The sequence below is a fragment of the Anas acuta genome, chromosome 3 (genome assembly GCF_963932015.1).
Source record: "Anas acuta chromosome 3, bAnaAcu1.1, whole genome shotgun sequence".
Lineage (NCBI taxonomy): Eukaryota > Metazoa > Chordata > Aves > Anseriformes > Anatidae > Anas > Anas acuta.
This window is the reverse complement of record NC_088981.1, coordinates 108204351-108269680: the sequence shown is the minus strand read 5'-3', so window position 1 is coordinate 108269680 and position 65330 is coordinate 108204351. Positions and strand designations below refer to the sequence as shown.

Here is a 65330-nt window from a genome sequence, read left to right as displayed (position 1 = left end):
ACTAGAGGGAATGGCCTGAAGTTGTGCCAGGGGAGTTTTAGGTTGGAAATGAGGAGACATTTCTTCTCAGAAAGAGCAGTCAGGCCTTGGAATGGGTTGTCCAGGGAAGTGGTGGAGTCACCATCCCTGGGGGTGTTCAAGGAAAGGTTCGATGTGGTGCTCAGGGACATGGTTTAGTGGGTGATATTGGTGGTAGGGTGATGGCTGGACCAGATCTTGGAGGTCTCTTCCAACTTTAATGATTCTATGAGTCTTCCAGGTAAGGGATCTGAGTACTGGTCCCAGCAGACTCTTAAGGCACAGGCAGAGCTGAGGGTGTCTCCTCATTAAAGGAGCATCATGTCTGCAGGGAACTACTTCTTGGAGGATCTGTCCAGTTGGATGGCAGCTCAGGATGTGGGGATGTCCCCACATCCCCACTGATGCCGCTCTAGCCTTGCTGGGAGTGCTCTACTTCTCCCATGGGGACGTTCTTCTCCAGTTTGTCCCCTCAGCCATGTCCTTGCACCCACCCCAGCCCTGCCCACACCTGGCGGCCCCCAAGCAGCTGCTGCCACGGCAACCGCCCCAGGCAGTACCACCCGGGCTCCTCTCACTGGCTCAGAGCCGGCACCGGGCGCCTCTGATCGGCTCAGCTTTGGCGGGCCCCGGGGCGGTTGCCGTGCCCGGGAGCCATTGGGAGCGGGCGTAACAGCCACGGGCGTCTCCTCACAGAGCGCCGCCATTTGCCAGAGCGTGGCCATTTGGGCACAGAACAGGTCACCCCTCGCCTCTGCCGCACGCAAATTTAAGAACAAGGGCAGACTGGATGAGGCCCTGGGCAACTGGATCTAGTGGGTGGCATCCCTGCCCACGGCAGGGGGACTGCAATAGGATGATCTTTAAGGCCCCTTCCAAACCAAGCTATTCTCTTATTCTATGAGGTTATGATTCTGTCACACTGACCTCCAGGGAGCTTGGCAGCCCATGCTGCCTCTGAAAGCCTCAGGGGAAGGACACCCCCATCCCACTCGTCCCCACAGAAGCAGCCAACAGAGCTGCCAGCCTTGCCCATGCAAGGAGGGCCTAGCAGTGAGCAGGGGAGCCACAGCGCTTCCCCAGGAAATTAGAGGCACTCGCCCATGAACTTGCTTCCACTGACATGTTTATTGAGAGAGCCCCCGCTCCCTCGTGGGGCTGGCAGGGATCTTCTGTTTGCTGGCTCCGTGCCAGAAGCTTCCCCTGTGTGATTACAGGGATTGATAGGACATGATTGCACCCCTCTGGCTGTTGGGTGGCAGTGATATTCTTCTGTCCCTGCTGTCCCTTGGCCCTCTCTGCAGATGATTTATTTTCTCCCACTGTCTCTCTTTCAACTGCACCTGGGACTGCAACTGTCGACAGCCAAATTCTGGGAGCTTTCAGTGCCATGCAGGTTGTGTTTTGGGGGTTTGATGCATTTGAGGTGGTGTTTTCGAAAGCCAGGTCTGTCCTGGCAGCACCCCTTGTCATTCTGGCAGGGTGAGCGGTGGTGCTGCCTTGTGTTGCTCTGCGGAGCCTCAGACTCAGAGTCTTTGCCTCAGGATGAGGTTTAAAAATCTCCTCATGGGAATTAGTATCCTACGTCGTAGCCTCAAGAGCACTTGTGACTGATTTAGTCCACCAGGCCTCTCCAGATGACTTTCGTCAGTCTTTTCCACACAGGGCATTTCGCGCAGCATGGGAACCACCTTCAAAGTAGGCTTTTCTGCTCGCTTAGATATTTTTGAAGCAGAGGCTGGGTCATCTTGTGGAGGCTTGTCCGCATCAGCCAGCAGGCTCAGTTTCTGCTCCTCTTTCTTCTCTGGGGTGAAGCAGTCCAAGGTCTCCAGGGTCTCCTGTGTCTCCTTTTGTGGCAAAGGTGCCTCTAGTTTCATGGACTGAAATTTGGGCACCTCTGGAGGATGGGTGGGAGCAACTTGCTGGAACTGGACATGTTGCCGGTGTTGCTGCACACTGCTTCCCAAGTGTGCACCGACCACCTCTTCCATGCAGGGTGGGCAAGTGTCATGGTCAGGCTGCTCCTCTGGGCCAGCCTTGGGATAAATGAAGCAATGGCTGGACGGCAGAAGCATGAAGTGAGTGTGCTTTCTGCAAAGGAGTGGGGGTAGGTGCCCATGAAATCTGTGTGATTTCATCCTCTGTGACGGTAGTGCAGGAGATGGTGCGCCAAGAGTCCAGGGATGTTCTTGAAGAGCAGCTGGTGTCACTCTCTATGTCAGAGGTGGGAGACTCACCGCTGTCCTCTGGCAACTCCAAGTTCAGCCTGAGTGAGGAGGAGGAGAAAAAGGAGATGATGGGAGTGATGAGCCAGCACTCCTGAGCACCCTGGGACTCTCCCTCTGCCACGAAGGAGCTGGCAGGCTGTGTCTTTTCTGTGGGGTCCCTCCACAGAAAGCAGGGGGATTGGAAAAGGATGATCTTTAAGGCCCCTTCCAAACCAAGCTATTCTCTTATTCTATGACTTTATGATTCTCTGCAACAAGGATCTCCAGGGAGCTTGGCAGCCCATGCTGCCTCTGAAAGCCTCAGGGGAACGGCACCTCCAGATTCTCTCCTTTGGGACCAAGGCATGGCTTAGGGCTCTGATGCATGCAAGACTTGTGTTCCAGTCTTATGAAGACAGGTCTGTCCTGGGAGCATCCCTTGTCCTTCCGTGCCCCTCTATGTCTTCTGCGTGGCACAGCCCTGGAGCCCTCTGCTGCTGTGTCCACCCTTGGTTGCCCCGCACTGTCTGGGAGTTGCTTCGACTGTGAAGCCTGCAACTGCTTCTCCAGATCTTTATCATTTTGTTTGGCTTTGCGGCAGTCTCTTGGTGCTGCAAGGACCTCTGGTATGTGGGGCATATCAAGAGCAATCCAAACGTGGTGTGGAGGCCGTGGCAGAGTTGAGGGTCTGTCCCCACTGAAGCTGTGTTTTCTCCGTGGGCGCCTTCTTCTTGGAGGTGCTGGTGTCCCCATTTCCCCCATAGCGGAGATGCTGGGGCCATCACCCTTCTTATCTGATTGACCCTGTGGAGCTCCCTTGCTCTGTGGCGATGCCTGCTCTGCCTGGGTGGAAGGGGAAGGACTGCAAACAAGCCCTGCTGCCCCAGGGCCCCGGTTCTTCTTGCTGGTGCCAGGCAGGGTCCTCTTGCTGGTCATGCTGCTGCCATTGGCTCTTCCTCCACACTCCCTTTTCTGATGGGGTGTGTGCCCACCCTTCTGAGGCTTCATCTCTTGTGCCACTCTCAGAATAGGTGCTGGCACAGACTGGACAGGCTCCTACAAGCTTATCGAGTTGCTCAAGCAGGACTTCCCTTTGGTGAATCCCTGTCATCTTCTTCGCCCATGAATGGTAGTCAGGGAGCGATCGCCTTGCCTGCATTTTAGCCACATGTTTTATTGCTCTTTATCTTCCTAGTTGGCCCTACCTAGTGAGAAGCCAGAGGTCTTGTAGGGCCCTGCGCAGGGCCAGCTCTCGGCACTGGGGTGGGTTGGCCATGGCCCCGCTGTGTTGAGCTGGCCCAGCTGGGCTGGCTGCTGCCTGGTGCTCGGGTGAAGGTCACCTCCTGGGGTTTAGCTCAGCTTGGGGAGGGCCACCTCATCCCTGCTGTCCCTGCAGCACAAACATTGCCATGGCTGAGCGCTGCTGTCACCACAGCTGGTGAGGGATGACGACCCCAAGCCAACGCACATCCCAGAGGGCGGTGGTTATGGTCATATAAGTGGGGCTGAGCGAGGCTGGCTGCCATTTTGCCCATGAGCTGACAAGCAAAGAGGGACAAGCTTGAGCTGGGAAGGTGGATCAGGGGGAGGGGTCAGCAGGAGCCAGGGCCAGCCCCAGAGCTGGGCTGGGTGCTCTGCCTGGCAGGGGAGGCCGTGTCACAGCGCATCTGTGTAGTGAGATGAAATGGAGTTAGTAATGACCTAACTTAGTAATGTAACCCTCTGTCTTGTGGTGGTTCAAGAGCGCAGGTCTGAGTATAGGGGCACCTTGTCACTGCAGCACCCTGCTGCCAGCACAGAGACACCTCGACATTTCAGCATGTGTCCGTGCCTGTACTGAATGTACTGAATGTGCATTCTGATGGTTGTTCTTAAATCTGCCTGCGGCAGAGGCGAGGGGTGACCCGTTCTGTGCCCAAATGACCACACTCTGGCAAATGGCGGCGCTCTGTGAGGAGACGCCCCTGGCTGTTACGCCCGCTCCCAATGGCTCCCGGGCACGGCAACCGCCCAGGGGCCCGCCAAAGCGGAGCCAAGCAGAGGCGCCTGGTGCCGGCTCTGAGCCAGTGAGAGGAGCCCGGGTGGTACTGCCTGGGGCGGTTGCCGTGGCAGCAGCTGCCCTCTGCCCCTTTGCAGATGTTCCCCCCCGAGCATGCAAATGAGGATGAATTGTCTGAACAAGCCAAACTGTTCAACAAGAACTTTGAGGACCTCAGCAGATACATGGAAATGTGAGGCCACTGAGGAGGGGATGGGAACAGGGACAGGGTTTGGGGGCATGGGTGAGTGCAATGGCTTGTGGGGGCACAGGGACACTTGCAGACTAAAATCCAAGGAGCAATGCCCTTGCAGAAGGATTTAGTGCTAAGGCACAGAGATAGCAGTGTCCCCTCTCTTTCTGGGCCAGATGGAGCTTCTGTGCCCAGCCAGCAGAGAGGGAGCCTTGGGCAAGGGACCACAGGGTCTCTTGGGGGACCCCAGAGAAATGACACAGCCTGCCAGCTCCTTCGGGATAGAGGGAGAGTCCCAGGGTGCTCAAGAGTGCCCAGAGGAAGGGATGCCATCCAAAGGGACCTAGACAGCCTAAAGAAGTGGGCCCACAGAAGCCTTATGAGGTTCAACAAGTCCAAACGCATGGTGCTGCACCTGGGTCAGGACAATCCCAGACTTCAGGACGGACTGAGAGAAGAACACATTGAGAGCAGCCCCGGGGAGAAGGACTTGGGGGTTCTGGTGGGTGAGAAGCTCAACATGAGCCAGCAGTGCGTGCTTGCAGCCCAGAAGGCCAACTATGTCCTGTGGTTCCGTCAGCAGAGCAGTGGCCAGCAGGTGCAGGGAGGTGACTGTCCCCCTCTGCTCTGCCCTTGTGAGGCCCCACTTGGAGCAATGCACCCAGCTCTGGGGACCCAGCACAACAAATGTGAACCTGTTAGAGTGAGTCCAGAGGAGGGCTACAAAGATGATCAGAGGGCTGGAGCATTTCTCCTATGAAGAAAGGCTGAGAGCTGGGGATGTTCAGCCTGAAGAAGAGAAGGCTCAAGGGAGACCTCATTATGACCATTTCATACTTAAAGGGGTGGTATAAAACAGATGGGGAAAGGCTCTTTACTTGTGTGGATAATGATAGAGCAAGGGAGAATGGTCTTAAATTAAAAGATTTAGACTAGACATTAGGAGGAAATTTTTCTCTCAGAGGGTGGTGAGGCACTGGCACAGGTTGCCCAGAGAAGTTGTAGATACCCCAACCCTACAGATGTTCAAGGGCAGACTGGATGAGGCCCTGGGCAACCGGATCTAGTGGGTGGCATCCCTGCCCATGGCAGGGGGCTTGGAATAGGATGATCTTTAATGCCCTTTCCAAACCAAGCTATTCTCTTATTCTATGAGGTTATGATTCTGTCACACTGACCTCCAGGGAGCTTGGCAGCCCATGGTGCCTCTGAAAGCCTCAGGGGAAGGACACCCCCATCCCACTCGTCCCCACAGAAGCATCCAACAGAGCTGCCAGCCTTGCCCATGCAAGGAGGGCCTAGCAGTGAGCAGGGGAGCCACAGCGCTTCCCCAGGAAATTAGAGGCACTCGCGCGTGAGCTTGCTTCCACTGACATGTTTATTGAGAAAGCCCCCGCTTCCTCGTGGGGCTGGCAGAAATCTGCTGCTTGCTGGATCCATGCCCTGCTGGGTCCTGCTGAACCTTGTACCAGTAAGGGGAAGCGCGTGGCCAGACAGGGAAGGGGATGGGGACTCCCAGAGTTAAACGTTTTTTGTGGTTCTTTTGGTTCTTGTTATGGTAATGACCCGTGGGTCAATGCGTCCTTGGGGGCTGCTGCCTCTTGCTGAGGGCCAGAGGTCTTCTTTGACAGCTCTACTGCCGACTTTGTGGTGCGAGCGTGCTGCTGAAAGCGCCGAAAGGGTGAGCGGTGGTGCTGCCTGGTGTTCCTCTGTGGAGCCTCAGTCTGAGAGTCTTTTTGCCCCTGGATGTAGCTGAAAAATCTCTTCATGGAATCCAGGAACTTTCTTGGTACCCTGAAGAATCTTTTTATCTCCTTTTGTATTTCAGGCCCCTCCAGATGTCCATCCACGGTCTTGTCCACACAGGGCATTTCCCGCACCATGGGAATCACCTTCAAAGTAGGCTTTTCTGCTCGCTTAGATATTTTTGAAGCAGAGGCAGGGTCTTTTGAAGGCTTGTCCGCATCAGCTGGCAGGCCCAGTTTCTGCTCCTCTTTCTTTTTTGGGGGGAAGCAGTCCAGGGTCTCCTGGGTCTCCTGAGTCTGCTTTTGTTTCTCACTGCTAGCCCTGTGGCTTCTGACCACCACTTCTTTAGTGCAGGGTGGGCGAGCATGAAGTGAGACTGCTTTCTGAATAGGAGCGGGGATAGATGCCCGTGAAATCTGTCTGGTTTCATCCTCCGTGACGGTAGTGCAGGAGATGGTGCGCCAAGAGTCCAGAGATGTTCTTGAAGAGCAGCTGGTATCACTCGCTGTGTCAGAAGTGAGAAACTCACCGCTGTCCTCTGGCAACTTCAAGTCAAGCCTGTGTGAGGAGGAGAAGGAGAAGGAAGATGATGGGAATGCTAAGCCAAGCACTCCTGAGCACCCTGGGACTCTCCCTCTATCCCGAAGGAGCTGGCAGGCTGTGTCATTTCTCTGGGGTCCCCCAAGAGACCCTGTGGTCCCTTGCCCAAGGCTCCCTCTCTGCTGGCTGGGCACAGAAACTCCATCTGGCCCAGAAAGAGAGGGGACACTGCTATCTCTGTGCCTCAGCGCTAAATCCTTCTGCAAGGGCATTGCTCCTTGGATTTTAGTTCGCAAATTTACCTGTGCCCCCACAAGCCATTGCACTCACCCATGCCCCCAAACCCTGTCCCTGTTCTCATCCCCATCCCCTCCTCAGTGGCCTTACATTTCCGTGTATCTGCTGAGGTCCTCAAAGTTCTTGTTGAACAGTTTGGCTAGTTCAGACAATTCATCCTCATTTGCATGCTCGGGGGGGGACATCTGCAAAGGGGCAGAGGGCAGCTGCTGCCCTGCTGACCCCTCTCCCTGATCCACCTTCCCAGCTCAAGCTTGTCCCTCTTTGCTTGTCAGCTCATGGACAAAATGGCAGCCAGCCTCGCTCAGCCCCACTTATATGACCATAACCACCGCCCTCTGGGATGTGCGTTGGCTTGGGGTCGTCATCCCTCACCAGCTGTGGTGACAGCAGCGTGCAGCCATGGCAATGTTTGTGCTGCAGGGACAGCAGGGATGAGGTGGCCCTCCCCAAGCTGAGCTAAACCCCAGGAGGTGACCTTCACCCGAGCACCAGGCAGCAGCCAGCCCAGCTGGGCCAGCTCAACACAGCGGGGCCATGGCCAACCCACCCCAGTGCCGAGAGCTGGCCCTGCGCAGGGCCCTACAAGACCTCTGGCTTCTCACTAGGTAGGGCCAACTAGGAAGATAAAGAGCAATAAAACATGTGGCTAAAATGCAGGCAAGGCGATCGCTCTCTGGCTACCATTCATGGGCGAAGAAGATGACAGGGATTCACCAAAGGGAAGTCCTGCTTGAGCAACTCAATAAGCTTGCAGACAAGCTGTAGATGTATGGGCTGGATGGTCAGTCAGTGGGGTGCACTGAAAAACGGTAGAATGGTCGAGCCCACAAGGGTGGCTGGTGATCGGTGGTACAAAGTCTAGGTGGAGGCCATTAACTAGCGGCGTACTCCAGGGGTCAGTACTGGATACGAGGGTGACCGAGCACTGGCACTGGTTGCCCAGGGGCTGTGGGGTCTCCTCCTTGCAGACCTTCAAAAGCCGCCTGGATGTGGTGCTGGGCACCCTGCTCCGGGTGTCTGCTGGAGCAGGGACACTGAACCAGATGAGCTCCAGAGGTCCCTGCCAACCTCAAACTAGTCTGTGATTCTGTGACTCAGCTTGGGGAAATTCACTGAATCTTAGACATCCAACTATTGGTTTGCGTATTGGGAAGTAAAGGTGATAAACATTTAAACACCTAGTGAAATGGAGTGAGATCTGCAAGATCTCTTCTTTATCACTCTTCTCTGCCAGCTGTCACTGCCCTCTTCCTCCCACTTAGGGTTCCTGCTCATGTCCACCTTCTTGTCTGTTTTCTTGCCTCAGTAAGTGCTTGGGCATGTAGAGCTCCTAGTGAGCCCCAGAGCTCAGGACTCTGATCCCAGCACCTTCCAAGGGGTTTGGGGTTATCTCCTAGGCACAACCGTGATCCTCCTTGAAACAGAGAGGCAGGGACTTTGGAGATGAGCCCACCCCCTTCCACAGCAAGAAGGCATCTGTCTGCTATTCCCAGGCTCACACTGCCTGTCCTAGTGCAGATGGAAGAACGGGCACTGGGACCTCTGTCATCTCAACTTCTAGTGACAATAGACATGGAGAAAGCAGAGGTATTCAACAACTTCTTTGCCTCCATCTTCACTGAAAGACAGGCTTCCCAAGTCTTTTGTTTCCCTGAACCCGCAGATGGAGGTTGGGGGGGGATCAAAGTCCCACCCACTATAAGTGAAGAGCGGTTTTGAGACCTTAGAGACCCATGGCAGGGGAGTGGAGCTAGATGATCAGGAAGCATCATGCTCACAGTCTCTCATCCTCCTGGGGGATCTCAATCACACCTATGTTTGCTGGGAAAGCCGCATGGCAGGCAGTAAGCAATCCAGGAGACTTCTGGAGTCCATTGAGGACTAGTTTCTATTCCACATATTAGACAAACCAACCAGAGGAGAAGTGTTACTGGACCTGGTGCTCACCAGTGCAGAAGGAGCTCATTAAAGAAGTTAAGATTGGAGGAAGCCTAGGTTGCAGTGACCATACCCCAGCTGGTCAGAGGATCTGATCAGAGCTGGCAACTCTTTAAGGATATCTTCCCTGGAGTACAAGAGCTCTGTATTCCCATTTGTAACACATCAAACCAGGAAGGCAGGAAACCACCATGGTTGAATAAGAATCTGCTGGTAAAGCTTAGGCAAAAGAAGGAAACACGTAGACGATGGAAAGAGGGCCGTGTGCCCTGGAAAGAGTACAGTAATTCTCTCTGGATGTGCAAGGATGGGATCAGGAAAGCCAAGGCACTGACAGAACTGAACTTGGCAAGAGATGCAAAGAATAACATAAAGGGATTCTACAGGTACTTTGGCCACAGAAGAAGGACTAGGGAGAGTGTAGCGCCTCTGGCTGATGAAGATGGAGAACTGCTAACAACAGATGTGGAGAAGGCAGAGGTACTTAGCAACTTCTTTGCCTCAATCTACACTAGTGGTCATGCTTCCCACATCCCTTGTGTCCCCAGATCTTTAGGCAGGGGCTGGGGAAGCAGAGTCCTTCCAGCTGTAAGGAAGAGCAGGTTTGGGACCTCCTGATGCAACTTAACTACGACAAGTCTATGGGGCCTGATGACACGCATCCTAGGGTCCCGAAGGAATTGGCTCCATCATATGTGAAAAATCATGACAGTGAGGTGAAGTCCACAGTGAATGGAAAAAGGGAAAGTTTTTAAAATTTTAAAAGGGGTAGAAAAAGGGGTAGAAGTCCAGTTGGAGGCCAGTCACTAGTGGCGTCCCCCAGGGCTCGGTGCTGGGGCCGGTCCTCTTTAACATCTTCATCAATGATCTGGACGAGGGCATTGAGTGCACCCTCAGTAAGTTCGCAGATGACACCAAGTTAGGTGCGTGTGTCGATCTGCTCGAGGGTAGGAAGGCTCTGCAGGAGGATCTGGATAGGCTGCACCGATGGGCTGAGGTCAACTTCATGAAGTTTAACAAGGCCAAGTGCCGGGTCCTGCACCTGGGGCGCAATAACCCCAAGCAGAGCTACAGGCTGGGAGACGAGTGGTTGGAGAGCTGCCAGGCAGAGAAGGACCTGGGAGTGATGGTGGACAGTCGGCTGAATATGAGCCAGCAGTGTGCTCAGGTGGCCAAGAAGGCCAACGGCATCCTGGCTTGTATCAAAAACAGTGTGGCCAGCAGGGCTAGGGAGGTGATTGTCCCCCTGTACTCGGCTCTGGTGAGGCCGCACCTCGAGTACTGTGTTCAGTTTTGGGCCCCTCGCTACAAGAAGGACATCGAGGTGCTTGAACGGGTCCAAAGAAGGGCGACGAAGCTGGTGAGGGGCCTGGAGAACAAGTCCTACGAGGAGCGGCTGAGGGAGCTGGGCTTGTTCAGCCTGGAGAAGAGGAGGCTCAGGGGCGACCTTATTGCACTCTACAGATACCTTAAAGGAGGCTGTAGCGAGGTGGGGGTTAGCCTGTTCTCCCATGTGCCTGGTGACAGGACGAGGGGGAATGGGCTAAAGTTGCGCCAGGGGAGTTTTAGGTTAGATGTTAGGAAGAATTTCTTTACTGAAAGGGTTGTTAGGCACTGGAACGGGCTGCCCAGGGAGGTGGTGGAGTCACCATCCCTGGAAGTCTTCAAAAGACGTTTAGATGTAGAGCTTAGGGATATGGTTTAGTGGGGACTGTTAGTGTTAGGTTAGAGGTTGGACACGATGATCTTGAGGTCTCTTCCAACCTAGAGATTCTGTGATTCTGTGATTCTGTGAAAAGAAGACCTGGGGAGCTACACACTTGTGAGCCTCATGTATGTGCCTGGGAAGATCATGGAATGAATCTTCCTGGAGGCAATGTGAAGGCTCATGCACGACAAGAAGGTGATCTGTAACAGCCAGCAGAGCTTCACCAAGGGCAAACCATGCCTTACGAATCTGCTGGCCTTCTGTGATGGAGTGTCTGCATCAGCTGACAAGGGAGGACTGACTGACGTCATCTACTTGGACTTCTGTAAAGCTTTTGCCACGGTCCAGCATGACATCCTGGTCTCCAAATTGGAGAGGCATGGATTTGATGGGTAGACCATTTAGAGAACAAGGAGTTGGCTTGAAAGTTGCACCCAGAATGGTGGTCAATGTCCAGGTGGAGACTGGTGACGAGCAGTGTTCCTCAGGAGTCTGTCCTGGGACCAGCACTGTTTTATATGTTTATCAGTGACATAGACAGTGGGATCGAGTCCACCCTCAGCAAGTTTGCAGATGACACCAAGCTGAGTGGTGCAGTTGATACCACAGAAGAAAGGGATGCCATCCAAAGGGACCTAGACAGCCTAAAGAAGTGGGCCCACAGAAGCCTAATGAGGTTCAACAAGAGATTCAACGCATGGTGCTGCACCTGGGTCAGGGCAATCCCAGACTTGAGGATGGACTGAGAGAACTCATTGAAAACGGCCCTGCAGAGAAGGACTTGGGGGTTCTGGTGGGTGAGAAGCTCAACATGCACCAGCAGTGTGTGCTTGCAGCCCAGAAGGCCAACTGTGTCCTGTGGTTCCGTCAGCAGAGCAGTGGCCAGCAGGTGCAGGGAGGTGACTGTCCCCCTCTGCTCTGCCCTTGTGAGGCCCCATTTGGAGCACTGTGCCTAGGTCTGGGGCCCCCAGCACAAGAAGGATGTGGGGCTGGTCGAGCAGGTCCAGGGGAGGGCTACAAAGATGATCAGAGGGCTGGAGCACTTCTCCTATGAAGAAAGGCTCAGAGCTGGGGATGTTCAGCCTGAAGAAGAGAAGGCTCAAGGGAGACCTCATTATGACAATTTCATACTTAAAGGGGTGGTATAAAACAGATGGGGAAAGGCTCTTTACTTGTGTGGATAGCGATAGAGCAAGGGAGAATGGTCTTAAATTAAAAGATTTAGACTAGACATTAGGAGGAAATTTTTCTCTCAGAGGGTGGTGAGGCACTGGCACAGGTTGCCCAGAGAAGTTGTAGATACCCCAAAATTACAGATGTTCAAGGGCAGACTGGATGAGGCCCTGGGCAACTGGATCTAGTGGGTGGCAACCCTGCCCATGGCAGGGGGACTGCAATAGGATGATCTTTAAGGCCCCTTCCAAACCAAGCTATTCTCTTATTCTATGAGGTTATGATTCTGTCACACTGACCTCCAGGGAGCTTGGCAGCCCATGCTGCCTCTGAAAGCCTCAGGGGAACGGCACCTCCAGATTCTCTCCTTTGGGACCAAGGTGGCTTTGATGCACTTAGGGCGGAGTCTTGCAAAGACAGGTCTGTCCTGGGAGCATCCCTTGTCCTTCCGTGCCCTTCTGTGTCTTCTGCGTGGCACAGCCCCAGTGCCCCCTGCTGCTGTGTCCACCCTTGGTTGCCCCGCATTGTCTGGGAGTTGCTTCGACTGTGAAGCCTGCACCTGCTTCTCCAGATCTTTATCATTTTGTTTGGCTTTGCGGCATTCTTTTCGTGCTGCAGGGACCTTTGTCATGTGGGGTATATCAAGAGCAATCCAAACGTGGTGTGGAGGCCGTGGCAGAGCTGAGGGTCTGTCCCCACTGAAGCTGTGTTTTCTCCGTGGGGGCCTTCTTTTTGGAGGTGCTGGTGTCCCCATGTCCCCCGTAGCGGAGATGCTGGGGCCATCACCCTTCTTATCTGATTGACCCCGTGGAGCTCCCTTGCTCTGTGGCGATGCCTGCTCTGCCTGGGTGGAAGGGGAAGGACTGCAAACAAGCCCTGCTGCCCCAGGGCCCCGGTTCTTCTTGCTGGTGCCAGGCCGGGTCATCTTGCTGGTCGTGCTGCTGCCGTTGGCTCTTCCTCCACACCCCGTCTTCTGTCGGGGTTTGTCCCCACCGTCCTGAGGCTTCATCCCTTGTGCCACTTTCGGAATAGCAGCTGGCACAGAGTGGACAGGCTCCTTCATCCCCTGGGTGAATTTGTCCTTGGGGGCTGCTGCCTCTTGCTGAGGGCCAGGGGTCTGCTCTGACAGCTGCACTGCCGACTTTGTGGTGTGAGCGTGCTGCTGAAAGTGCTGGAAGGGTGAGCAGTGGCGCTGCCTGGTGTTCCTCTGTGGAGCCTCAGTCTGAGAGTCTTTTTGCTCCCGGATGTAGCTGAAAAATCTCTTCATGGAAGCCAGGAACTTTCTTGTCATCCTGAAGAATCTTTTTATCTTCTTTTGTATATCAGGCCCCTCCAGATGTCTTTCCACGGTCTTGTCCACACAGGGCATTTCCTGCACCATGGGAATCACCTTCAAAGTAGGCTTTTCTGCTCGCTTAGATATTTTTGAAGCAGAGGCAGGGTCTTTTGAAGGCTTGTCCGCATCAGCTGGCAGGCCCAGTTTCTGCTCCTCTTTCTTTTTTGGGGGGAAGCAGTCCAGGGTCTCCTGGGTCTCCTGGGTCTCCTTTTGTGCCTCCAGTTTTGTGGACTGGAATTTGGGCACCGCTGGAGGATGGGTGGGAGCAGCCTGCTGGACCTGGACATGTTGCTGGTTTTGCTGCACACTGCTGGCACTGTGGCATCTGACCACCTCTTCTATGCAGGGTGGGCGAGTGTCATGGTCACGCTGCTTCCCAGGGCCAGCCTTGGGATGCATGAGGCCAGGTTGGACTGCAGAACCATGACGTGAGTCTGCTTTCTGCACAGGAGTGGGGGTAGGTGCCCGTGAAATCTGTGTGCTTTTGTTCTCCATGATACTAGTGCAGGAGATGGTGTACCAAGAGTCCAGAGACATCACTGAAGAGCAGCTGGTATCACTCTCTATGTCAGAAGTGGTAGACTCACGGCTGTCCTCTGGCAACTCCAAGTCAAGCCTGTGTGGAGGAGGAGAAGGAGAAGGAAGATGATGGGAATGCTGAGTCAAGCACTCCTGAGCACCCTGAGACTCTCCCTCTATCCCAAAGGAGCTGGCAGGCTGTGTCATTTCTCTGGGGTCCCCCAAGAGACCCTGTGGTCCCTTGCCCAAGGCTCCCTCTCTGCCGGCTGGGCACAGAAACTCCATCTGGCCCAGAAAGAGAGGGGACACTGCTATCTCTGTGCCTCAGCGCTAAATCCTTCTGCAAGGGCATTGCTCCTTGGATTTTAGTCTGCAAGTGTCCCTGTGCCCCCACAATCTGTTGCACTCATCCATGCCCCCAAACTGTTCCCATCCCCATCCCCTTCCCCTTCCCCTCCTCCGTTGTCTCACATTTCCATGAATTTGTTGAAGTCCTCAAGGTTCCTGCTGAACAGTTTGGCTAGTTCCTGGACTCCATCCACCTTTGCGTGCTCGGGACATCTGCAAAGGGGCAAAGGGAAGCATTAGCAGGACCTCCTTTGGTGGGGAGTGACTAGAGGGGGCTGTCACATCCCAGAGGTGACGATTCCACTTACTGGTTCCTCTTGTGCCATGAAGAGTTGTGGAGGGTCCAAACTGCTGGCAGAGAAGACAGAGAGTCAGTGGATGGGGAGGCTGTGGGGGGGCGGCGGGCACATGGGGCCAGGCGGTGTCTTTGCAGGGCACCTGCCCTTGCCCAGCGCTGCTCACCTCTGCGATTCTCCTGGTGTCTTCTGTAGTGGTGCCTTGTCTTCCTCCCTTCCTACATGGGCACAGAAAGCAGCGGGTGAGAGGGAGTCCCCAGTAGCCGCAGCAGCACCCACAAACCCAAGGCATGGCCAGGGCCAGGCCCGTGCCTGCCCCAAGCCTCCTGGCCCAGGCTGGCCAGGCCCGGCTGAGACACGGCCTCCCCTCCCAGGCGGGGCCTGCCTCAGCACCAGCCATGACTCCTACCTGCGGCTTCGCCCGGGGCATCAGGAAGTAGCAGGCAACTGCCATCAGCAGCAGCCACAGGAAGGAGTAGAAGGCCCAGAAGGCTTCTGGGCTGGGGAAGAAGCTCATTCCCCACATATCAGCCATGCCTGTGACGTTCCGCTGAGAGCCAAACTCGGCTGGCTTGAGGAGGATCAGGTGGACCGCACTCACGGTCCCCTTGCTCCACCTGCCCTGCTCAAGCTTGTCCCTCTTCACTCGTCAGCTTGCGGCAAAATGGCAGCCATCCTCGCTCAGCCCCGCTTACATAAACCGCCCCCGATTGTGATGCGCATGGACTCGGGGCTGTCATCCCTCACCAGCTGTGATGACAGCAGCGTGCAGCCATGGCAATGTTTGTGATGCAGGCACAGTGGGGATGAGGTGGCCCTCCCTGAGCTGAGCTAAACCAGCTGGCAGCAGCAAGCAGGGCCAGGACAGATCAGCTCAGCAGGGCCATGGCCAGGTCTGGGGGGAGCTGCTGCCTGTGGAGGACCCGTGCTGGAGCAGTTTGCTCCTGTGGGATGGACCCCCATGGTACGGACCCATATCTGGAGCAGTTCTTTAGGGGCTGCTGCCTGTGGAAAGTCCAAGCCAGATCAGTTCAGCAAGGACTTCATCCCGTTGGTGGGACCCCACAGCACAGGGGACAAGAGTGACTGAGAAGGAACAGCGGAGACAAAGTGCTATAGACTGACCACAGCCCCATTCCCCCATTCCCTTTCACCTCTTGGGGGGAGAAGGTGGAAGAGGGCGGATGGGGGGAAGGCATTTTTGTTTTTTTCCTTTGTTTCTCACTTCTCTAACTTGTTAGTAATAGGCAATAAAACTATCTCCCTATGCTGAGTGTGTTTTGCCTGTCATGATAACTGTTGAGCGATCTCCCCGTCCTTATCTCAACCCTTGAGCCCTTTTCATCATATTTTCTCCCCATTCCTCTTTGAGGAGGGGGAGTGAGAGAGCGGTTGTGGTGGAGCTCAGCCACCCACGAGTAAAACCAGCACACTTGCCCAGTACTGCCGTGGTTGTGATGCCAGTGACAGTCCAGAAAGAGCTTTGGCTGTGGTGGTGGATTCTGTCATTGTCATGTGTGTGCAAGCAGCCCTCGTGCCAGGGGTGGGCTGGAGGCAATGGGGAATGCCCAAGTGGGAGAGCAAGGGCGAGGGTGAGGAGCCTGCTCAAGGGTCCTTTGCCAAACGGGGGATTACAGTGGGGTGGGTTGGCCCTGGATGGGTAACAAGGCACCTGACCAGCCGCTCAGTCACCTTCCTTTCCCTCACCCTGAGGGGCATAAGGAAGAGAATAGGAAGAAAAAGGGTGAGAAAACGTGGCAGAAATACAGGGAGGGTAATCGCTTCCTGGCTACCCTTGTAGGCAAAGAAGATGGCGGGGATTCACCACAGGGAAGTCCTGCTTGACCAACTCGATAAGCTTCTGCAATGAAAGGACTGGCCTGGTAGATGAAGGGGGAGCGTGGATACTGTCTGCCTGCACTTCAGTACGGCCTTTCACACCATCTTCTGTAAGTTTCTTGTAGACAAGCTGTATATGTATGGGCTGGATGGGCAGTCAGTGGGGTGCACTGAAAACTGACAGAATGGTCGAGCCCACAAGGGTGGCTGGTGATCAGTGGCACAAAGTCTAGGTGGAGGCCAGTAACTAGCAGCATACGCCAGGGGTCAATACTGGATCCAGTCCTGTTTAGGATCTTCATTAGTGACCTGCATGATGGGGCAGAAGTCTGCAGATGGCACAAGACCGGGGGGAGGGGCAGATACACCAGAGGGTTGTGCTGAGACACCCTCCTGAGTCCATGCGTTGTGCTGTAGGTCCTCATACTTCCCACACCACAGTGGTGTGACACACCTGGATAAGACTTTGTCACTTTTTTTTTTCCTGCACTGAATAGTAAGAGGCTGGACCCTGTGTGGTTAGAGTCTCGTCGAGGAGACGGTCCTGCTCCATGTAACTGATGGCAAAGCTGAACTACACCACTGAGCATGCAAGGGTTATTTCAGAAAATTATTTGAGTGGTATTTGTTCACTGAATTTTCAATGACTTTTCTTTGAAACGTGGCAAGTTAAACTACTGATTTAGCTCCTTTCTAGGTTCAGTGACACCAGAGTTGTACTCCAATAGTAAATACAATGTGGCTATGAAGTGCCTTGAGTTTAAGAGGTATCTAAATGCATTCTTCATTCACATGACGAATCTAACTTTATAACTGTAACAATAACTTTTGAATAGACCAGATTAAAAGAACCAAATGAGTTGTGCTGACTTCACTGGTTGAAAGGGTTTAATTCAATACATAGAATTCAGCTAAGCAAAATAACCATGTAGTGTTCATTAGAAATGCTTAGCAAGAGATAGGTAATGTGTGACCAGGTTCTTACAAGAAATAATTAGACATCATGTCACCAGAGTGACTTCAATTAGGCAAAGCAATGTAACCAGAGATATTTAACAGCTCTCCATTATCCAGAAGGTATATCAGATGGTGTAGGAGGCACTCCTAGCTCCTACTTCATTGTAAACAAGAGAAGATCTGCAAACTCAGCCTGCCATAATGACAGCTGTCACTCAAGAGCTCTCCTGTTTGAATAACTGAGTAAACAACCTCTCTCTGTCACCTGGGGAGCTTGCACTGTGCCCACACACAAACCCCCACAACTTGCCTAAATGACATTAACACCTTGGAGACATCCTCTACACATAACATCCTCATCTTAACTTACTGTACAAATTAATTGAGTCTGCAGGAAAATGTCCTCCTTGTCTTTTTGTCTTGGGCCATCTCATCCCCAAATACAAGGCTGCTGTCACATTTTCTACTTAGCAGCCGTTTTGAACAGTAAGTCCAAAAGATGGTGAAATATTAACCAGCTGGTATACCTCTTTATTCACAAAGGATAATTGGATCAGTGATTAAACCTTAACCTGATATTTGAAGCCTCAGGGTGGTGCCTGGCCATGTTCTGGTGAGGGCTGTGAGACTTGATTCTTGATGTTCAATCACCGCAGCGCTGTCTCAGCATCTGCCAGTGACAAGCTCCCAAACACAAAAATTAAAAAAAAAGTAAATGGAAGAGCTGTAGGATTCTGAGAGGTTTATGAAGTAGTGAGATTACCCTTTGTATGCTGGATACTGCATTTTACTGGTGCTTTAAATGGCTAAAAGCACATGGCCCAATTCTCTCTTGGAGGAACTTTAAGCACATTATAAATTGTCTTTCAGGTTTAGGAAGAGGAATTCACAAAACAGAGATTGTTACAGTCATGTGTCTTCCCTTGTAAAAAGTTTAAATGCTTACACTGGAAAATGCTCTTCCCTGACTGGTCTGGAAATATGCAATACAACAAATCTGATCTGAAAAGGTTTGAATAGAACAGGTAGTTTATTTATGAAACTAGTCATGTCTGACATCTTAAGGTCTAGAGATGTGCATAAACAAAACTAACAAATGGACAATATGCAGTAACTTAACAGAGCGTCTTTTACCGAGACAAGCTTTAAGCCCCTGACCTCTCAAGAAACTGGTGGCTACTGCTGAATCCAAAACCATATTTGTTAACCAGAGAAAGCAGAGAATAATGACAGCAGACCCTCCCTGCCCACATCCATATGTTTAAAGTTCAGTGTAGTTGTCCAAAGCCCCCCAGCTACCCTTTTTACTCCATACAGCAAAAAAACAGGGCTGTTAAAATTTCAAATGTGTAAATGTTTAACAGGCAAATGTGCCAGAACTTAAAATGCAATTTAATTTAAATATGCATGCAATCCAATAGTACAATAATGGGCATCTTGAAAGAGCTCTAGGGCTCATCTAACCAGTAATCTTTATGGCATTAAACAATTTTAAAAGAGATTTGTAAAGGTGTTCATTAACATGGCTCAGGCTGATATCTCTGTTGGGCAGTGCATGTCACTAATCCATTTTAGATCTTTTATGCCATAGTGTCTTTCTCCATCAAGGTTATCACCTGGCTATCCGAGATCTTTTTCTATTCAGAAGAAAAACAAAACAAACAACATCAACAACAACAAAAAGCCACAACTGTGCTCTGCAGTAATGATTTAAGAGTTAGTACAGATAGGGCTAAAAAGTTTTTACCAGCACACCATGAAAGTCTGCATATTTGCAAGTAATTGACAGAAAGAGGACATCTGTCTGGAGTAATCTGCGCTCCATCTTAGTATAGTCTTAGCATAACTGCTAGATCAAAGCAGGAGCTGAATTCCTGTTCCTATAAAGATTATTTTGTAGCCACCAGTCCCACATCACTGGTCACTGTGAAACCAAAAGCTGGGTGTTGGTGGAGTTGTCTTCCTGCCCGGCCTGTTGTCCACCACAGAGCTGGGGCTCTTGGCCTCCCTGGAGGCAGCTGGCTTTGACCAGAACAGGACATCTCTCAGAGATGTCATCTCTGTGTGTCCTCAAAGCATGACAGTTTCTAAAGGCCTTGAGCATAGATTTCTACTGAAAAGGAGTTCCAGCTGTACCCTGCCTGCTGCGGCACAGCACATAGAAAATCAACATGCTATTAAAAATAGATGGATGGAGGTATCTACACGGGGACAAAATTTTCATGAAACTTACTGAAACTGAACCAAATTACATTCTCTTTTCATGAGAAATGAGCAATGATTGAGATGGACCACAATCAAGAGGAAGGAATGAGAAAACTCAAAGCAGTGATGCAGTGCTCGCAGTGTCTTTATCTTGTTTAGTTGAAGCACTCTGCTCTTTCATGCAGCCGTTGTGCATCATCTATGGTGTAAGTCTTGACCCCGTTCAGATGTTGTAGGTACTCATTGTCCTTTGGAACCACCACACACCATCATGATGTGCTACAAATCTGCCAACACTTGCTGGCTTTGGTGCTGAGAAATGAAATGTTTTTCCAACAGCCTTTGCAAAGCAAAGTGTATCTGATTAGGAAGAAAGAGAAAAGAAAAAGAATGATGGTCAGGAATTCCGTCTCCTCTGGAATAAGCTAAGTGGGGCCACAGTGCACATGAAGATGTGAGTGGCTGGTGCTGATGAATCAGAAGAAGGCTGGAAAAAAACTGCTGAGGGAGCAGGAGAGCAACCTCATGCCAGCAGCCGCTGTGGCTGGTAGCATTTCCCGTCTGTCTGTCCTGCGGTTGTTGTGTAGTGCGAGACTTTTGAAGTCCAGAGAGCTCAGTCCGAGGGAGTCTGTGCTATTGAAGGTTCTCATGTTCCTATTATTCTTGCATGGTTCTGCTTATCCAAGGGGGGAAGGCCAAAAGGTTGTCCAAAGTCCTTCATGAGCAAGACTCATAGGGAAATATAATACCAGTGCCGAATGTCTTAATCACTAAAACCTGTGCCTTTGTGCTGGCCCCTGCATTGGGAACAGACTTCTGGGGGCAACACTTGGCTGATGGAGCCACGTGTGTGTCTTTCTTCCTTACTTACTCTGGAAAGCCGGTCCAGAGGGAAGAACCAGCTGGGCTCTGAGCACTTGAAAAATAGGACTTTTTTTGTTTGTTTGTTTCTTTTGACAAAACCAACTTTCACCTGCATTGGTTTGCTGGACAGCTGTAACCATTTTAAGGATTCCAGCATGGTTTCAATGCTCCTCCATGGGAGGAAGCATTGCTGAAGTCAGATGAAGGCTGCTCATATTTGTTATGTACAAGAGCACTTTGGGAGGTCCTCCTACGCTAAGATTAGCAGTATGGTGAAATGGATTAAATGAACATGATTAAGAAATACTCCCTTCCTAGGGAATATCCCCTGACTGATGTGATAGCCTTGAGATAAGCTGAGTCAAGTGCAATACCCACACAAAACTGTGCATTCATATGGATAGTCAGGAGACATCAGTAAGTAGCAAAGATATTTATTTCCCATAGGTTTCATCACAATAGGAAAAGAAAGCAGATCCCATTAGTGCCTGTACTGAGGGAAGGCTGCAGACTGAGTTCAGCCTGTGTTGGATGACTGAATAGAGATGAAGCATCATAACAAATACCTCAAACATGGGGGAAGACCAATTAATCCCACTGTCAATGCTCAGAGGACTTCTAACACACACAGGCAAGGATGATCTGTAAAGATCAGATAAAAACAGCAGAGATTAGACTCCAGCAACCCCAGCACTGCTCTGTCTTCCAGCTCTGCCACAGACACAGTGAGAGACCGTGCCGATGAGCTGTGCTTGCAGAGGCAGCCCCAAGGAGACAAGGTCTCTGATACCACTGAGCAGGGTACGCAGGTGTTTGTGGCAGATTGTGGCAGCACACAGAGCTCAGCCCAAAGCCTACAGCTGTTTTCTGACCATCTGCATGGTAGGGAAAGCAAGAGCTTAAAAGGGGATGCTCATGCTGGGACTCCTGGGGAACCCACATGGGGAAGTGAGGGGCAGATTCTCTTTCAGCTCCTCTGGCAGGTGTGATAGCTTCCATTTTAGCTAATATGGAAGAAGTTAAAAAGATGAATTCTGGGGCTAAAATCCTGAATTCCTGACATTCAAGCTATCATCACTAGACTAGAGGTGCTCTCATTTTTCACTGGTGTGCTGAAGGCCTTGTATTAAACACTTATAAGTCAATGGCAATGAATTACATGAATCATAACCTGGCTCTTCATACTTTTTTGCCTATTAAATAAATAAACTGCTCTAAAACCTGCTTCTGCCACCAGTGTGTAATCCATTAGCTGTGTGGGTTGCCAACTATATTATAACTATGTAAATTCAATAAGGACTTTTTGGGTGAATAGTAATTATGCAAAGTAATGGCAGATAATACATCTCCAAGCTGTCAGCCCTTGTCAAGTCCTAAGAATGGTTACAGCAGAGAGCTAATAGAGATACACTCAACACTTGAAGTGTCTATTACCAGCTTCAGGAGTAATGCAACTTGTTAATTGCTTTCCAGGCTATAGGCAAATAAATCCTGTGGAAGAGATTCTGAGCAGAGCAGAGCATCGTTCCTGCTTTTCTAAGTGCTTCTTGAGAGCCAGATGAAAAGTACTACAGCACTCAGGCGCCCAAGGAACCTGCCCATGAGCTTTGGCTATGCGGGGTTGCCTGGCAAAACTTGGCAAATGTCACCTGCCTGCAACCCCGTTTACACTGGGGCTCAAGCTGTCCGAGTCTGGATGGTATTTAGTGAAGAAGAAATAGCAAAATAATGGTCTCTCCAGGTTTAATTTCTTCCTGATGGTTTATCAGACTTACCTTGTCCTGTTGGAAACCTTCCTGGTCCTTGACCATTGGAGGATGCTGACCAGCTTTCTTCTAGAAGGTGCTGACAAGATCACTGATGAAAAACAAAACAAAACAAAACGAATAAAACAAAACAAAACAAAATTTATTTATTTATTTATTTATTTATTTATTTATTTATTTATTTATTTATTCTGCAGACTGAAAGCATAAGTGGCTGTGCAGATGTTAATTTTCAGGATTATTTGTATTTGGCTGGGTTTTCCTAGATGTCGTACTCTGTGCTGTGCACCACCACCCCTTGACTGCAACCCTCAAGTGCACCAGTGGAAAATGAACCAGATAAGTCTTGACATAAATTAATGAAAAATATGAAGTTTTTCCATCTGTGCTACTTAGGAACATACATTACAAATATCTAAACACTGGCAAGATTTAGAGAACTGGAACTGGACAGAAAGCCATTCTCACTGAGGACCCCCATCCCGGTCAACAAAATGGGGCTGGAGTGGAGGTTCAGACCTGGGCACACGACTGTGGGCATGTTCGCTTTTTAGCATGCACCCCATTACTGCTGGCTTGTGCCAAGCAGCACTGTCCAGGCCAAGGACTGTTCACAAGGGTTTTTACTCGGCCTTGATGCATAGGGGCAGAAAGAGAGCGCAGCCATACAGATGGCGGCTGTGCCGTGCCGCTTTGCCTCGGGGCCAGCAAATGGTCCCTGGCCTGGTTTATTTATTAATAGAGACTGAAGAGATAAGGCAAAACTGGAGGCAATCTGTTAAGTGACTGTAAAATTGAAGTCATTTGAAAATGTGAGATCGGGCACTTAAAAAATATGAAGTGTGAATTATTTCCGTTGAATAGATGTGACGGAGGCCTACATGCTGGGCCTACTTATCTGCCCTTCTATCTTCTTTAATATATGCAGGCCTCATCTTTCCAGCACTGTCATTCAGAAGATTTGCTTTCACAAAATTCAATTAAAGCATCTTTCAACAAGCGGAGGTTTTTTTTTTTGCCCAGTATGAGCAACTACAAAGAGATGCGCCGTCAGTCTGCAGTGTGCTGGCGGATAGGCATTTAGCGGGTGGGAAGACTGAGAACACCAGAAAAGGAGTGACAGAAAGCCTGAGGGATGAGACATTAGCCCAGGCTGTTTTACTGAGGTGGTGAAGAGGGACGAAAACCCTTTGCTCATTTTTTTTCATGTGTTTTCCACAGCTTGCTCTCCACAGCAGCCGCTCGAAGCATGGCCTATGGTCACTGCCAGGCCATTTGCCCTGAGACAGTCAAACAGGCTTCCAGTTTGCGGGGGTGGATGTCAGCAACCACCCATCCTCGGCAGCTTTTTGTTCCCAGGAAGCTGCAAAACTTGCCAGAGAAGACGGGTGTGTACCTAGGCCCTGATCAGCCCAAACGCTTCCTTTAAAGGCTTGTGGAGACGATCCATGAGCGGTAGGTAATACGTGGGATTTTGCAGAGCACTCACCTCCAGCCCTAAGTCTGCTCCTTTTAAAGTCACCAGATGGTTTTAACTGCGGGTATGGCAGTGCCCGAGAGTGAGTGCACCCAAACTTTATGGCCACTGAGCTGTTATCTTGGGTCAGCCCAGATGTTGCCACGGCCTGAAGCTGCGAGCCAGCTCCCCAGAGGGCTCCTCACCTCCATGCTCAAAGGCAGAACAGAGGGCAGCTTACTCCTCCCTTCATCTGATGCTTCGAACACCTCACATAAATGACTTCTGGTGTCAAAACAGTAAATAAAAAGCTATCCAAGGATCACTGTATATTTATTGCTAACCTACTGTTTGTCTGGGACAGCAGGACAATGAGCTTCTAATGAACTTGGTCCACTATTTTCACTTAGCACAGGTCTACTTTGAGATTTTTATTTTTTATGACCTTGGAAAGTAAAGGTTTTTAAGTGTATAGTTAATGATGTTACGTCAATGCACATACTGAATAATTTTATATACCCTGTAACTGAATATAAAGCACACTGTAGGACTTCCAAGCTCCCCATCTCATTTTCAGACCAGGAGGCCTCTACCTCACTGTTGTGTTGTTTCTAGCTGTGCATACAGATTGACAGCAGAAATCATTTTGACCATTAAGAAATGGCATCTGTTTCTGAAGTGCAGCCAAGTCCTGAAATGAAAGAGCAAACATTAGCAGTGTATAATCAGGTTCCCAGCAGACCAGGAGAAGAAGCAACAAATATCTCATTTACCTGGACCTGCAGGAGCCCCTGGAAGGAACCTCGAGTGAGTTCTCCTGTGCAAAAAATGGGCATAAGTGTGCCTACAACCATAGCACTTGGGTGTAATTTTCATGTTTCATTTCTAAATCTTTCCTTTTGGCAAAACACTGCATTTTGATGGTTTGTTTATGAGTTCACCAGTGAGAAGGACAGACCATCACTGGCCAAATCCTCCCCCTACATGTATGCCTAACTGTTCAGTGAAGCTAGGGTTACTTGTTTAAGTTTTGCTGAAATCAAGCAGATATTTTTCCCAAGAGCCATTCACCAAGAAGAGCTGTGCTGAGTCCAGGTGTGGATGGAGCTGTGTCATGCATATGCCTACCCCTCCTTTAGCGTCTGCTAAGAAACACGGGATCTCCTGCAGGAGACACCATGTCTCAGCCTCCTAACCCTGACCAATTCTGCTATTTGATAACTTTGATTTTCTCAGGAATTCTCACATGCCAGGACTGTGTAGCTGGACTATGTCTTTTAAAAAGCCTACTTCATGGTGTAGGAACTCGATAATGGGATTTTGCCACTTCCAAACCTGTACACTAAGTTTATAGTATATAAATGTGCCTCAGCTTAATTCTCAGTTTAATGTGGTGTGCTTCTTTGTAATTTCAACTTTAATAAAATATTTATCTCTTATAATAATACCGATTGTGCAAAATAAATGAGTGTTGCATGACTGTATTACTTTTAATATTAAATAATGGAAAACAAAAAAAAAACATTTTAAATAATCAGGTGGATACTACATTTCCAAATACTCTGTACTTCATGCTCACCTTTACAGTATGTTTTAATGTATTAATGTACACATTTTATGATGGAAGTTGTATTGTAGCCAATTATTAAAGATACTGCAGATCTGTAGTTGCCACTGATAGAATCACTTATGCTCAATGTCTCTTAGGACATGGTCTTCAGAAATCAGCCAGTGCTTTAGGAAAATTCATATTCCTCTCATTCCTTTCAACTTCAGTGGCAACATGACAGACATCAATATAGACATGTGTCAATATATTCCATTAATAAAAATGTTATGTTCAAATGTTTCTCCTTTATTTGTGGTCAGGAACTCAGTATTTTTTTTGTTTGTATAGCTGAAAAGCAGTAAGTGCCAGAGTTACTCATGAATGGAAGTTAAATACATTACAGCGGGTGATAATGCAACCTGAAAAGGTTGGGTAAATATAACCCCCAGAAAGGAAATTTACTATATTTGTTCCATGAAAGATCAGCTGAACTTTGTGGTTATCAGTCATGAACCTAACAAGTTCTGGCTAGCTCGTATGATTTAGAAACTTTTCACCCTGCAATTTTGATGCTTTATTTCCAAGCTCCCTGGGAGAATGTCATTTCAAGCTTGACTTTATCTGAATTCTGTTCTAATCTCCAAGGAAAGAACAAAAGCAGAGCTTTTATTTCAGTGTGCTGTGTTTTTAGGCTTTTTTGCACTAAGAAATCGTGATAAAAGTGCAGTTCACAAGTATTACCTCTCAAAGCTACTACACTATACTTCACATCTGTCCTGACTTGCGTAGCACTCTGTCCATTGAACAGAGGGAGCTGTTAAAAAGTGCTGTGTTCCCTTTCTGAGATGTGTAATCAATAAAAGAAAGATTGACAGTGATTGCAATTCTCTCCATTGAGAGAATTCTGGCTTTTTTTTTTTTTTTTTAAACTATTGTCTTTCCTAATCTTTTAAATTTCATATAGTGGTCTCCTTTGACTTCTTTTAGTACAAGAGATCCCATATCTGTCCCCCTCTTTTTATTTTCATAGGTCTCTATGGCTACTAATTTACAAACATCCTCTGTAGGGGGGAACAGTAGAAACAAGTAGATTCCTGCATTGCACAGTCTCACCTTTGTTTTGTATGTTGTGTCCCAACCAGAATGGACCTGCACACATTTGTTTTCCCGCACGTGCCATGGCACAATGTGAGTTTATTCAGGTAGTGGTATGTTGTCCACAGAAACACCAGTCCCAATCAAAGGCTTTCACTCTTCAGAGTAAAAGGACACTTAGATGATCTGTGTGCATCTGTGAAAGCCATTGCATTTATTCTCTTTCTGTTGCAATCAGCCTCGTGTCAAATCTTTCCAATCCTCAGTGGACAGAGGGGTGAAGACCCTTAACCGACCCTTAACCTGGTAACAAGGAAGAAACTGGGAAATTGGTGCTAACAACCAGCCAGACATGATGCACGAGGAAATGTAAAAAAGCAAAGAAAACACAATGGGCAAATAATTGCATTCATCCCTCCTGTACAGCTCACTGCAAATAGTAAAATTGCCTATTAATGAGTAATTGCACCCAGGGAAGGTAAATGCTGCTGTTTGTCCTTTCTCTTGCATTACTTGGGACTTTACATGAAAACAGCTCTAAGAGCCACAGTGCACATTCCTAAAGGCTTTTTCTCCCTTCAGGGAAAGTAAACCAATGAAATGTATTCAATGGTCTTTGTGGTATAACGGAGTACACGCTGCATACTGTGGCATGCGTATTGCCTTCTGTGGTGTAGCAGGTGTCAGTTTTGTGGTTAAATTTTCACTGAATTATTAGAAAAAAATAACGATATGGAAAGGAGATCCGGCAAGACTAGCTTCAGAGTTAGAGGAGATTGTTCAAGGGGTTTGTTCAATCAAGTTTTGAAAAAGTATCTAAGGGTGGAGACTCCTCAACATCTTCACATTATATGGGTTGTAAGTTCTGGAGGAAAAATCCTGAGATGATCCCAGGCAAATTTTTGTAAAACACGTAATGAATTAACTCTAATGTATGTGAAGTGTGTACTTCTGTTATTGTGTGTACTTCTTACTTTAAATGATTTTTTGTGTCTTTACAGAAATGCATTTCACGGTTCCCTGTTGACACTGCATGAAGACAAGGCATGAAAAACATGAGGAGGTGTGATGGCTGGTTGAGATAAGCTGGGAGATCAGGAGGCACCTGAGAACCTCACCCCCACGCTGCAGACAGGTGATGTTTTGCAGGAGAGAGGTCTGCTTCTTCCTTTCCTCTCTGCTGAGCAAGGTTAGATTTAGATCTTATCTGAACGCAGACGCTGTATTGCTTTAATGACAGGCACAATCCCTGGGCTGTGAACACAGTCATAAAAAGAGTTTATTTCTTTGTACATTAAAAATCAGCAGGAAAGGGAATAAACTCTTGCTGCTCAATAGTACTTTAATACCAGGGATAAAACGGGCATATCGATGAAAAAGAACACATATTTAAGTGGCTTTATGATACCAGAATGAAAAGAAACCCTGGGTGCAAAAGCAGGTGCATAATTTTCCATCATGACTGAAGCAAGTAGAGATCTATGCTTAATTATTTCATGCAAAACAGAAGAGTTTCAGCAGGGAAGGTTGAGAGAAGGTCATTCAGACCATACAGCCGGACGGTGCATTTACTTGAGGGCAAGAGGGTAGGTAGAGGTTCAGTTGAACAAAGACATTTTCCTGTAAATGTCTTTTCCTGTTCCTTCGGTTCAATTCCTCATCAATGTAAGAGAAGTAGGCACAGCACCATTCGGAGAGCTCAGGAAAAAGCAGGAAACAGCTTCATCCTCGGCATTCCCACAAAGAGAGCACCTCCAGCCCCTATATACATACATATAGAAATAGGTTGTTACATGCTTATTTATTTGTATGCATATGCATATGCATATACATGCTCTCTAACTAGACTTCACAGCCTCCCTTTCACAGAAGTCCATCAAGGGTTACTTTGGAAATAATCTTGATATCTTTCACGATAACAAAAATTCCATTTGTTCCCAGATCCCAATCCACTGCAAACACTTCTCGCAATCTCTGAGTACTCAAAACCCTTTCAGCACTTAAACTACATACCAGCCACTGTGAGTTATCCTTAAATATCACATGCAAATGTTTACATTAATGGAAACTAAGGCTCTGCTTCTTCTTTCTTCCTATCTTGGTCTCACAGCCACCAGATTCTTGTGTGGTTATTGCCAGTGCTCGTTAACATCAGCAGCTCTATTGTGAGCTAGAAAACCTACGATAAATGCTTCTCTGACCTGTACCTGCTTTCTGTACTTGGACGTGGGCAAGAAGTGTCAAGTTAAGCTCAGCCCACCTGCCCAAGCTGGGCAGGACATCTGTGGTTTCGTGCGGTTATTCATAGCGTGGGGAGCAGCTTCAGTGGGCAGCTTTTTTAATAATGTAATCCAGAAGTGAAAGAGTAATGTTTACCAAACCTGTTTCAAAATGGCTGATTAATCAAATAAATGGGTGTTTATTGAGGCTGTTGCTAGGTACTTACTGTTATTGAGATAATTGTATGACTCAACTAAGCCAGACAAAGAGCTCTACTGTTGCTCTAAAGCACCAATTGGCTGCAAAGTTTGGATCATGACACCAGAGCATTTTTTTTTTCTCAAGGCTAATCACTTGGTTCACTTTATCCTCACATCATCCACTTTTATGGCCAGCTTCAAATGCCTTCCTTCCATTAAACCAAGAAACAAACACTGACCCTTCTGCAGAGCCACTTCATCCCTGCGCAGCAGTGATGGGTTCTCATGATTGATCTGGTGACAGACCTTTTTTTCATGTCTTTTCTCTATTACGATAGTATTATATTCATCCAATTTTCTGTTAAGCATCTGTATAAACTGCAAGCTCCCAGCTGTTCAAAGCACTTTTTTGGTAAATAACTGGGGCAAGTTTTGTGGGGGGCCGTAATCTTTTAATAGACCAAGTGATAAAGATGGAAAAAGCAGGCAAGCTTTCAGGCATACAAACACTTCTTCAAGTCCAACTCGTTGCTTGAAAGCCTGTCTGCTTTCCTAACTGTGTTTTTCTAAATCTTTTTTCTTTTTTTTTTTCCCCTCAGTAAAAACTGTTGCCTCTCCCTGAAAGTCATGCCGCACATATTTTTACCTCTTGCAGCTACAAAGACAAGGCTACTAACAAACAACAAACAGCACTTGATTAGGCAGGCTGTTAGGGAAGATTTTATGATAGAAATTACATCATACAACTCATGCCTCATATTTTTCCTCTGGAAAAAAAAAAAAAAATTGGAAGCATTATAAAAAGACAGGTACTAATGAGTATAATTATAGACAAGTCTCCTTGCTTCTCCTCAGAGGAGAGCATGAGTACATGAAGCCTGGTGTGAGAGGAGGTTTATATCTACAGATCTGTGGGAACATTAAGACCACAAGCCTGCCCTCTGATTAAACTCCCTCTCACTCATTGTCTTTATTGTTTTAATGTAACAGGCTTTTTTTTTGTTGTTGTTCGTTTGTTCCAAAATAGTACATCCAATCTCTGCTGATGGTAGTTTGCATAGCTGGGTGATACAGGGTGTTTGAAAGCATAGGGGTGTATTTACTACAAATATTGTTCCCACCCTCCAGTTGCACCAGTCCAAATTCAGGATAACCCTGTCAGCAGAGGTGTTATCAGTGGATTTACACCGATGCACCTGAGAGTAGTTTAACCCTGGCAATTCATATTCTGTAGTAGTTTTAGGGGTTTTTGCTTGTTTGTTTTTAATCTTTAACTAAATAACCTATGCTGCAATGAAACAACATTTCACTTGCTCAGAATTGTAACTTAATTAGAAAATCTCCAGTGTGTGCCAGGGAGATCACTGCTTCTTAACAGCAAGCATGCACAGCCTGGAAATGCTCAAGTTATTCAAAACGCTTTGCTACCACTTTTTTACCGTAACATCCAGTCATAACCGATAGAGTGAAACCTGCCTTTTTAACAAATTCTGGGGGCAGACAGATCAAGGTCTGAGCTGGGCTTTGAACCAGGAAACAGGCTTTGTTTGAACTGCCTACCACTTGCATTTGATTTCTTGAATTAATGTTTTACCCGTAATAGGCAGTGTTTTCACTGAAGGCAGAGAGCGATCCTGCTGCTCGTTTAGCACCTTCTACGTTCCCAGATATGTTATTGAAAAAAAAAAAAAGTAATGCCTCAGGTGATTTTTTTGCTTTTACTGGTCATGAACATAAATCACATTAAGCACGTATGTGAGTCAGGGGCCAGCATCCCAGCCAGGATCCTTTATTAACTGGTCTGTGGGTATCCAGAGTGAGACGGCTGGGAGAAACATCACCAGAACGAGCCACTGAAATGAAGCAGTTTGTGAGTGACTCATGAGCATTGGGGGAAAGTAAGTGAAGGGTGGAGCAGAAAACCCCTCCTAGATCTTGCATGTGGCCCAGGGAGGAATAAATGACAGCATGGCCCTGACCCCCTCCAACCTCTAGGATATGACCTGGAGTTGTGTACTGGTACCAACAACAGCTGCCTCTTGTCTCATCTCATCGCTTCGGAAGGTTGGGGTGATCCCACAGCTCCCCTTGGGAAAGGGGAAGGTCCTTTCTGCTGAGACTGTTGACGGCATCAAGGCGTGAAGCGGGGTGGGAAAACTTGAAGTGGGTCAGGATCCAAGCTTCGATACTGATCTCACTTTTACCAGAGGGCAGAAGGGCTTCGCAAGCTGATGGCTGCCTCAAGCGGTTCAAAGACTCTTCTGCAGGCATATTTAAAGCGTCCATTGTAGGAGACAATAATAAAGTTCATTCTAAAAATGTTTTTAATGCTAGAAAAGGTTAAGAGAGAGCAGCTCTCCTTCGGAATGGCCCTTAGCTCATCCCAGAGCTGTGCCAGCTCAGCTCCTTGCTAGGAGGGCAGCAAGAGCCTTCTCATGGTCCCTCGTTGCATGTCCCTGCTGTGGGGAGGAGCAACCACCAGCACCTCTCGCCTTTGCAGTTGCAGCTTTGGCTAGGAGAGAAAATGGGCGAGTTTTCTGACATCAGTTTATGCTAGAATTAATGTTAGGAGGACTAAATATATGCAGCCCTCCTCACCCAGTGGCTGCTACTGACCTTCTTTGACAATGCAATTTACGGGCACGTTCAGCAGCAACAACTTCCCCTCAAAACACTTCTGGCAGAGAATTGGATTTTTAACTAAATTGCTATTATTTTTAAAGCTTGATCTCCATTGCATTGCATTTCACCGAAAGCTATGGGAAGCATATTGGCAGGGGGTGTCTATATACTGAAAACACTTCATCTTTCAGCCCCTCAGTGCTTGAGAAAAAATGGCACACATCAATTTATTCCTGTTTTATATTCCCAAGGTCAGCATTTTTTTTCCCCTGTTTGCAGACATTTATTTCATGAAACACCCCAGATCTCCCAGCTGGGAAGGAGCAAGCTCCTCTCCCTGTTTTCTGACCATTGGGGCGAGACGAGCAGTGCTGAGGCTGCTCTGCGCATGTGCCTCCTGCACGCAGCCAGCCAGACCTTGCTCACCGCCTGGAAATCCTCAAAAGCTAGGATGTTTTGCTCCATGCACATCCTCTGTTGGGACAAGAGCATTTTTTTGCAGCTCTGAGCTGTTCTGTCCAGCTGTATCCTCACGCATCTCTCTGCAGTTGCATCATTTCGTCTTTCAGCCCTCACCTCTGGTTAACAGTCTGAGTGGCTGTGCATAATGTACAGCACGGTGAGCTGTGGGGTAAAGTTTGCAATATGTCCTCATTTCAACTTCTCAATGCTAACCCCTTAAATAAAACCAGCTGCACAGAGCAATTAGCAAGCATGAAAAAAAATGTTAAACAATTAGATTCAGGAGGCCTCTGAAGAGTGCCCATGCTTGTCTCCTTGGGAACTAGAGCTGTTACAAGTTCAGCAAATAAATGAACTGTTTTACTTTTTTCTTTTTTTCTTTTTCCCACATCTAGGCATGAAATAAATTTTCTTCCATACAGAAAAGCTTAAAAATAAATTTTAGAGACCTGTGTGTGCACACACAGAAACACACACGTGTGCACACATCATAATTGAGCTGTTACAGCCATAGCTAAAGGAAGCAACAGTTAGAAAACACAAAGTCTGTTTTGCTTAAGAGTTATGCTTTGGCAATATATTAAACAGAGCATTTTTGGTTGCATGCTGGAGAAGCGTAATGCAAAGAAGCTGTTCCTGTAGCAGAATTAGCCCCACTTTTATTTATAATGGCAGTGCTTGCAGCTTGTGTTAAAGAGACCGTTTTAATTTGGGGTAAATTGTTGAAGAAATGAGTAGAGAGACCTCCCTGGGAACTGCACCAGATTTCCTTTTCCCATCCAGAGGCAAACAGCATCCCCCTATGCCTCTGGTAAGAGATGAGGGGCACTCTGAGAAGCACTGAGCGCCTGAAGGGATTCAGGAACATATTGGAGGACTTTGGGGTGGGTATGGGAGCAGTGCAGTGGTCTCTCTATCCCCTCTTTCCCTTCCTTGCCGCCCCCTTCCTCCATCCCTTCCTCCTCACTTCCTACTCCAAAATCAGAGATTTTCTGGGCCTGTTTGGCAAACCTCACTCTGAAGCCCTTGTCCAGCCTCCTCTTCAAGCCCTGCAGCCTCTTTGCAGGAGCCCCTTTTTCCTTAAGGAAGCATTAGGAGCTCTTTAGGGTCTCTGTCACGCTGTGCACCCTGGGGACAGTGCTGACACAGACACATAGACACTGGCAGTTCTCTCCCTTTCCCAGCCTCCTCCCACCTGCCCACCGGTGGCCCCATGTCCCAGTGACCCCGCAGCCCAGCTTAGTTCCTTGCACGAGGCTGTGGGAAACAACCCAGTTTCCTGGTGCAAAGAACCAGGCTGAGCACCCAGAGCTAACAGTGATGAAATCCTTCTGGCGGGGACACTTCTCAGTCTCGACTGGCAAGGTTCCGCCATCGAGAAGTTCCTCATGCAGATAAGCAGATATATGGGAAACCAAATGACGTGTCCATCTTGGTGGCTATCAGCACTTACCAACATGCATACAGTGAGCTTGAAGGTTGGAAACAAGCTGGAATTTTGGGGGAACATCCAGTCCTCTGCCTGGCCCCAAAGAGAAACCCCTGGGGCTTTCCCTCTGCCCTGGTACCTGGACCTCAGAAAGGTCTCAACTGCTGCTCCCCCTGCTCTGAGCCCTCTGAGCTTTCCAAAGCCACCATTTAAATTTCTAACTTCCCTCTGCCACGTCTGCTCCTCTTGATGGCTCGTGGTGCAGCCACATCGTCTGAGTCCCTCTCGTTAGTCCAGTGGTCTCAGCTCTGGTCACAACCACAGATCCTCCTGCGATGTCCCCTCTGCACAAAGGGATGCTTGGCTTTATGGGCTCCCACAGAGGCCACATTACATCAGGCTCTCCTGGGCAGGGCCCTTCCCTCTCTACTTCTCCCCCTGTTTTATTTCTCCCCGGTGCTCCTTTGCCCCACAGCCTCAGGCTACAATTACCGATAGTAACTAATAAAGAGGCAGAGCAGCACCAGATGAACCCGGAGAGGTCAACCTAAAAGCAAGGGTTTAAGAGCAGCCTAAAAGCAATTGTCCAAAAGCAGCCTGAAAGCAATTATTCTTCAGCTAGCATTACCCCTCAGCATAAATAACCCCTCCCAGCCCCTCCAAGCCTTTGATTTGCTCCATTTGAGAAGCTCTGCTCTTGCCTCCCACCCAGCAGCTCTCACCTTCCTCCTAGCAGCCACTGGGGCTGGCTCTGCACCTCTGCCAGCACCCACTTACCTGCTGTGGGTCACCCAGATGGTGTCAGCTCTTCCACGAGCTCCTGGCACCTTCTTGTGATGGCCTTTAGCAGGCTCCTCAGCACTCTTCAGTCTCTCTCCAATATTTTTTGGATTATTTTTGCCTTTTCCATGGGCACGGTTGTACCTGTAATGTACCGAAGTCATAAAGGTCATGGCTTGAAGCTTTAAACAAGTGGTGGTCATCGCAGGACTCAGGAGGCATTGTGCCAGGAGCCAAAGGGGCTGGAGTCAGCTGTGGGACAGGCTGGCCACAGATGTGTCCTGGTCCCATTGCTTGCCTGGCACATTCACTTCTGGACCCAGTAGGGATGACAGTGGGGACAGGACATGGTGGTAGGTGAACATCTGGTCTGGTCTGGCTGTCTCAGCCATCCTTATGCTGTCTTGTAGCATGCCAGTATGACCATAGTGGCAAAAACCTTAGCTGATTTTAACATGAAAACGGATACATTTGTAAGGGAAATCACATAATGCCATGATGGCAACACAAGGGCCTGGATTTACTTGTCTTTTAGATTCCTTCCAGCCCTTCTTTCTCAATTCATCCTGAGCTCTTACCTTTCTCCAGGTGTGAGATGTGAAGGTGTGATCATGTTGTGTCACACACAAACTCAAATCCCTTGCTCTTCCAGGAGTGGGGCCAAAAGTGAAACTCCTGTGTTTGGTCTGGACTCAACCTCAGTCTCTCGCTGAAATGAGAGATACCTGAAATTTTGGCCCATGCTTTTCCATGCAGTTTACAAACCTTGGGGGCCTTGAGACAAGCTGGGAGGCGATGTCTGATATTTGGTGAAAGCCCATGCTAGGGCATAGTTATCCCTTTTGTGCATGAATCATAACAAATTCGTTATCTTGGTTGTACTAAGGTTCTGTCACAGAGCCCTCTGCAGAGATGATGATGAAAGAACAGGAAAAGAAAGTGGTTGCAAAAGTTGGGAAGTGCAAAAGAGAATTTTTTACTTATGCTTTGTAACAACAAGCTGTCATTGTCCAGGTCTCCAATAAATACCCAGTGCAATATTTGTGTTTTATAAAACCTGGGAGGTTAGAGAGTTAACGAGAACACAATAGCTGGGCATCGCAAAGCATTTGTGTCAACTCCATGGGCATCCTCTACCCAAACACAAGGAGGAAATGTTGCATAAGGGAAGCAACATTGAATATTTTCCAATTGAATGTCTAAATTTAGGATTTTGGTAAGAAGCTAAGCCTGTGGTTTGATCTTCAGAAAAGAAGTCAATGAGCAGTGCCGTTGTCCAGCATTTTTGAATATCCACCCACTGTTTAAATACCTCACTGGGGAATTAAGAGCCTGTTTAAGGTCTTGTTATTGATGCCTCACACGATAAGCATTTGAGGAATTTGCTATAAAAATATTTTTTTTCACATTTTTCTTGGTTGAACGTAAGTCAACAAGTTCTGTGAATTTGTAAAGGCAGATGTGTGTTGATCCCTGCTGCGCAGTGTAAATGAGCTTCGGGTACTTTATAGAAATATTCAGCCACTATAGAGCTTCATATACGAGAGTTTTTTACTTGTTGCTATTTTTTCCTAAAGCACATTGGCTACGTGTCAATTTTCTGATATTGCAAATCTTTATGCCAGAGGGGAAGCATTGCTTACATGTGTAAAATTAGCTGCGATCACAACATTGTGCCGGACTGTGGTTTCATATTGTAATCGTTCACTTGCTGAAATTAAAATCATAAAAGTTCACCATCCTATTAGCAGTAAACAATTTGACAATATCATTTGGGGTATTTGATCTCACAGGGCACCATCAGTAATTTAATTATTGAAGCTGTTCTGCTGTACCCAGGTGGCAGATGCCTATCTGTACCTTTACATGAAGGAGTGCAGTGCCTAACTGCAGGCTAACCAGAACTTACTGGGGGCTCAACAACAGAAATCTTCACTAAGAAAAGCAAAAATTCAAAAAATGTTTTTCAGATATATGCTGGTTTTGAGTAAACTTGCTTTGAAAGCTGATCTTAGCAGTCAAAACAAATTCTGGTAGGATTCAGAGGCAATCATTTGCCTGATTTCAGGAGCCCCACTCAATTAACTGGTTTGATTTGGGCAGGGTAGAGATTTAAACCTTATTGTCACACATACAGGAAGAAGAGTCTTACGTTACTCTTCATTTCCCACATTTTCTGGACACTCCCAAGGATAACGCATGCTCCTGATGCATTAGCACATGCAGAAACCAAAGGAAAAACACCCAGCACCGCAGGCTCTTGAGAAGGGCGGCAGCACTATGCAGGGAGTACATCTGAGCACTGGTATTGCACCTAACCTCTTAACAGTTACGTGTCTGGAGAACAAAATCATGCAAAATGCAGGCAACTAATGAAGAATGTTTCATGCTAGGAAGTCTTCATGACGTGGTGACTTTTTTAAAAAAAGGAATTCATCCAGCTGCCCACCAGGTTATTACAGCAACAGGGTTGCATCATTCCTAACTGCATTACAAGAGAGCACCAATATAAAGGCATTAGAGCAATGAAAAATGCCCGTGAAAGTTATTACGTGGGCTGTGACTCTTGCCATATTAAGCAATCTGTTTCCCACTCCTTTAGGGCAACGTGAGTACTCTCTCAGCAATCTCGCTTCATTACTTGGTATGACAAAGATTACAGGGCTTAAAAAAAAAAAAAAACTGAGATGGAAGAACACTTTTCAAACTATTTAGGGCCTATTTCGGTCCCTGGTGAAAATTTGGTTTAGGTAAAGACAACATAAAACCAGATCAGCAGGAAATTCCTGACAGGAACTTAGAAACAAACAAGTGCTGCATAGAGCATCCTAACTTCAAACACCTTAGCGCAATAATTTGTTTTTAATCATCCATGCGATGGAAAATATGAGGAAAATGTAATATAAATGTCCAAGAATAACAGCGGTTAGTTGTTTGGATTTAAAATCAAAGGAACTTTCCATGCTCTTGAAGGTTTCCGTACCGATGGGCCTGGGGGAACTCTGGGTGCGGTAGGTTTCCATCTGCTGAGCACAGGAATAAGCTGCACTCATCCTCCTAAACCTCCTCCCCTGGCTTGGGGTGAGCCTGGCTTGAATCATTCGTCTTGCTGTGCTCCTTACCTGCTGCCCAAGTTTTGCTCTGGACCTGCCCTCCAGCAGCCCCTGGAGTGGTGCTACCCTAACTACAAGCTGAGTTATTGGTCCGGCTTGGAAAAGCAGCACTTCTTTCCATGGTGATAACAAGGAATTGGCTCTCCCTGGGTGCTCCGGGTGAGCAGCCTCTCCCCCTCTTGCAGGGACTCCCAAGGCTGGTTTAGGATGGAAAGGAAATCATTTTTTATCGTGGGGAAGTGGAACACAGAAAAATCTCCTACACACCTGTCTGCTTCTTTTGGTGCCTAAATACCTTTGAAAGTCTTGCCTTGAGTGCCAAAGCTATGATGGATCACACAGTATTTCCTTTTTATTATTGCACTGCATCCTTTGGGCCTCACATTAACATAATGAGGGCCATATGGCGCCAGAATCTCTGCTGGTTCAAACCAATGCAGCTCCTTTGAAGTCAGAGAGCCTGTGCCAGTTTATACCTGCCGAGATTTGGTTTATGGCCTGGGAAATAGGAGGGAAGGTGGGACGGGGGGGAAAGGGAGCCAGCCACTTTTTGTAGTTAATTAAGAATTATGTAGATATACTTGTGTCCTGCTTCTGTCGTCCACCAGGAGCTGTGCCTAACGTGCCTTCATGGCTGTAATATCCTTCGCATGATTAGCTCTCATTATCAGCTGCAGTGCCTCTGTGACTCAGGGTATTTCGGCAGCTGGAGGTGAAACTGCAGTGAGTCAGAGCCAGACAGCCACCTCTGGGCAGCAATCAAAAACGTCCCACTCACGGCCAGCGGGTCATGAGGAGGCACGGATTTCCCTGAGCAACTGTGCTGAGAAATTAAACTCCTGATTTTTTTTTTTTTCCTTGAACTAATTGTGGAAACGCTTGCGAGTTATAACTAAATAAAATCTTATAAAAATGTCTGCCGGGTTTCACCAATAAGAGATAGAAGGTTGGTCTGCTTAGAAAATAAGCAACGTAAATCCAAAACTGGAGGCCCTGGAATGAGGGCTCGGGAGAAGGAAATGTTGTGACTGGATAAATTCTCAGACTCCAGGAGCAAAGTTTTTATTCAAGGCGCCTGGATAAAAGAAATGAAACTTTCAAAAATGTTGTAGTAAGCAAATACAGCTGGAGCCACCATACTGCCTCTTACTTTCAGCACCCATAAAACCCCACGAGTACTGATTCTTACTGGCTCTTTGCTTTCAGTACTGATAAACCCCCAATAACTGGGGCCCTGGGAAGTGTGGCCGTGTCTTTTGGCCACAAAACCCTAAACACAAGTTTTGGGCGCTCAGTTTATGCACCCTGATGAAAACATTCTCACAGTTCCTACAACAACCCTAAAATTATGTTTCAATTGCAGACTTTGGTGTGGTTCATATTCACATCAGTTCAAGGATCAAGGCATTGCCAGGTAAATAAAGAACAGAAGATGCTGCAGGGAGGAGCAACCAGCATGCTGTAGCTCACATGGAGGGTAGGATAACCTGAGCAGACTGCAAATACCCCAGCTAGGTCCACAGCACGAACATGCCTTAGATACTGAGCAGATGCCACCACGTGTCTGCAGCTGAGCCCACCTTTTAAACAAGCAAGAAAGGCAAATTTCTGAGCTGAGTCTCCTCAAAGAGATGTGGCAAAGAGACAACACCACCTATCTCTTTTATTCCAGCTCCATCAGCTTGCCTAAAGACATATATTGCCTTGCCTAAAGACACATTTTGCCTCTCCATATGGTACATGCTCTTGCTCTATCCTAAGATTGGCTCCTACAGTATTGTCACCCCTCTGCAATCTCAAGCACTGTGATGTGATTGAGGGATTTTATATCACAGGTGATGGGATATAAAGGTAGCTCCCAAGAGGAGGGAGAACATCGGCTCTCCCCAGGTGGCAGTGGGACGTGCTGGGCATTGCTGGAGCTGGGGATGTGGTATGGAGGTTTGTGTTTGCCCCTTGGTGTAGCTGCTTTGCTAGATCACATCTGCTCTCAATCTTCTGCTACTATGCACAGTTAAATATTTCACAGCACTTTTATTAGTCAGCTCTCAGCTGGTACTGGGAGCTGCTTATTCTGAGGAATTTCCTGCTTCTAAATTAGACTATCCCAGAGCAGAAAGGGCTCATCTTCGATGGCATCTTCAGCTCATGAGGACTCCCTCTGTATCTCACCGTATGGAAAACTGATTTTATAAGGCCAATCCCCTTTTTAGCAATGATGTAAACCAGCAGTCCTTTGTAGAAGAATGTTCGGGTAACAAACACAACATTGAGCTTTGAGCAGAATAAAGAATGTGGATTTAGACAGTGGGACCAAAATTTGGAGTATTACCCATGCAGGAAAGGTACTTTCCAAAAAGAAATTTAAAAACCTGAAGTCTTTGTTCTCCACTGTCTCACATCTCATCAGTGCAAGTCAGTCCAACCCAAATGGAACAAATTTATACCACTGAGGTGAACAGATTGCAAAAGGGCCTTGGCTGATGGGGTGGGACTTCTAATGGGGGGAGAAGTGTGGGTTGTCTTGGGCAGCTGTTTGGAGTCACTCGTATGACGATGCAATCATGTGGGGCCTCTCCATCCTTTGAGGGGAAGAGGGGAAGCTCTGGCTCAAGCAGGTTAATGGGTGAGGGATGGTGCCTTCCTCCATCCTCTTCCTCCTTTCTCCTAAGCAGAAGGGGAGAATCATGCCCCAGAAAGTCTAAGTTTGTTCAACTAGATAACAATGCATGGAGTAATTACCCAATTGCACTGAGTGCTTTACTGAAAAGAAAAAAATAATAAAAATAATCAGCTATTTGGAATTCCTTGTCTTCTGCATATGCAGTAATGTCAGGGAAGAGGTTGAATTCTTACCACTTTTTGACTATCTCAGCTTGGAAAATCCTAGCTTCTGTTCAATGTTTTGGTGTTGATGCTACTGTTTTAATGTGGTTACATAACTCACAGCAATTTAAACATTTCATTAAACTTGTTTTGCAGGTTATATATCGGCTCGCACTTCTCAAGTGCCCTCCATCAAATCATCTTTGTTCTCTTTGCTAGCACTCATTACATTTCATGCCTCTTCAGTGAGATTAGACAGCTGTGTAACAGCCCTGTTAGCAGACCAAAGTGAAGAGATTCAACTAATTGTAGGAGCTGGAAGAGACTGGAAGCTCAAAACGGCATAATTCAGACCTTTAGTCATGCCCCAAACCAGCACAGGGCTGTGACACTAAGATGTTAGGCACTGACCTTCAAACACCTTGTGCATTCCGGTTTCAGAGCAAGGACATGGATGACTAGCAGGACAGGGATGAGGCTTCCTCAGAGGTAGGCAATGGAAAAGCTGGGAGTGAGAGTTGTTTTGCTTGACTGCAACAGGTCAAAAGACCACGGCTCAACCCTCCCCTCTCCTCCCTGGAGGAGTCTTAAACTCATGGCAACCCACTGCTGTCAGACAGATGTTTTGCTAGGAAAAGGGAGCAGTGAGTTAGCAGCAGCTGGGCATGGCTGCAGTCAAGGAGGCCTGGGTTCGCTTTCTTGGTCTGGCTTTATGTTTTTCTTCATGTTGGAATGATATAAAATGCTCCTGGCAAGGGAAAGACATTCATTTCCATGTGCTCATGGTGCAGGCAGGGTCAGACCCAGCCTTGCTTTCCCCTTGCTAAGGATGCTGCCGGCTCCTCCTTGAGCTGCGGTGTTTCTGCACTCATGCAAGAGCTGAGGAAGCTGATGATGATCTGGTGTGGTTTTCCTGGACTGTCTCCTGGCCTTACTGCCTCATGTTAAGCCTGCTGGCAAATAACCAAACTGTCCTTGGCTTGAGATGAAGCTAACTAAGCAGAACAAGGGAAATCACAGGACATGACATGAGGAACTGCTGAAGATAACGAACAATGGCACAAGAAGCTGTGAAAAGGTAGAGACAGCATCGTGAAAGATGGCTGCATCTCACAGGTGGTAAAGGGATGGTTGTGTGAGAAAAGACTGAACTCCACAGGTAGCTGAAGGGGAGCACTGAGCATACCCATAATCCATATAAATTTCCCTGACTGGCAAGGGAACAGGCAGATGGACAGGTGGAGCATCCCAGTATCACCATCTTGGTGCTGGTGCCATCAGTGACTCTTTTATCATCACCTGAGCACCTTACTCCTGGGTCCAGGTTCCTGTCACCTACCTTTTCTGGTGGAGGTGCACAAGGTTGGAGCACAGCCACCTTTGTTTCCTCAAGGAGGCATGAGGGGAGAAGAAAACTGTCTAAACCCCTTTGGGCCTTGTATTACTGATATAATACTATTAACTAAACCTGCAGGAGTAACATGAGGCTTAATTAATTGCTGTTTCCAAAGATAATTTGATGGTGGGCACTACAGAAGTGCAAGTTGATCTATTAACCTAAAGAACTAGCCTAATTAAATGCTTGGAATTGCTATTAGATATCTAACCTTCTTAGAGCAGAGGCTTTATATCAGTATTTTAATGCATGTGTAGTTAAAGTTTGATCATCTGTTTGGAAAAAAAAAAAAGCATGAAGTTAATTATGGGCTGGTTAATTATCTTATGCCCATTAATTAAAAAAAAAAAAAAAAAGTCATATCTAAAAAAATGTTAATTTCTCTGTATCTTGCATACAAACATGACTAACAATGGTCTTTATTTCTAAGATATGAATGTCTGAGCTGACAACACAGGAAAAGATACATCACTTTTTCAAAATCATCTTTTAGAGGACTGTATTAAGCAAATTTCACTCCAGAGGAAAGACACATGAACAGAGAAGTTAACGCTCCATCCAGACAGATGCAGTTCATGATGCTACCTTGCTAGAAGAATAACCCCCAAAATGAAGAATAATTTCTGGGGGATTGACTCTCTGAACCATCTTAGCATGGAGTCAGGTAAGTGCCAGGGCAGGGAAGAGGTGGGGATAGACTGTGCAGACAAGGATGGAAGAGAGAGCAAACCAGGAGCGATATATGGTAGAGTTCTCCATTCTTGGAGAAGCCAGGAAGGGGACCAGTAAAACTGCTGTATTGGACTTCTGGAGGGCTGACTTTGAGCTGCTCAGGACACTGGTTGGCAGAGTCCCTTGGGAGGTGGTTCTGAAGGGCAGAGGAGTCCAGGAAGGCTGGGCGCTCTTCAAGAAGGAAATCTTAATAGCACAGGAATGGTCTGTCCCCACATGCCCAAAGACGAGCTGGCGGGGAAGAAGACCGGCCTGGCTGAACAGAGAATTGTGACTTGAACTTAGGAGGAAAAAGAGGGTTTACAATCTTTGGAAAAGAGGGCGGGCCACTCGGGAGGACTATAAGGATGTTGCAGGGCAGTGCAGGGACAAAATTAGAAAGGCCAAAGCTCATCTGGAGCTCAATCTGGCTACTGCCGTCAAAGACAACAAAAAATGTTTTTACAAATACATTAATGCAAAAAGGAGGACTAAGGAGAATCTCCAGCCTTTACTGGATGCAGAGGGGAACTTAGTTACAAAAGATGAGGAAAAGGCAGAGGTGTTTTAATGCCTTCTTTGCCTCAGTGTTTAGCAGCAAAACCAGTTGCTCTCTGGATACCCAGTACCCTGAACTTGTGGAAGGGGAGCAGGATGTGGCCCTCACTTTCCATGAGGAAATGGTTGGCGACCTGCCACGGCACTTGGATGTACACAAGTCAATGGGGCCGGATGGGATCCATCCAAGGGTACTGAGAGAACTGGCAGAGGAGCTGGCCAAGCCACTATCCATCATTTATCAGCAGTTCTGGCTATTGGGGGAGGTCCCAGCTGACTGGCAGCTAGCAAACATGACACCCATCTACAAGAAGGGCCGGGAGGGTAGACCCAGGGAACTACAGGCCTGTCAGTTTGACCTCAGTGCCAGGGAAGCTCATGGAGCAGATTATCTTGAGTGTCATCATGTGGCACTTACAGGGCAACCAGGTGATCAGGCCCAGTCAGCATGGGTTTATGAAAGGCAGGTCCTACTTGACGAACCTGATCTCCTTCTATGCAAAGTGACGCGCTGGGTGGACGAGGAAAAGGCTGTGGATGTGGTCTACCTTGACTTCAGCAAGGCTTTTGACACCATTTCCCACAGCATTCTCCTCAAGAAACGGGCTGCTCCTGGCTTGGACTGGTGTATTCTCTGTTGGGTTAAAAACTGGCTGGATAGCTGGGCCCAAAGAACTGTGGTGAATGGAGTCAAATCCAGTTGGAGGCCAGTCACTAGTGGCATTCCCCAGGGCTCGGTGCTGGGGCCGGTCCTCTTTAATATCTTCATCGATGATCTGGACGAGGGCATTGAGTGCACCCTCAGTAAGTTTGCAGATGACACCAAGTTAGTTGTGTGTGTCGATCTGCTCGAGGGTAGGAAGGTTCTGCAGGAGGATCTGGATAGGCTGCACCGATGGGCTGAGGTCAACTGCATGAAGTTCAACAAGGCCAAGTGCCGGGTCCTCCACCTGGGGCGCAATAACCCCAAGCAGAGCTACAGGCTGGGAGAGGAATGGTTGGAAAGCTGCCAGGCAGAGAAGGACCTGGGAGTATTGGTAGATAGTCGGCTGAATATGAGCCAGCAGTGTGCTCAGGTGGCCAAGAAGGCCAACAGCATCCTGGCTTGCATAAGAAGCAGTGTGGCCAGCAGGTCTAGGGAGGTGATCGTCCCCCTGTACTCGGCTCTGGTGAGGCCGCACCTCGAGTACTGTGTTCAGTTTTGGGTCCCTCGCTACAAGAAGGACATCGAGGTGCTCGAGCGAGTCCAGAGGAGGGCGACGAAGCTGGTGAGGGGCCTGGAGAACAAGTCCTACGAGGAGCGGCTGAGGGAGCTGGGCTTGTTCAGCCTGGAGAAAAGGAGGCTCAGGGGCAACCTTATCGCTCTCTACAGATACCTTAAAGGAGGCTGTAGCGAGGTGGGGTTGGTCTGTTCTCCCACGTGCCTGGTGACAGGACGAGGGGGAATGGGCTAAAGTTGTGCCAGAGGAGTTTTAGGTTGGATCTTAGGAAGAACTTCTTTACCGAAAGGCTTGTTAGACACTGGAACAGGCTGCCCAGGGAAGTGCTGGAGTCACCATCCCTGGAGGTCTTTAAAAGATGTTTAGATGTAGAGCTTAGGGATATGGTTTAGTGAGGACTGTTAGTGCTAGGTCAGAGGTTGGACTTGATGATCTTGAGGTCTCTTCCAACCTAGAAATTCTGTGATTCTGTGATTCTGTGAAGTGTGGACCTACAACACATGAGAATAGAAAATGTTTGTGCCAGACCCAACCATAGGCCCAGATGGCTCTTTCTTCATAATTTTACAGACATGTATCTCAAAGACCTCAGCTGAGGCACACATGGATCTTCCTCATGTTGTGACTGTCCTCTCCCTCCACTTGTTTCTGCTAGCATTCTTGGGTGTTCCCTTTCTGTGGGATGGGGGTCCTGAGTCTTTTCCAAATGTGAAATGTGACATTTTCTGCAGCACATAAGATGCAAAGCATGACATAGAAAGAGGAAAGCCAGTATCATAAAAATATTAGGCACTGAACTCCCAGAGCAGGTGCAAGTGAGAAATCTGAGGATCCTATGCATGTCCCTTTTCTGTATCAAGGACTATTGGTGAGGTATACTTCAATCTTCTGTTTGCTTTTTCCTTGTATAAGACTATTTAAGGAAAACCTTACTGTTGGTTTTACTAGTTAAATATTTTAAAGACCTTCCATACAGTCATGGTTAGTCACTACTGACACATCCCATTTACAATTCTTTTAGAGCTGCCCTCCATGTCCACTGCATGACCTCTGAAGCAATACTTTCAAAAATGCTCAAGTAAACTACAAATGAAGTCCTTTTTTAGAAGTGCTACACCTACTGAAGTTTGGATGGTATAGGCACCTGAAGGTGCAAGTGGGGTCTTACCAGGATCTGGATTTACAGGGATGTGTGTCACATGCCTAGGTGCTATGGAGAACTACACTAGAGCTGAAACACCCTAGAATGTGGGATCAGATCCCTAAGAGATTGTGGGGCTTTTGGAAAATACAGTCTACAAAAGTATTTGTATTTTTTAGTTCTCTTGCCATCTCCTTACTGTTTCCATCCCATAACAAAAAGTGAGAACACATGTAGGGCATTTAAGAGAGAGAAATGGGACACACTGGGTGAAGCATTTCCAGCAAAAATAACAAAATATCAGTACCGTTATGCAAAGCTTTGATGAGACCTCATTTGGTCATTCTAAGGTCAGGAAAGAGGAATTCAGACTGGAACAAGAATAGCTTGAATGGTTGGAAGAACAGGCAGTCTATTAGACATGGAGAAAACAAAACACCTTGGCTCTTTAACTGTTCACATCAAAGACTCTGTTGTATAATATGGCTGTTATACAACACAGGAGTACATGCCCAGGATGGAAAAGGCTGCTTAAGAAAAAGGAAAATGTTGGTGCAGCAAAGCAGTTACAAACTAGCCACGAATAAGTTTGGGCTGAAAATTGAAAGGAGGTTTCTTCCTTCCAGAGGAATGAGGCTCTCTGAGCTTTTCCCAGGAAAACAAAACAACCCAGTCACTTTTAAGCTTGAACAGTTCGTGAAAAGGATTATATCATAAGGCTACCTGATTATATCACAGCAAGTCTCTGCCAGTCCTACTTGCCAACCTGCTTATACCCAGATAGGAATGAGCCAGACAAAAACACCCTACATGAATGGGGAACTTGGCACAAGGACCAGACTTTGTAACTTCCTTGTAAAAATGCAATCCAAATCCTCCTCGGTTTTGGGGAGTCCCACAGAAGAAAGTGAAAACATTCAATAAATAATTTGTATTGGCAAGAGAATGGTAGATTTCTCTAGTGTCTCAGTCTGTTAACAGCACATTGGCAAACGCAGTTGAGAATCAGCAGGTCCAGGTAACTTAAACTTAGGAGCCATAAGAAAGTTAGGGGAGGGAAACTTGGCTCTCTGACGATAAGCGCTGGAAAAGCTGGGAAGTTCGAGAGGGCTGGAAATGGGCCCATGTGGAGGCAGTCACACATGGCAGTCAGGATTATTTGAGGAACTACAGGCCAGCTGCCCTGCCGCTCTCAGACAAGATAATGGGAATGCTTCCATTAGCAAGATTCAATTAGCAAGGTAAGAAATGATAAGAAGATAATTAATGGCAGACACATGGTTCACTGTCTTTTTCAACCTAGTTTGATTTCATTACTGGAGGGACTGCAGAGTTTGGTGATGGTAAACACAGCTTTTTAAAGCTTTGTGCTCCTGTAGCATTGCAATTAAAAAGAACTCCCTACCATGTCAATAAAGCACACATTAATTGGGTCAAGAACAAGCTAACTGACAGGTCTCAAAAAGCGACTGTCACCGGGGAATCATCTAATGATGAAGTGCCAGGATCAGTACATACTCAGTGCTGTTCAACATTTCTGCAGTGTACTGGTAGCAAATATAAGAAACACTGCTGAGCTAATTTACTGTAGATGACACAAAGATTGACAGAATGATAAATAAGGATGAAGATAAGGTTGTCATCTAGAATCGTTTGGAGAGAGAGGTAAATTGAGATGATTCAAACAACCTGTGTTTTAAATCAAAGCGATGGAAAATTACAAAATTCATAGCAAGGAAAGCTGACCATTTGCAGAGCAAGGCTGTCTCTGAAAAGCAGTAACTCTGCAAGGATTTAGGGATGCTATGTGACATGAGCTCCCAAAGTGACGGAACTGGATAAACCAATTTTTGTTTGTACAAGCAAGGAAGTAGTTTAGTAGGAAGACGGAAGACATTTTGCCTCTCTAATTGGTCTAAAGCTGATTCTAGAAAAATTCCTACATTCCTGGTGTCCTTTTTTAAATATACTTTCAAACTGCAGAAGTTAAGAAATGCATCATGGGAACGAGTTAAGCACTTCCAATGGGGAATACAAGCTCAATCTCTTATCAAAACCAAGACTGAAATGAATCTGATTACAGGGTGCACTTTTGCCATGCACAAATGGGGTACGAAAAGCTAGAGAGCAGCCCCATGGGAAGGGATCTATGGGTTTTGGTCAACAGCAGGTTGAACATGAGTCAACAGTGTTCCCTAGCAGCCCAAAGGCACAGTCATACCCTGGGGTGCATCAGGCATGCAATTGCCAGCTGGCCAAGGAAAGTGCTTGTCCCGCTTGACTCTGCACTCATGCAGCCTTACCTTGAACACCGTATGCAGTTTTGGTTGCCACAATACAAGAAAGACATAAAACTATTAGAAGGTATCCAAAGGAAGGCTACAAAGATGGTGAAGGGTCTGGAGGGTAAGGTGTACGAGGAGCGGCTGAGGTGCCTTGGTTTGTTGAGCCCAGAGCAGAGCAGGCTGAGGGGAGGCCTCATGGAGGCCTGCAGCTCCCTCACGAGGGGAGCGGAGGGGCAGGCGCTGAGCTCTGCTCTCTGAGGACAGCGACAGGACCCGAGGGAACGGCATGGAGCTGGGACAGGGGAGGGTCAGGCTGGGTGTTAGGGAAAGGTTCTGCACCCAGAGAGTGGTCGGGCACTGGGACAGGCTCCCCAGGGCAGCAGTCATGGCACTGAGTCTGCCAGAGTTCAAGAAGCGTTTGGACAACACTGTCAGACACATGGCCTGATTTTTGGGTGGTCCTGTGCAGAGACAGTAGTTGGACTTGATCCTTGTGGGTCCCTTCCAGCTCAGGATATGCTATGATTCTATGAAAATGCGATGTGCAAAATGCCATGGTGTGCATGGCTGGGGTGTGCACGGCGCCTGCGAGCACGCAGCCTTTGTGCGCTCAGAAAACCTGATTGATCTCCAGCCCCAGCTCACTGCAGGATGGGATGAAACAATTTGTAAGAGAGGGCAAAGAGCAGCACAATGTGTAACAGTAATAATTGAGTCTGACAGCACGGCACACTCCAAATGTTGATGAATTCAAGCTCTTTAGAGCACGGGCCATTATCCTCATTACATCTGCAGCTCAGAGCTGATTGAATTCTGGTGTGTTCAGCTCACCGAGAACTGAGGGCTGTGGGCATCGCTCCCAGCCACCACCATGGGGGTGCAAGGACCGGCCAGCCCCATCCTGGCCCAGTCAGGATGTGTGTGAGGGGCTTGTGTCCAATCTGCCTCTTGTGTGAGAGGTCTCTATCTCCTTTCAGCCCCCCAAAACTAGCTTTTGTAAGAAACCAGGAGCCTGAAAAGCCACATGTAAGCGCACAGGGAGGCACTGATAAAATAAATTGATAGATCCCAGTGAAGAAACTGTTCTGGGGATCATTTTAACTCTGTATGTGCAAACAGAGCAAGGGATGAACCCAAGGCTGAGCAGCAGACGCCCACTGGCAAGGCAGAAAGACAGACAGGAACCATGGCCATGTACTGTGAGTAAAATAAATCATTAACTTACAGCTTCTGTGCTCAGGGAAGCAGGCTTTGCACTTTGTTGTAGCAAACCAACCAGTTTAAAAAGGGTTGAACCCGTCTTCAGTTTCTCCCTGTAACTGAAATGTCCTACAAGATCCTGAATTTTGGTGAGCTTCTTAAAGGGTCAGTGCATGTTTCAGAGTTGTAAGTCTGTGTGCATGTACAACTGTGGGTTTAGGCACCTCAGATTGGGTGTCATTTTCCAACAGTAACTTCTCCTGCAATGTCAGTGGCCTGACTGGAAGAGCATGTTTCTAATGAGAGAAATGCAAAGTATAGCCAGAGAGAATTTAGGAGACACACTAGAAAAAGACAACTTCAAAATATTGTTAGAAGTGAGCTCATTAAATATGCTTGTTTTGATCTCTGCATCCCATGCAGTACAAAGGGTCCGCTGGCTGCGTATCAAGGGGGATGGAAAGATCACTTCGTATCAAGGACAGTGGCAGAACTACGCAAGTATATGGGTGTCTTGTTTCACTTGCATTTTTTAATCTCTCACTTGTGACTACGTTTAATTTTAAACTTTGAACACAGGAGCAAAGGTGTACTGAGCGGCGGATGAAAGAGAAAGAAAGATACATGCAGGCAGCAGGCCTTGAATGTCACAGGGCGTAAATATGGGCCATGGAACAGAAACAGGGCAGAGCGTCAGGGTCACGGGCAGTACACACAGCTGTGCAAGGAGAGCCTGTGTGAACACACAGCGTGTAGCAGGAGGAGACACGGTGAATGCAGGAGTTCCACAAATTCTGTCTTGCACAAGTTGCAAGACAAAGGAGCAATAGTGTAGCAGGGTTGTGAGCTACCAGTATGGAGGGGATGATGGGGTTAGGAGGATGTTCATATTTGTGGGGATAGAGCAGGCCAGGGCGTGGGATGGCAGCAGAACTGCAGAAGGCAAAGATTTGTGAAAAGGGCAGCCCCTGATTATAAACACAGCGGTGCTGTGTTGCAGCTGCAATGTGCGACGTGGTGCAGGGAGGAGGCTTCGGTCCTCAGATCCAGCACGTGGAGAAAGGTTCTGCAAAGCACAAGTTCCTGGAGTGTGTATTACTGAGTGTTTAAAACAGCACGAGACACGGATATTGTGGGAAAGGATGTGTTGAGGACATAAGGATCATCTTCTGTAGGCAACTTTGTTTAGTGGACAAAACCGAACACAGAGATAATCCTACCGTTAACTTAGCATCCTGTGGTTTTCTGGTAAAACTGGGCTGGACCTCAGGTACTTCTGCTCCTGATGTCGTTGCGTCCACTGGATTTCATTGGGCTGAGCATGGGAATCTCACGTTTGCTGTCATGCCCATGAAGACGATCCATGCCATGAGGATGGCCCCACATACTGTGCCTTTGTTTGGGTCACCACCTTTACAGTGAAACTCTTCTTGTATCACAGCTGTAGGGAGTGACGTGGGAAAAACTGGGAGGAGAATTATGTTAAACAGTGGTTACAGGAGAACTCCCATCCTGTCCTGTCCCCTCACACATGACACAAACCCACGAGCTCTGTGGATGTGGCTCACCAACAACCTGTCCATGGAAACTGCTGAGTAAGAGGCTATGGGAGCAAGTCGGTGTTAAGTTAGGTCAGAGCTGTTAACGGGGCACAAAAACATTGTGGTAATTTCACTGCTCCACCTGTGAAAGACTGCAGAATATATATTTCTATTTATATAATCAGAAAAAAAAAAAAAAAAAAAAAAAAAGGCAAAAAAAGAAGCTATTAAACAAGATTCCAGCTGCAGACATACTCATTTAAAACAACATTGCTGTCATAACAGAGGTCATTGACATGTAGCTGAATCAAGGGAAGATGACCAAGAATTTAAGAAATCCAGGCATGTATTATTTATGGGAAAGAGAGGCTCAGCAAGGAGCTGTGTGGCAATTTCTGGGGGTGGAAAGACTCATGGTGTCTGGGTAACAGCTTGTGCAATCTGTCTAGGAAGGGAGAAGTCATCGGATTCAAGGAGAAAAGTATACAGTTAACCAAAACAACCCCAGGAGGCTGCTTTGCACAGGCTCCCAGGGAGGTGCAGAATGGATATGAGAATATGTTTCATTAAACACGAAAGCTCTGCAAAGCACTGAGCACACGGATGGGAGTGGAGTTTCTTTTAGAGACTGTGCACACCATGGAGGAGGGCAAAGCTCAGTAAAAATGTGAGATGTCATCAAAAATCCAGTCAACCAGCATTAAAAAAATGCAGATATTGTGCAACAGATAGAAGTAGTCTCTGATGTGGCCTAAAGGATCCTGGAATGGCAATAGTTTACAATATCTTGGCTGGAAAAGTATATGTGAGCTCCTAACTGGTTTACAGTGAGGCTCGGAGAGGAAGATATCTTTTGTCTTGGGTAGCAGCAGTCCCAGAGAGCAGGAAGTTAGCGATGCTGTTTTCTTCTACGCCTTACCGTGATTAGTGTAGGAACCTCATTCTGCAGGCTCTGGTTTCTCTCTTGCTCTTTCAGTGTCCTCCAGATCCTTGGTGCTTCCCTCTGCTTTCAGCCTGCCATTGTCTCAGTCCCCAGCAACACCTCAGTGCCAACATAATCCCAGACTGAATTTGGTGGAGTTAAGCCCAGCACGTCCTTCACAGTGCTTTCCTTTGAACATGCATATCAATTTTATGAGAAATTTGAATAGAAACTTAAAATATGAACCTTTTGGAAGAGACCTGGTTCAGAACAAGAGTGTGAGTCTGAACATATAATTTTATGACAGAAATGTAAGTGCCTTTGAGGGGGAAAAGAAAGCCAATGAAAGAACGAGGTACTGTAATGGAAATTGTGGCTCACTGTCCAGGGCAGAGCTGGCCTGAGCCCTGGCTGCATTCACAGATGTGTTGGCTTCACAGGAACTGCCTGCTAGGTGAGGATCAGGCCCCATAGTCACGTTTTATTGAAGCATGGATGGAGTTCAAATAAAGCAGAGCTGAAACCGTGGCTGCTACAGGCAAGAGAAAGAAAATGAGCCAAGTATGATGTCTTCTTCAGACAGTTACAGGTTATAGGAATGTACTCTGCTGGCCTTATGGTAATCCAGACTTTGAACTCCCGTTCATTCCCATTCTCTCTCCCATGACTTAAAATAATTCCTCGTGACTGTCTATAAGCCCCAAACTCCTTGGAGCTTGTTCTGTGCAATGTTACACCACTGGGGCTCCTGAAACTGTTGTGTAATGGAGTGAGATCACAAGCCAGCTCCGTCCATGCGGCTTGCGCTATCTTGCCTGCCTGATGGTTAGCTGCAGTTAAAACACTGCAAAACAATTCATGTAGGATTACAGTCATAATTCCTAACAGCAGTAGGAAATCCAGACATATACACGGTCTTACATAAGCAAGAAATCCACTGATGTGGAGATGTTTTCCACTGATGTTTGTAAGTTCATTGACTCCTCTGTGGCTGCAGTTTGGGACATCCAGCCTTTGTTTGTCTTACGTGCTGCACAAACACGTTCGGATGTAGGCTGGGAAAGGAGCAAGGACAACAGCAGAGCCATGTTTTCAGATGTGACGTGTGGCCTTTGTTAAATAGAAAACTGGACAGCATTCATGTATTTAACCTTTCAGCAGATGCACCGTGATGCTTGGATTAAAGCATCCCTGACAATCAGGAGCTCCCATCCCATCCTGGAGTTTTCCTTTGAAGTAAGTCATAGGCCTTTTAAAAAATCTCTTATTAAAAGGCTATTGACATGTGAGGCATAGAGAGGAAGCAGTTCAGCTTCCTGGGGTTTGACTTCATGAAAGCACTGGGGAGAGTCAGGGGTCTTTCACAGTCTGTTTATTTACAAAATCTTCCAGGAAATGCAAAGTAAAAATGAGCCCAGTTTGTTTTGCCGCAGTGAATCCTGACCAGCAGGTATGAGCAATCAGGATGGGACTTAAAGCTGGAGCTTTGGTGATTCATTTAGGTTTCTAACCACTGCAAAAGTCATAGTGCAGCATGATGTAAACCATGAGCGTGCTTGGTCAATAACAAGGTTATTCGGGAGCTTCTGGACAGATAACCGTGTTTTACTGAGTAAAATTTAAAGAACTAAAAGCAAAAGAGCCTTTCACATGGCCATGTGAGCATGTTCACACAGGGTAAGCAAGTGAGAAAATACAGTGCAGTCACTGAAAGCAAACTAAAGAGCAGTGTGTCGAGAGAAGTGATTCTTCCCCTCTGCTCTGCCTTCGTGATGCCCCACCTGGGGCATTGTGTCCAGGTCTGGGGCCCCCACCAGAAGAAGGATGTGGGGCTGTTAGAGGACATCTAGAGCAAGCGACAAGAATGGTCAGAGGGCTGGAGCACCTCTCGTACAAAGAAAGGCTGAGAGAGTTGGGGTTTTTACTTTTTACAATGGCTTATAGTGACAAGACAAGGGGCAATAATTTTAAATTGAAAGAGGGTAGATTTAGGTTAGATATAAGGAAGACGTTTTTCACAGTGAGGGTGCTGAGGCCCTGGCACAGGCTGCCCAGAGAAGCTGTGGCTGTCCCATCCATGGAAGTGCTCAAGGCCAGGTTGGATGGGGCCTTGGGCAGCCTGGTCTGGTGGGAGGTGTCTCTGCCCATGGCAGGGAGGTTGGACTTGATGGTCTCTAAAGGTCCCGTCCAACCCAAACCATTCAATAATTCTATGATTTAGTTCCTCTGAAGAGTGTGATATCTGCCCTGGGTGAAGGTGCAGGAGCACCAGGCTCCCCAGAGCAGCCTGGTAGCACATGGGACATTTCAGTCTCTGGTGCCTGGGCAGCATCTCACCCGTACCACTGCTGCTTCCCCCATCTCTATACCTTCAGCTTTGTCTCCTTCATGACGTGTCCTTGCTGTATTCTTGACTGCTGACTATATACAGCTACTGGAGCCTCAAAATATGCTTTCAGAGAGAACATTATGACCATGTCTTATCAGCAGGTCATTTTCTGTTGGCCTGTGTGGCTGTAAGCTACAGGGAGGAGATGATGCCTTTAAAATAAGCCATTCAGTCAGAGGGGCTGAGCTGTGGTTGCAAAATGTCATGTTCTGCGTAGGATGGGCTGAAAGGAGAAGGTTGCAAATACTCAAGAGCCACCGACTTAAACATTTACACTTGAAGGTAAACTATGACATGCAGCCACTCTGCAGCCTGGTGCTGGTATCTGTGGCTTGCCCCTAGATTATTCCCTGGGCTGTTTTTCTGTAGCGATGCCATCCCAGACTGATTAGAGACCAACCCCAAACCAGACAGAGGACGGGACTGTGCCTGTGGGTCTAACCCAAGGGCCAAAAAAAATGAAGACTTCATGAGAAACTAGTTTCCTGTTTGTCTGATTAAATATAACTATAAAATTAAGATAAAGCCTATGCACAGCCCCCTGGAGCTTGTAAAGTGATTTGGAAGTGGGAAGTGCTGCAATAACACAAAGCCCTGTCCTCTTGCAAGAAAGCTGATTGCTTCTTTTATAAGATAACAAAGTCTAGAAAAGAGGAGTGAAAATCAGCAGCAGATCCCTGGCAGCAGTCCTAGCCCTCACTAATGTCAGTGGCCACAGCTGTTGTAACACGGTGCTGCAATTTTCTGGAAAGAGAGAGGAAAAAAAAGCTTTCTAGGACTGCCTGGCTTCAGGATGCCCACAGAATCACCGTTTCTTGTAGAGATGAGTGCTGCTGCATCCCCCAAATCAGAGGTGCGGGTCTGAATCTGACCGCCATCGCAGCAACTGGCACAGCCTGAGAAGAATCTCGCCGTTCCTTCGCCAGCATTTCCAACTCAAAGCACGTCAATGAATGCTTCTTCCAAAGAGGAGGTGCTCAGAGACCTGTGCAGTTTGAAAACTGGCAGAACTGAGTGTGGAACAAGAGCCATTCTTGTCTTCTTAGGAACATTTTTGCTGTGAGGATCAACCTATGCATGAATTTGTGAGCCTATGGGAAAATCTCGGAGAGGCAAGGCTGTACGAAGTGCCTGTCAGCAGTTCTGTTAAAGAAGGCAAAAACCTTAATCTTATTGAAAGGCGTCTGCGGGACATGTTGTCTGGGGACTGGTTACAAACACAGCGTGGACAGTTGACAGCTCCCCCTTGAAGACCAGTACCGAGAAAGCTTGCTATGCAATGAGGTGAAAAATCATAGAACCATGGAATCATTGGGGTTGGAAGAGACCTACAAGACCATCTGGTCCAATCATACCCCTACCACCACTGTCACCCACTGAACCATGTCCCTAAGCACCACGTCCAACCTTTCCTTGAACACCCCCAGGGACGGTGACTCCACCATCTCCTTGGGCAACCCATCCCAGTGCCTGACTGCTCTTTCTGAGCAGAAATGTCTCCTCATTTCCAACCTGAACCTCCCCTGGTGAAACTTGAGGCCATTCCCTCTAGTCCTATCACTGGTTACCTGTGAGAAGAGGCCAACCCCCAGCTCCCCACCCCTTCCTTTCAGGTAGCTGCAGAGAGCAATGAGGTCTGCCCTGAGCCTTCTCTTCTCCAGATCAAACACCCCCACTTCCCTCAGCCACTGCTCACAGGACTTGTGCTCCAGGCCCTTCACCAGCTTCGTAGCCCTGCTCTGGATGTGCTCCAGTGTGCCCAGCACAGCATTTGAAACATCCTTCCTGACCAAAGGGCTATTGCAGGGGTTTGCTGTAACTGCAGTGAGCAGCTACGTGCTGCTCGTTGGGCTTCAGGAGGAACTTTTGTGAGCATCTCACCAGCCTGCTCTCACCGTCTGTTGCAGCTCACCACCCCCTCAGCTGTGCTGGTGCATAGAGGCTGGTTTTATTATGGAGGGGAATGCTTTTGGTGACACCGTGGATAAGGACAGCCTGTCAGCTGGATAATGGCCCACCCATTCCCAAAGCCTTCCCCCTGTCTCTTAAGTGCTTTACAACTCATCCATGTATAAAGCTGGGGCAGCAGTACGGACCCACCTCCACAGGTGTTGGTTTCAGCAAGGAAATTGGCCCCAGTTCCAGATTCAAACTTGTACTTCATGTTCGTCCCCAACCCACGTGGAACAAAATGCACCCCCCATCTCTATTCCCTCCCATCCTGTCAATAAGAGGCCAAATGACTCTTTAGGAAAACTGTGTAATTCCTGCCCCAAATTCTCTGCTGTGCTGTTTCCTTCAAGATTTTATTTTTTTTACAGTTTCTTAAGCCACAGATGGGAAAAAAGAAAAAGAAAAAGAAAAAGAAAAAGAAAAAGAAAAAGAAAAAGAAAAAGAAAAAGAAAAAGAAAAAGAAAAAGAAAAAGAAAAAGAAAAAGAAAAAGAAAAAGAAAAAGAAAAAGAAAAAGAAAAAGAAAAAGAAAAAAGGAAAGAAGGAAAGAAGGAAAGAAAGAAGGAAAGAAGGAAAGAAGGAAAGAAAGAAGGAAAGAAGGAAAGAAGGAAAGAAGGAAAGAAGGAAAGAAGGAAAGAAAGAAGGAAAGAAAGAAGGAAAGAAGGAAAGAAGGAAAGAAGGAAAGAAGGAAAGAAGGAAGGAAGGAAGGAAGGAAGGAAGGAAGGAAGGAAGGAAGGAAGGAAGGAAGGAAGGAAGGAAGGAAGGAAGGAAGGAAGGAAGGAAGGAAAGAAAGAAAGAAAGAAAGAAAGAAAGAAAGAAAGAAAGAAAGAAAGAAAGAAAGAAAGAAAGGAAGAAAGAAAGAAAAGAAAGAAAAAGCACAACAAAAATCCACTTAAGGAAAAGCCTTGGGAAAGAGAAAGAGTGTTGTTTAAAAGTGAGCTGCAAAGGGAGCCAGGAAAGGTGAGTTACATGCAGAGAGCCTAAATATCCTGCAACTGTAATTGTTATCTGAGCCTCCGTGCCATTAGCGATGCAGCAATACTGGTTTGGGTTTTCCCCTCTGTTCTCCGTGTAAGCAGGTCTCCACAAGCTCATTGCGTATTGGTTTGATATCATGAAAAATAAAACCCTGTTGGGAAAAAAATAATACTAAAAGTACGAGGAGGCAAAGAAGTAGTTGTCTCAGAGCTCTGGAAAAAAAAAATATCTTGGCTCTGATTTAGTCTACATGGGGGCAAATTTATCTGCTCCCATGGAAAGAAGAAAAAAGCCAGCCTGGTTTTGATTTCCATCCACTCCAGCTGATCACCAGTCTGCAGGCTGGGCCTGTTGTTTTAATGAGAGCTTCTTATTCAGTGAGCCACAAGCAGCGACTGCTGGGGAAAGCGCAGTCTGGTTTTGTTTAGGTAGTTTCAACTGTCAGTAAAACAACACTTCCTTCCGTGAATGTCACAAAAACAGGACCAAAATACATCCTAAGTGATATATATTGCAACAGGATTTCCTTGTACTCTGCTAGATACAGGAGACCTGAGACCCACTCACCTGATTTGACCACAGAAAAGGAAATGAGGTGAAGGAGGAGAAGAAAGAGCAAGAGGATGAGCGTGAAAGCTGAAGACACCGCTCCTTCCTCGCCTGCTTGGTGCCGCAGGCTCTTTGTCAGGCTCTTGGACCTGTATCTGAAGGGCTCCAGCCTTCCTCAGCTGGCTAGCCTTGGTGGAGGGAAACATTCTGCTTTGGTGCATCTAAACCAGCTGGTAATAAGGTTGTTTTTCTCAGATGCCTGCCCAGATGCTGAAGGCCGCAGACTGAGCACTGCTGACCTGCCAGGTAAAACACAGCACTGGTTTTATGGCAAGGAGGGATCTTTGTGCTGGCGAGTGAAATGGACTCATTGATCCCAAGTGGCAAGCAAGGAGCAGTCCCTGGAAAAACTTTCTGCTGGAAGGACTCCGGTCAAGAGTGACCTCCTGTTGGCCATTTAACAAGTGGTGGTGTCAGATTGAGATCTCTGAGGCTTTGAGCACTCAGCCTTCTCCTTCCTCCAGCCTATTTGCCTCTCCTTCTCAGATTATGCAAGAGATGAGATCTGATAAAAGCACTAACTGTGGGAGAATATTACTTAATTTTCAGAAGCGGAGACTGCACCAAACATAGCCAGCATCCCTTTAAAAAAAAAAAAAACAGGACTCACAAATAAGCGTATAACCAAAATCAGATCAGAAGTGAAGGCAGGAAAGAAGCAGCATCGGGGTAAAGTGGAGGAGGAAGTCGTAAAATTCCCCTTGTATTATCTGCACCCAGTTCCTACAGCCTCTGAATCACAACAGTGTGCAGAAATAGCTCACAGTCATCTGCAGGAAATCACTGCATTCATAATCGTTGTCCATTTTACCCGAGAATTTGCAGGGTCAAGTTATTAGTAGTACAGTATTTTTGTGTACATACAAATTGTACCTCTACCATGTGGGGTGTAATTCCTCTAATCCAATTTAACATTGCTCGAATGTAGCCAGGGAGAAAATCTAACGCAACAAACCAGACCTATATCCACCAAGGGAGATGAAAAATCATCATTGCTTCAGCCCCGAGTCTGAATATACCTAATTCGACCACAAATTGCTGGGCTGAGCAGAGCTCACTGCGCAGCCAGGAAGACTAATTTCTTCCCTTGCAGGAATTACCATGTTAAACTCCCTGACCTGGGTTACATAGGAGGTCAGATTAGATTATCACTGTCCCAAATTCTGGTCTCAGAAACCACTTCTCAGTGCCAATCTGGCCGAAATCCCAGGTAAACATCACAAAGAAGAATGCAATCGCGTGGTTAGGGTATCTGGTTTCTGTGTGCTGCGGTGGAAGGACCAGCTGGCTGCTGTTGGTAAGAAGGCAGCAAACCTTCCTGAAAACAGGAAAATCTTCAGCAGATGTCAGCAGGGCTGCTTATGGCCCATGTCGGACAACACCGGCCCCAAAGCGTGGCACGTGCATGCAGGCAGGCAGCTCCTGCTGCTGAGGACGGGTTCCCAAATGCCGCAGATTTGGCTAAATACACAGAAACTCCCCCATGGCACAAGGACTTCGCCGCCAGATGCACCCAGCAGAGCCCGTTCCCCGGTGTGCTGGTGCTCACACTTATCCCCAGAGCTCAGGACCCATTTGGAGCACATCGTGTTTGTGATGCCAAGGCAGGTGCTACCAGCAGAGGTGCTGAGAAACCACACGGTGATTAATTCCTCCCTGACCTGCCCACCCCCAATTGCCAAATGCTCTGTGTCACCCAGGAGAGGCCGAGTCCTCTGCCGCCAGCCACTCGTCCCTTCCCCACCCCTGGAAAGGCGGCGAGATAACAGCGGGGATGTGACTAATGGCAGCGAGAAGCCATCGGCCACCTAAATCAGGCACTGAATCAGAAGGAGAAGGGGGAAAAAAATTAAAAAGGCACCTGAACCAGGTACAAGCCACAGCAGGAACAGCCGGGCACATTTCATGAGCGGTGGCACGGGCCTGGCACCCGGGCAGCAGGAGGGGAGGCTGTGCAGGGAGGCACTGCGAGTTTCCCACGTGCATTCCTCCACCAGCCCATGATGAAATTTGGTCAGAAGATAGAGCATGGAAGCAGAAGGGAATTCCTAAGAGGAACGCGAAAAAAGGAAAAACAAAATAGCGCGGTAATTTCTTGCTTGCAAAGAGTGGTGTTTCCATGTGCGGGCTTGCTCCACCTGCAATTTTACATGTGTGTAGTGATTGCTGATAGAACACCGCTGGTAAGAAGCTTGATCTGAGCCCCGGGAAAATCCCTCCCTTATTAATCCATTATTTGATATATATATATGTAAAGCAGCATCCAACGTAGCCTCAATCCACAGGGACTCAAGCCTTCAGGGCTGCAGGTATTTGAGGGATGGAGGAGGGAGAGAGAGAGAAAGAAGCTAGGAGCCAAGTGCCCTGGTTTGGGGGCTGTCACTGGTGTTATTTCTGCCATGGCTGCCAGCACGGTGGTAGTGCCAAGGGGCACGGTGAGCACGGTGCTGTACCAACACCCAGCAGGTACCCGGGCATCCCGCTGTGATGCTGCCCTGCTGCTGCATAAGCACATGGAAATCCTAGGGATTTGCGGAGAGGGTAACGGGAGCCAGGCTCTGAACGGGGTCAGCCTCTCTGTGAATCCTCCTCTCTGGACCCAGAAAAGCGTTTCCAAAGGAGCCTTGTCCACCCAATGGCTTAGGCCTTCCAGAGCTCACCTTGATGAGAAGTGTGTGATGGATAACCAGCCAAAAATACACAGCTATATGATGAGGAAGCTCTTGCTGGCAAGCAGTGAGCACACAGCCATTGAATCAGTGGGGCACTGGCCTGCAGGTGCCCCGTGCCACCAGCCCTGTGCCCAGCCTTGGGGCACTGGGGGAAACAGAGCAAAGAGCTTGCGGGTGAAGCAAAGAGGCAAAATGAGACTGCAAAAGCATCAGGAGGTGCAAACAAACCATGAAATCGTATGGTAGCATTGCAAACAGAGCACCCTCAGCCTGATCACAGCCAAAAAATCCCTGGAAGCAGGAGCTTGGAGGAGACATCCCAATCAGAGACAGCCCTGCTGAGCCCGACGAGCTGCCCCTGTGACTGCACACCGATGACTCGCGGTGTTTCACAGTTAAACAATCAGCTCAGATCTGCAGAATCAGGTCCTAACTTGAGACACGATGAGAAGCATAGCGGAGGAAGGGAAGGAGGTGGGAGGAGACGGGGAACAGCACTTTGGCTGTGCTGTAAAACAAACCGGCAGAGCGCCCGCCTCGATGGTTACCGATCCGGGTGTTTTCTCAGACATACCAGATAGGGGAGGTAAACGCCATAAGCCCCGGGATGCCGAGAGCCCACCACAAGCCCACAGGATGACAAAGCTGCTGTCTGGTTCTCAGGCATCTGAAACCTCTTTTGCACTTCATTGTGCCGCATATAGCGATGCATGGTGGCATCGGGGCCTCTTTTTTAGTTTGTTTCTTTGTCTGATTGGTTGGTTGTCTTTTTTTTTTTGTTTGTTTGCTTGTTTGTTTTATTATTTATTTATTTGTTTATTTTGCGTTGCATTGCATCCATGCAGCCCACCGTGTTGCGTGTACCCTGCTGTCCCCGTGCAGACACTGCCAAGACAAGCAGAGGGTGCCTGCAGCCCCCCGCCTGCCTGTGGTATTTTCCAGCAGTTCAGCACATCTTCTGCTGTTCATCCTGCTGTTTGTTTGTTTGTTTGTTTGTTTTTGTTTGTTTGTTTGTTTTTGTTTTTTTGGTTTTTTTTTTTTTGGTGTGTGTGCAAAAAATGACCTCTGCCTTTTGCAGGGAAGAGGGAGCTTGCTCAGAGCATCGTCGGCCAGGAACCTCCCCAGCTGCTGCAGTGGGGCGGTTTTTGTGGCTGTGTGAGTTTTACCCCTCGCCATCTCACGCGGATGCCCCCGAGGGGTGGTGAAGGATGTGCAGCAGCCCTTCACAGGCCCTTTCGTTACGTGCTAATGAGTTACCATGACCCTGGTTTCCAGGTCTCTGCTCAGCCCGTGCCAGTTCCTCCCAGGGAGTGTGATTTGTGCTCCTCCACCATTAGTACCAGCACCTCCTCCACCCCAAATATATTCTCCTTTTCCCAGCAAGGAGTCCCAGCCTTCTTCCATCCCGGTATGCACAAAGTACCCCCTGTCCTCCTTTTCTGAGTCCTCTCCACCATCATCATACAGCAAGAAGAACCCCTCCTGTACCTCCAGCTCCTCTGAAATGTCTTTTTTTTCTCCCAAGTTCTTCCTCCCCCCACCCTGAAACATTTTCCTTTGCTCTTTAAGGGAAGAGCACAAGGCTCTTCTCTCCCTCACAGTAATTTCCATGGGGCAGAGACCTGGCCCAGCCCTCGCTAACTGCAAAGTCAAGATGGGGGGAGAGAGCTTTGCCAAACCTGCTGCCACCCCGCAGTGTCTGGCAGACATCAGGGTGGCCTGGGAGGAGGAGGGACACAAAACTGCCCGGCACCCTCTCCGTGATGTAACGCGGGGTTGAGAGCTCTTATCTCAAGTCAGGCTGCAGCTAATGCAAGCCGTATCTCAGGAAAAACTGCACCCCGCACCGAGCTCCTGGTGCCACTGAAGCTCTCCGTCCTCCCCAGACTTCCTGGGAAGTGTTTTGAACTTTATTTTTAAAAGTGCAATTAATCACAGAGCAGAGCTTGAAACCGGTCCAAGCGCAATAAAAGCGCCCGAGCAGAGCCTGCTCAGCCCAGCGAGCATTGTTTGCCACGGCCTGACTTCAGGCACCGGGAAACTTCTCAGATGTGTTAACTTTGCAGCTCCTGGCTCCTGCAGGAATCTTAACTGCTACCAGCTGGACGGGGGAGCAGCTTCGGGGGAGCAGCTCTCCCCCGCCTTTATATGTGCTCCTCTGAGCGCTGACAGCCTGCACTCTCCACAAGTTTTCACCCCCGTTGGCTGCAGGCTGTGCCCTACGAAGGTGCCCTTTCCTTCTGTTTCCATCCTTTGGCAGGGAAGGGGGCATCTCGGTGGAGCCCCTCCATCGTGCCCCTCCATCTGCCGCTGGTCTCCATGTGGTTTACAGCACGCCGCAGGAAGGCATTTTCTCACGCTATTAAGTTTTCACTAGATGCGGAGGGGGATCAGGAATGCCTCGGACGGCGTAAAAAATCCCTTCCCGGCTCGGTTATTAGGCTCTAGCAGCGTCAGCAGGCAAAATTATAGCCTCCATGAAATGTGAGCCTGCTGCTTCGCCACGGGCAAGGGGTGCTCTTCCAGGTACGCTCTCCTTCCCTTGGCCTGCCCGTCCTTGCAGAGCACAGGGTGCCTTCTGCTGTGTGTTCATCAGGTGCCGCGGGTCCCTGGTTTTGTTCTGCTGCTCCAGGAGCACCACCAGCAGTAACACCTCGTACAATGAAAAGCTCCCAGACCGCAGCTCTACCCCGCAGGCTGAGCACCCAGCATCTGCCTGCATGCTGTAGGAGGTACACAGCTCTTAGGCAGCTCACGTGGGTTTCCTCACCTTTTTCTCTTCCCCATATCTCTCATGTGACAACCTCATGCACAGGCTCCATAAGAGGGTCCTAATCATCCTAACCACACTTGGTGCTCTGCATATCAAAAGCTCCTCGCAAACATAAATTAATCAGCCCTTTCAGCATCCACATGGAGGTGAACAGGAGCTACAGCCCTGTTTTGCAGATGGGGACACCGACACACCGCAAGGTTCACCCCGGGCCACACAAGGGGTTAGTAGCGCAGCTGGGACCAGGCATCTCTGGCTTTTAAATTGCGCTCAAACCACCAAACCTCACTGCAGAGGCACACTGGAGGGACCACGTCCAAACCAAAAGTGAGCAGTGCCCAGGACTATAAATAATTTCTCCTGACACTGCTGTCACGAAGCTTGTGCAGAGCACAGAAAAGGCTGGTGTCATCCTGGGTTTGTGACTCCGCTTCCTTCAGAAACCCCACTGACTGCTCAGTCCCCTGGTACCCAAATGAGGTCTAGAAATGAAAAGTTGGTGAAGCAGCTTGTGACATCAGAGACCTTGTCTATGGCCAGGACTGTGTCTGTGTCATTGTATCACAACAATAATGAAGAGCAGCACTCCTAAGCAAGCCTACATGCAAGATCTTGGAATGGCAGAGCAGTGAATGAAAAAGCAAGAAGAACAGGGAAAGAGGAAAGGAGAAGCCCAACACGGACGACTTTGGTAATCCAGTCTTCTCTGGTGGAAGCCGAAAGGAGGGACTGCCAGACATAGCAGCACGACTAGACGCATTTACGTCCAAAACCAAAGCTGAACCCATGTGTTCAGGATGCAGATTGAGCCTCACGCTCCTGGCCAGAACTAAGCCACCCATCGCTGGGCTGTATGATTGTAAGAGATCACCACGCTTCCCCATTACTTTTCTTTTTTGATGTAATACTCTACCCTGCAGCTCCAAAATGCTTCCCCTTTCGTGGGTTCAGTTTCTTGCCCCTGCACCTTGGAGGAAGGGGAGTGTGACTCAGCCCCACTCACACCGAGGCGCTACGGTTCCCCTGCCAGCGAGCCAGCCCTGCTGCCCCCAGGGTGCACAAACCCCAGGCGATGTCTTCTGGGAGGAGAGCTGCTTTGATAAACACTGTGCCAAAGGACAGGCAGGATGCGGAGACATCTGAGTTACTCATCCTGGCTTCAACCCCACAGGATGTCTCCAGTGACTGAAATGTAGGTGGAAAGCCAGGCTTAAACTCCAGGTTTGGGGACTTCAGGGTTAGGCGGCCAGCCACACAGAGGTCCAACACGAGGTGACCAAGTAGAAAACCCCAAATGACAGCAGGACAACTGCCAGATGGGGTTGTTAGATCCTAAGTGGCTTTGGCATCGCTTGTGGCAGCCAATGATGGCTTTACCCTATAGGCTTTATTATGACAATGACAGAGCAAAGAAATCATGGTCAAAGGGAGAAAAAAAAGTCTCCAGGGTGAGATTTTCTGAATGTGCAACACTCCTGTAAGGCTACCCCCATCTCACAAATCTTCTGGACTCCAGAGGAAGGAAGCCTGCTGAAAAGTCAACCAAATCCCTGTCCCCTGGGTATCAGCTCCATCAGACAGCCCAGCGCCTGCCTGGAGAAGGAAGAGTCAGCAGAGAGAGGACAGGATGGAGCACGGTCTGGTTTAGGGGAGAGAGATTTAGAGAAAGCACGAGGAAAACTTGCGACTGCATTTTTAGTGGCAGGAAGTGATAGAGAACTCCAACAGGAATCCTTACTTTTTGTTTGTCTGCTTTGTTTTCCAGCAGTTTATGACATTCTGAAATTAGAAAGATGTTTCGGTCTTCTCCATTTTTCTGCCAGTGCAGCTTCTGTGTCTGAGAACGGTCCCCAAAGGGGCACTACTGGAATAAGATGTGAAATGAGAATTCGGATTTCACATTAGAATTAGAAATGGTGAAGGACTGCCAGCTCACCCTCTCCAATTTCCATGCAGGACAAATTCACTCACTCCCATTTTCAGTGCTTTCAGTGCTGTTTGCTTAATCTGATGGAACCGACCTTTCACTTGGAGATTAAAATGTTGCAGTGTGATTTAGCAAGAAAGAGATAAAATATATATAAGGAACATAGATGTGTCGAAACGTGGTAAATAAAGCAAGGATTTTAGTATCTGATCTGCACAGAAGATTGCAAGATTTATCTGAGCAGCCTTCATAATGCATGTTAATCGTGGGTGTAATAAGGGCAAACTGGAAAAAGGCAATAAAGGCAAACTGGAAAACAACACCTATGACGGCTGTGACATACTGGAAGTAATTCAGCATCACTCATTAAGGCCAAGCAAGGGGAAAGGAAACAAAATAGAGAAGTCAGGAAAAAGATGATACAGCAGAAGAGGAGAAGGAGCTGCCATTGCTTCAGAATCAGGCATAGTTTCTGTCTATGCCATTTCTCAGCTCATTACCCCTAAAACAGGCTCCAGCTGTATTTTATCGACCTAACGGAGTCAGCCACTGCCATTTCATAAGGACCTTCTCATTAAGTCTTTCACTGGAAATAAAATCAAGACCGTTGGTTGAACTAACTTCTCATGATAGCTCTGTAAAATGACAGTGATCTGATGTCCAGATTTGGAAGCCATCACCCTCAAACACCTTCCCAGTTAGGTTTTTCTCACTTATCTGTCCCTTTGCTTGCATTGTTGCTTCCTTGTACCTCCAGCATCACAGACACCAGCTCCTCTGCAGTTTTACAGACTGCTGTCCCAAGCAGCCTCCTTAATATCTGCATAAATTAGGCAGAGTCACTATGCTTTGAATGCTTTCTAGGTCTAATTTTACTGCAGTGCTCCTCTTTTCGGGGAATGCTTGTGATTCCTCGTGGCTGGTGGTGCTACAGCTGGTGCATTACAGACATGCTGGCAGCTGGAGCGTACAACGTGAGAACTGCAACTCTGCTCAAAGCATCTGCTGAAACCTAGGAAAGTAAGGGCAATTCTTACCCTGTCCCATTCAAAAGCCGGGGTACACACACGTGGACCAGATGACAGCCTTTGCAACACTTATTTCTGCAGCTATTCAACGTGCTGCAGCGGAGATTTTCTTTCGGATCCACATCAGATAGTGTTTGCCAGCCTGGACTTGCTCGGCTGGCCTGACTCACTCTGATCAGATGTGGAAGGGTTTGTTTCAATCTTCTGTTCATGAGAAAAAGCAAATAAAAGAGAAAACTATTTCCTAGCTTAGGGCTGCACTCTGTAGGGGCAGCACAGCTCTGCA

The 65330-nt window shown here is 47.9% G+C and overlaps 1 protein-coding gene and 1 long non-coding RNA gene across 3 annotated transcripts; both read right to left on the bottom strand.

The window, feature by feature from the left end:
- Positions 1-5864: 5864 nt before the first annotated feature.
- LOC137853100 (uncharacterized) lies at positions 5865-14062 on the bottom strand. Its single transcript, XM_068675124.1, has 2 exons — positions 12161-14062; positions 5865-6760 (listed from the first exon to the last, which is right to left on the bottom strand). Exons 1-2 carry the CDS (start codon positions 13999-14001, stop codon positions 6010-6012), a joined length of 2592 nt encoding a protein of 863 aa, XP_068531225.1. The 5' UTR covers positions 14002-14062; the 3' UTR covers positions 5865-6009.
- Positions 14063-27348: 13286 nt separating this feature from the next.
- LOC137854810 (uncharacterized) lies at positions 27349-37642 on the bottom strand. Of its 2 annotated transcripts, XR_011095405.1 has the most exons (3): positions 35957-37642; positions 33802-33948; positions 27349-27852 (listed from the first exon to the last, which is right to left on the bottom strand). It is a non-coding gene; the product is annotated as an uncharacterized lncRNA (long non-coding RNA). The 2 variants fall into 2 exon arrangements; XR_011095406.1 differs by lacking the exons at positions 33802-33948; positions 35957-37642 and adding an exon at positions 28105-28286.
- Between the last annotated feature and the right edge of the window lie 27688 nt (positions 37643-65330).

Excerpts from the sequence above, each read along its gene's own strand:
- LOC137853100 (XM_068675124.1), bottom strand. The coding sequence starts at position 14,001 with ATGGAGTTTCTGTGCCCAGCCGGCAGAGAGGGAGCCTTGGGCAAGGGA. Across the intron at positions 6,761-12,160 it reads GGCTGCCAAGCTCCCTGGAG|GCTTGACTTGAAGTTGCCAG; the intron begins GTCAGTGTGACA and ends CTCCTCACACAG.